The 55309-nt window shown below is 36.5% G+C and overlaps 1 protein-coding gene across 2 annotated transcripts; it reads left to right on the top strand.

Annotated features, from left to right (window-relative positions):
- Nucleotides 1–13362: 13362 nt before the first annotated feature.
- On the top strand, nt 13363–54704 carry LOC114409235 (protein SABRE-like). Of its 2 annotated transcripts, XM_028372621.1 has the most exons (23): nt 13363–13973; nt 17922–18033; nt 18383–18643; nt 18930–19195; nt 22877–23099; nt 25039–25209; nt 25316–25393; nt 28128–28379; nt 28959–31067; nt 32602–34447; nt 34647–34741; nt 36537–36893; nt 37019–37137; nt 37488–37737; nt 46381–46605; nt 47199–47338; nt 49420–49492; nt 50041–50142; nt 50247–50429; nt 50614–50943; nt 51041–51208; nt 51523–51895; nt 54097–54704. In XM_028372621.1, exons 1-23 carry the CDS (start codon nt 13903–13905, stop codon nt 54204–54206), a joined length of 7914 nt encoding a protein of 2637 aa, XP_028228422.1. In that variant the 5' UTR covers nt 13363–13902; the 3' UTR covers nt 54207–54704. The 2 variants fall into 2 exon arrangements, with proteins under 2 accessions (XP_028228422.1, XP_028228423.1); XM_028372622.1 differs by lacking the exons at nt 13363–13973; nt 17922–18033; nt 18383–18643; nt 18930–19195; nt 22877–23099 and adding an exon at nt 24676–24791.
- The last annotated feature ends 605 nt before the right edge of the window (nt 54705–55309 follow it).

Here is a 55309-nt window from a genome sequence, read left to right as displayed (position 1 = left end):
AACACATGCAAAATAATTCTCTTGGATCCTATTTTCAAATACTGCATGACGATTTTATTGTTGGGAATAAGGTGAGTCGTGAACACCGTAAAGAGGCTTTTAATTATTGTAAGCCAATGATACAAGTTCACACATTATTGCTGCTTGTGGTTATGTGAACATGAACTATTCCAATATGTAGATGTTGTTTACACAAATGACCACATCTTAAAAGCTTACTCCGCACAATGGTGGCCTCTTGGGAATGAAGCGACAATTCCTCCTTCTGATGATTCATGGACACTTATCTCATCTCTGATCCAAGTAGAATTCGTGCGAAAGGTTGGCCAAAATCAACAAGGATAAGGAATGAGATGGATTGGCTCGAACCATTTGAGCACCGACAAAAATGTAGTAGATGTGGAAGAGAAGGACACAACGGGCGTCGATGTCCAATGCAATCTGAAAGTGAAAGTTGTTAAATTAATTGATTTATGTATTTTGTTTGTCTACTTCAATGAAATGGTAGCTATCCATGATCTGTTTGTTTTTTTAATTATTTATTATTATATTTTTGTGCGCGACATAAACTGCATCCATTACTAAATATTCATAACATAAACGATAATAGAAGTCTAAAATTTAAATTAAAAACATACAATAAAATATTTAAATAGTTAATTGAAAATCAATCGTCATGATGTCCATGATGACATGAGGATGTGCCGCATGGGCGTTCCCATCTTCGTGCTTGTCTATCAGGATTTCTTCTGTCATGATGTCTCCCCTCTTCAACTTGGTTAGCCTCAGCAAAAAATTGGTGACGTAAATCAATGTTGGATCGAGTGGCCTCATAATAATTAAGAAGGGGGGGTTGAATTAATTATTCCTAAACCTTTACTAATTAAAAATTACTCTTCTAAGGCTTTTACTAAATTGTTAAGAGAATGAGGAGTAGAAGAGAAACTTAACAGAAAGTAAAAGCGGAAAATGCACAACGGAAAGTAAAAGAGTAGGGAAGAAGGAGACAAACACACAAGAGTTTTTATACTGGTTCGGCAACAACTCGTGTCTACATCCAGTCCCCAAGCGACCTGCGGTCCTTGAGATTTCTTTCAACCTTGTAAAAATCCTTTTACAAGCAAAGATCCATAAGGGATGTACCCTCCATTGTTCTCTTTGAATCTAGTGGATGTACCCTCTACTAGAACTGATCCACAAGAGATGTACCCTCTCTTGTTCTCAGTCAAACCCAAGTAGATGTACCCTCTACTTGTACCACAAAGGATGTACCCTTCAATGTGTTAAGACAAAGATCTCAGGCTGTTAAACCTTTGATACTTTGTGAATGGGAATAAAAAGAATTCTCAGGCGGTTAGTCCTTTGAACACTTTTGTATAAGGGAATGGGAAGAATCAAAAGAATTCTCAGACTGTGTCGTTTTGAATTCTTTGACAGGGGAGAAGGGAGACACAAAATAATTCATGCGGTTAGTCCTTCGTTCTTTTGGAAAAGGGAGAAGAGACACACAAAAAGAATTCAGGCGGTTAGTCTTTGGCGAATTCTTTTTGGCAAAGGGAGAAGAGAATGAAAAGATGAATAGCACAAGTTTTCAAGGTTTGGAAAACCAGAAAACTTCAGAAAGCTTTTGGTACAAAGAAGAAGAAGAAGTTCAAAGAGATTCAAGGCTTGTAAAGGATTGATTGAATAAGTGTAAAAGTGTCTTGAAAAGCATATCAAAGCCTTGCTTTTATAGACTCTTCATGTCTGGCCAAGAGGACCATTTAGAAGAGTTATAACTTTTAGAAAAAACTTAAAACCAATTTGAAAAAGTCAAAAACCTTTTGAAGAGTTACATCTTTTGATTTATTCAGAAACAGTCACTGGTAATCGATTACGAAATCAGTGTATTCGATTACACAAAGCTTTTATTTGAAAAGATGTGACTCTTCACATTTGAATTTGAATTTCAATGTTCAAAGGCACTAGTAATCGATTACCAAAATATTGTAATCGATTACAGCTTTTTGAAAATAATTGGAACGTTGTAAATTCAATTTGAAAACTTTTTCAAATCCATTTTGCTACTGGTAATCGATTACAACAATATGGTAATCGATTACCAGAGAGTAAAAACTCTTTGGTAAACATATTTTGAGAAAAATCATGTGCTATTCAATTTTTGAGAAAAACCTTTTCATACTTATCTTGATTAAGCTTTCTCTTGATTCTTGAATCTTGATCTTGATTCTTGAGATCTTGAATCTTAATTCTTGACTCTAAACTTTCTTCTTGAGTCTTGAATTCTTCTTGATTCTTATCTTGAACTCTTGAACTGTTCTTGATTCACTTGAGTTGTTCTTTGATTGATCTTTGAGCTTTTTGTCATCACCTTTGTCATCATCTTTTGTTATCATCATTGTTATCATCAAAACACCTTTGATTCACCATGAAGCTTTGCTTCTACAATCTCCCCCTTTTTTATGATGACAACTTCTGAAATCAAGAAACACACACACACTTTTTCCTAATCGATCACTCACATAAATTCTCCCCCTTTATTTTTGAATTTGTGCTTATCTTAAAATTAAATTGGTTACTCATGTGAGTTCTTGATTTAATCCCATTTCTCTCCCCCTTTGACATCAACAAAAAGCCAAAGTGCATATCAAAATTTAAGTATGCAAATATAACTAAACATTCAAACAACATTTATGAAAAACCATCAACCAAATCATGAAGTAAGAACCATGAAGCAACAATCATAAATAGATTAACTATAAAATCCACATAGCCAAATAACATACTTGTTCAACCATATCATGCAAATAAGAAAATAGTAAATTGTTCAAATACCATAATAATATAGCCAAAATACATGAGAATAGAAAACAATCAAACAAGATATCATAACCATTCATCACACTAAAAATATAATACTTCATAGAATGTCATATAATCCAGAAAGTCATTCATAATAACCAAATAAAAGTACATACCACTAGTCATATATCATCAAAATAATTGAGTTTAAAACTCATAACCGTAAACAACCAATAGCAAATAAATATAATCATCATGTTCAGTCATACTAATCAAATAATAAAAGAAATACTAAGTATTTAAATGCCATAAAAACATACCCAAATAGAAGGATTAGAAACAAAAAATGTGCAGAGAGGAAGTGAGGAAGAAGTAACAACCAAAGCCAAAGATAATGGGTAACGAGAGACTTAGTTGTGGCTTGGTTAAAAAAATGAAATAAAAATCTGTTTTGAAAAAAAAAATAACATAGTGTGAGGAGCAGCAAATCAAAGCTTAACACAACAGAGAGGAACAAACCTGTGACTGTGAGGAGCAACCGCGAGAGCTCCGACGACAACCATGACTCACGACGGTGTGAAACTTGTGAGGGAGGGAGGCAGTGCCCATGTGTGCGACACGGTTATGCGAGAAAGTGAAAGTGTGAGGTCTCAAGGATGAAAGGAAAAGTGGAAAACTAAAGTGCGGGCAGGAAGTTTAACTAAAACGCAAATACAATATTTAAAACTACACATATAAATAAGTAACTTTTTTTAGATGAAAAAATATATATATTTAGGGTGTATTCTGGCTTAATCTTAGCTTTTTTATCGTTGAAAAAGAAAAGTTATGCCAAACAATATTTATGCAAAAGTTTTTAAATTCTAAGTGGCCGGTAAAAATAGCTCTAAGGCATCTTTTCTAAAAACAACTTATAAAAAAGACCTTTTAGAATTATTTTTTACTGGCTTATGCAAAGTTTTTAGTCCAAGCAGAGACTTTCATCTTAATTTCCCATGCATTACATATAAGAGACTTTCACTAATTTTGACCCTTTTTCACGTTAAATTTTGACCCTTTTCACTCATTTTTTTCTCTAAAACAAAGCCTAAAATTCTCAATGTTTATTTGTTACTCAATATTCATGTATTAGTTGCAAATTATTTATTCAATATTTTTTAATGTAATTTGATATTATAGAATTCGGTCTATTTTTTTTTTCAACACATGATTGAACAAAATATACATAATAACTTAGATATTTTAGCATTTGTAGTCAATATATACTATTTCAAATCATAATTAAAGTAAATTTTGACATATCTAAAATTAAATTTTTAATTACTTGTACTTTAATATTTTTATTTAATCTGTTAGTATTCAAATAGATTTATGTGAGTTAAATTGCACAATATTTTTTATTACACCGGATAACTAATTTTAAATAAAACTATTTTTAAAAATTACCAAGCAACTGAAGCTTAAAAGCTTAAAAAAAAGTAAATTTGACAAACAACTTATTTGTTTTGTTAAGCTCTAATTTTTTTTTTTACTTTTACTTAAAAGTAACATTTAAGTAGAAAATAAGTTGGGCCAAACAACATGGGATTTCAATTGGTTCAATTTGTGTTGGACTTAAACCAATTTAACTGGTTAGATTTGGATTGTCGATTTTGTTGGATTGATCTAGATCGATAAACATCATTAAGATTTAAGAGGCATGGTATTAGAGCAGAAATGGGCCATTGTTTGGGGTCTCCTTGAGTCTAGTATGACAATTAACATGAGAATCATTTTTTGATCCGTGTGAATCGAGTCTAACGATTAATATAAAATTAATGTTTTTTCCCATTAATTATATCACATATGTATAATTGTAAGATTTAATCCTTAAACCATATATAATGTTTTAATTTAACCATTAGTCTCCCATTCAAGTTTTGGTATTGTGCCTAAAAAAAGTTTTGGTATTGTAACTACCTTAAATATTTGAAAGAAAAAATTTATTATCTATAATAATTTTATATAAATTAAATTGTCTTTAGCGCGCACATGCACACAAATATATATATATATATATATATATATATATATATATATATATATGTATATATATATGATATGTATGTATGTATATGTACGTGTGTGAAGAGGGATTCACTTACTCCAAGAGTAACTCTTTCATCTAATAATTCATTTTCTTGAAATCTAATGGCTAAAATTAGTTACTTACTTACCATAACCATTAGATCTCAAGAAAATAAATGATGAGAATAAAGAATATAGGCGTGTTTAATCCGCTAAAAATAAGGGACTAAACAATATAAAAATATTTATCCAACGTTTGATTTTAAAAAATGACTAATGGATAGTACAAAATAAAGAATGATAGACTGAACAAATACCAAAAAACTTGTAACTCACTAAATTCCGTACAATTTTTTGTTTAGTATCTAACAAAAGTAAAAATACAATACTATCCATATTTCTTGACTTTTCATTATTCCACACTGCATATCAAATTTATAGATCACAAAAATGGAAGATCCAAAAAACCAATAACAATCAGATTTACAAATCAACAAAAATGATGGCGTCAATCAGATTGACTCTAAATCCCTCCCTCCTTCCCTGTCCAGAGCTTTTTTTGCCAGATCTAGAAGGCGTCACTCACACTGTCTTGGAAGAGGAAGCTCTGGACATGGAAGGAGAGAAGAATCTAGGGTAAATATGATTGACGCCATCAATTTTGTTAATTTGTAAAGCTGATTGTTGTTGGTTTTTTTGGATCTTCCATTTTTGTGATTTGTAAATTTGATATGTGGTGTGAGATAATGAAAAGTCATAATATGAATAGTATTGCATTTTTTGTTTTGTTAGACATTCGGAAAAAAGTTGTATGGGTTTAATGAGTTAAAGTTTTTGGGTATTTGTCGAGTTTATCATTTTTTATTTTATAATGTCACTCAGTCATTTCTTAAAACAAACGTTGGACAAATATTTTTGTGTTGTCCAGTCCCTTATTTCTAGCAAATCAAACGCATCCTTACTCTTGTAGAAGCAAATGTCTTTGGTGTTTTGATGATGATCATGATGATTTGATGCAAATGATGCAAATGCGCTTTTCAAGTTTAAATTCAAGACAATGATTCAAGAATACAAGCCACAATATCAAGATGATCACTAGTATTTTAGGAAGGGAATTCCTAATTGATATAGCAAAAGGTTTGGCCAAGTAATTTAAATTAAAAAGTGTTTTTCAAGAGATTTACTCTCTGGTAATCGATTACCAGAGGATGTAATCGATTACCAGTGGCCAAAAATGCTTTACAACAGCTACTAAATATTTGAATTCAAATTTTAGATTGTGTAATCGATTACACAATATTGGTAATCGATTACCAGCAGTTAATAAACGTTTTAATTCAAATATTAAAACCTGTAATCGATTACACAAATCCTGTAATCGATTACCAGAGGAGATTTTTAGAAAATAACTTCCAAGAGTCACATCTATTCAAATGGTTTATGAATGGTCATCAAAGGGCTATTTATATGTGACTTGGAAACATGAATTGAAAGAGAGTTTTGATTGCTCAAAAAGTTTTATCCTCTCAAAAGATTAAGAGAGTTTTTCTAAATTAAAATGTCTTATCCTCTCAAAGATTCCTTGGTCAAACACTTGCATATTCAATAAGAAATTGTGATTGATCTTCATTGTACAATCTATCTCTTTCAAGAGAGATTTCTTCTTCTCATCTTCTTACTTCTGAAAAGGGATTAAGAGACCGAGGGTCTCTTGTTGTAAAAGAATTCTGAACATAAAGGAAGGATTGTCCTTGTGTGTTCAGAACTTGTAAAAGGATTTTACAAGAGAGTGGAAAATCTCAAGTGGGTTGCTTGAGGACTGGACGTAGGCACGGGAAGTGGCCGAACCAGTATAAATCAGTTTGCATTTCTCTCTTCCCTTAAACTTCTTTTATTTATTGTCATTTATCTTTTGCTTTAAAGAAGTTTATTCTGAATTATCTTTTGAGTAATTCATGTTAAGGGTGCATTGCTAATCTAAAAAGAGAGAGCGAAATTTTAATTGGGGAATAGTCTTTGTATCTTAATTCAACCCCCCATTCTTAAGATAACTGAGGCCATTTCTCTAACAAGTGGTATCAGAGCAGGTTTCTTGTATAAAGTTTAAAAACTTCAAGAATAGATATGGCCTCATCCAACTTTCCATTTCTTGAGGGAAATTCTATTAATAGGCCTCTTATGTTCAATGGCGAGGGTTATCACTATTGGAAAACCCGAATGCAGATCCTTATTGAAGCCATAGATTTAAATATATGGGAAGCCATTGAAGTTGGTCCTTTTATTCCTACAAAGGTAGTGAGAAATGCAACTATAGAAAAAGCAAAAGAAGAATGGAATGATGATGAAAGAAGAAAGGTTCAATACAATTTAAAGGCCAAAAATATAATCACTTCTGCATTAAGCATGGATGAATTTTTTAGAGTCTCTAATTGTAAAAATGCAAAAAAAATGTGGGATACTTTGCAAGTAACCTATGAAGGCACAACTGATGTCAAGAGATCTAGAATAAACACTCTTATACATGAATATGAAATGTTCAGAATGTTTCAATATGAGACCATAGAAGATATGCAGAAGAGATTTACTTGTATAGTTAATCATCTTGCATCATTGGGAAAAATATTTCCTAATGAAGATCTTATTAACAAAGTGTTGAGATGTTTAAGCAGGCAATGACAACCAAAAGTAACAGCAATTGCAGAATCAAGAAATCTCACTAATATGTCTCTTGCCACTCTCTTTGGAAAACTTCAAGAACATGAAATGGAACTTATGAGACTCCATCAACATGAAGAGGATGATATAAAGAGAAAAGGAATAGCACTCAGAGCCTCATCATCTTTTATTCAAGAAGAAAGTGACAAAGAGGACTTGACTGAAACAGAAGAAGATGATGATGATTTCAGACTCTTTGTGAAAAGGTTCAATAAATTTCTGAGAAACAAAAGAAATAAAAGGGAATCAAACATCAATACAAAGAAGAAAGAAGAAGACTCCTCCTTAGCCCCAACATGCTATGAAAGTAATCAACCTGGGAACGTGAGATTCGATTATCTTGTCTTTGAAAGAAGAATTGAAAAATCCGACAAGAGGAATCTCAAAGAAAAGAAAGAAAAGAAAGCATAGATCACTTGGGAAGAATATGACAAAAATTCTTCAAGTGATTCAGAAAAATAAAATCATAAATCTGGGTATCATGATAAAAGAATATGAAAATGGAGAAGAGCAACGACGATACATTGATAGCAATTTCTCCAAACACATGGCATGCATCAAAGTTTATTCATATTTTGGAGACAACAAACAAATGCCACTTGATCAACAAGCCCAACAAGTAATATCAAATGATACCAACAGGTCACTTGTCTTTGAATGATTACTTTGATGATTTTTGTCTATGATTGTTAACTTTTGATTGAGTTTTTGATGCGTGTTTACTCCTTAAATATTTGATTGTCATTATTGTTTTTGATTGATAGTTATGTTGATTGTCTTTGATAATTGTTTTTGATTATGTTTTGATGATTGTTTTTGTTTGATTGTGTTTAATTGTAAGTATTTGATTATATTTGATTGGTATGTGTTAATTGTTTGATTAATACTTGTTTGAATGAATTAAATACATATTAGTGATGATGATTGATAGTATTAGATGTATTTAGCATAGACATAGGTAATTCTTTTGAGGAACTAGCCTAGTTTATGCTCTGGTAATCGATTACCAATCAGTGTAATCGATTACACAAGAACATGCAACCTATAATCGATTACAACATCTTGTAATCGGTTACAACTCGTCCTCGTCTATAAATACTCACGAAACCAGCATTGTTGCACAGCCAAGGCCTCCCCTTGTGCCTCCTCCATACCTAAATCTTCTAACCTTCGTATTTTACTCAAATCTTCACCAAATCACGTCCCGTAAAGCCCAATCTTCCTCTTTTTCACTCCTCTTTCACTTCCACTGATTGAAATCCACTAAAACTTCATCAAATGGCAGAACCATCGAAGAAGAGAAAGGGATCATCCTCCACCGCCACTGTTGCTGCCCATCGCCGCCACGGACCATCCGAAGCACCCACAACACCTATTCATTCCTCTTTGTCATCTCCAAGATCATCCACATTGTTTTCATCCGATGATCAGCGTCTACGGTACCTTTCTCAATTTTATTCTAGGATCATCTTAGACCCTAAGTACCTAGACGTAGATTTCTTTAATGATGAAACGTTTGATTGTTATCAAGTGTTTCAAAATTCTGGCCTTGTTGATTTCATGTCATTAAAATTGCCACATTATCCTGAACTTGTAAAGGTCTTCTACTGCAATTTAAAAATTCAGGATGACATTATTACCTCTGAGGTGCATGGTATTCCTATGGTCATTGATCAGTCATTGTTCTTTTCTTTAACTCATTTACTCAGTCAAGGTGCACCTTTTGAGGGCACCATTGTTGATGACTAGAAATTTGATTATTCTAGTCATGATGCTCGCCGTATGGTCTGCAATGACCAGGTTGAAATGATCGGTAGATTGTTGGTCGGGTCATTAACATTTGATAATCGCATCATGCACTATATAATTGTTAGAATTTTGCTTCCCCGATCTTCAAATTTAGCACAAGCCTCTGAGGAGGATTTGATTCTGATGTGGGCTTTTCTTACCGGTCGTCAGATCGACAGGGCCCACTTGGTTCGGTACCAAATGCTTAAGGCATTACGGGCCAATGCACCTCTCCCTTACCCTCAATTGATAACTTTGTTTTTGCGTCATTTTCAAATTCCGCTTGATGATGAACCATTTGTTCAAGTCAAGCGTTCCTTTGTAATTGGTGTTGGTGCAGTGACTTCCTTTGGATACCGTAAGGATCAGAATGGTCAAGGCTGAAGAAAGACGCACTCCCTCCTCAAGAAGAGCGTACTCCTTCACCTCCTCCTCAGCGAGATGATTCAGCACTTATGAATGAAGTCCTTTCCGAATTACAGAGTCTTCGTTCTTAGGTTGGTGAATGTTTCGACTCATTGGATACACGTTTTTCCGGCATGGATATTCGCCTCACACAGCTTGAAGAGGATGTGGGTTACATTCGTCAGAGTTTCGATCTTTCACCACCACCTCCACCTTCTTAGAATTTAGTTTCTAACTCTATGTCTCTTATAAGCCGTGTATTTTGGCTATGCTACTTAGATTATTATGTTCAGTACTTTATTTATCTTGTAGTATTTGGATTTCAGACTTTTATGCTTTGATACTATGTGGTTTTTGAATTTTGAACTGTTTGGATTCTGGTTTGGTTATGTCTTATTTATGAGTTTGGTTGGTTATGCCTCATACTTTGTAATTACTATGTTTCCACTTCATTATTATATCTGTGTTGATTCCCAAGTACTTTGGCTTTTTGATGTTGCCAAAGGGGGAGAAAAATGGGGTGTAGAAAGGCTTAGAAAAAGCTTAGAAATCAAGTGATCATCAATTCCAAAACATAGGGGGAGTGAATGCAAATTTTATATATATACATTGCTTGCTTGAATCTTGATTTCAGGACTTATATTGTCATCATCAAAAAGGGGGAGATTGTAGAAGCAAATGTCTTTGGTGTTTTGATGATGATCATGATGATTTGATGCAAATGATGCAAATGCGCTTTTCAAGTTTAAATTCAAGACAATGATTCAAGAATACAAGCCACAATATCAAGATGATCACTAGTATTTTAGGAAGGGAATTCCTAATTGATATAGCAAAAGGTTTGGCCAAGTAATTTAAATTAAAAAGTATTTTTCAAGAGATTTACTCTCTGGTAATCGATTACCAGAGGATGTAATCGATTACCAGTGGCCAAAAATGCTTTACAACAGCTACTAAATATTTGAATTCAAATTTTAGATTGTGTAATCGATTACACAATATTGGTAATCGATTACCAGCAGTTAATAAACGTTTTAATTCAAATATTAAAACCTGTAATCGATTACACAAATCCTGTAATCGATTACCAGAGGAGATTTTTAGAAAATAACTTCCAAGAGTCACATCTATTCAAATGGTTTATGAATGACCATCAAAGAGCTTTTTATATGTGACTTGGAAACATGAATTGAAAGAGAGTTTTGATTGCTCAAAAAGTTTTATCCTCTCAAAAGATTAAGAGAGTTTTTCTGAATTAAAATGTCTTATCCTCTCAAAGATTCCTTGGTCAAACACTTGCATATTCAATAAGGAATTGTGATTGATCTTCATTGTACAATCTATCTCTTTCAAGAGAGATTTCTTCTTCTCATCTTCTTACTTCTGAAAAGGGATTAAGAGACCGAGGGTCTCTTGTTGTAAAAGAATTCTGAACACAAAGGAAGGATTGTCCTTGTGTGTTCAGAACTTGTAAAAGGATTTTACAAGAGAGTGGAAAATCTCAAGTGGGTTGCTTGAGGACTGGACGTAGGTACGGGAAGTGGCCGAACCAGTATAAATCAGTTTGCATTTCTCTCTTCCCTTAAACTTCTTTTATTTATTGTCATTTATCTTTTGCTTTAAAGAAGTTTATTCTGAATTATCTTTTGAGTAATTCATGTTAAGGGTGCATTGTTAATCTAAAAAGAGAGAGCGGAATTTTAATTGGGAAATAGTCTTTGTATCTTAATTCAACCCTCCCTTCTTAAGATAACTGAGGCCATTTGTCTAACAACTCTAAGAGTTACTCTTGGAATAAGTGAATCTCTCCTCTTTCTATATATATATATATATATATATATATATATATATATATAATTAGTTGTGTGTGTGATACTTAGATCATCTCCAATACCATTACTCTCAACAATTGTAATTTGTATCAAGTTAAGCAAATTTATTTAACAATATTTATCATTAGATGGATTACATAATGTTAATTATATAAACAACATTGCTTGACCAATTTTAAACAATAAAACTATATTTCCCATGTTCATATAAGCTATTCATACAATGTTTATCATTGGGAAAAAATAATAACAGTAAAAGTTTTAAGTCTGAAGTGGAATGTAAAATTCATCAAAACAAAACACTAACAACTCTTAGATTAATACTCTTACCCGTTTAGGCCTGTAAAGTTAGTTTCTTTACAATTACAATTTGTTTGCACTTGAAGCTAACTACTTTAGATGAATAATGAAACAATTCGTTTGATTTAAATTTGGATAAATAGTTATTTCGTCTTTGGATGTGTAAAACACTGACAAGTTTGTCTTCGAAAGATGAAAATTCAAATTTTAGTCTTCGAAAGTGAAAAAGTGTGACAAATCCATGCATCCGTTAACTTTTATCTGTTACCGTTAATGAAAGAATCCACGTGATACATTCAGGAACAAATTTGTCAGCACTCTACACATTCAGGAACGAAAATAACTATTTATCCAAAATATAATTTAATCTCTATCTCCTCCCTTTTTAACCGTTACAACCATAACATTTCAATAAATACTTAAAGAATAGAAAAACAAACATAAATTAGAAGAAATATAATAATAATAATCATAATATTGATTAATAAACATAATCTGTCTGTTGTTCTGAAATTTCTATTGTGACAACATTAAGCAGTGAGTTGGGTCTCATTTTTTTTGTAAGAATTAACTTAAGGACATTTTTTTATTCAATTTTGGGTAGTTTATTTATTTTTATGATTCATTTAATTAAATTATTTTTTATGATACCTTAAGTGAATATGTTAAGTTTAGGTTCATTTAGACCAAAATAAAAGAAAAAGCATATGCAAAATTGCAAATTAAATCAAAATTATAGATGAAAAAAAAAGAAGATCAGAATTACAAAATAAAATTATGTTATATACTCATTTTAATGACAACATTAATTATAAATTTTTAGATATATATATATATATATATATATATATATATATATATATATATATATTATCAGAACAAAACTTTTCACATTTACATAAAAAAATCTCTATAGATCTAAATCCAACTTTGCACATTTATTTTTCAATTTTCTTAGTTCTAATCCAAATGATATGAAATTCTTATGTTATGTTTGGTTTGGAAAGATGGAGAGAAATAAAAAAATAAAATAAATATCATATATTTGTACTTTATTTTATTTTAAATATCTGTTATATTTTTGTTTTATTTTCATCCTTTCGATCAAACATAATATTAATAATTTTTTTAAATTTAAAAAAACAGCTTTATGATAAATATTTTTTAAGAAAAAAATAAGATTAATTTTTTAAAATAAAAAACTATTTTTTAAGAAAAAATAATTTAGATAAACATTAAAAAATAAAAATTTACTTATTTTATTAAAAAATATTTATTTCAACGATTTAAACAACTGTTAAGATATTATTGCGTTACTTATCCTTAAATATAAATACTAAAATAAATATAGAAATACTTAATTATAGGAAGGAAAAATTTGAAGAAAAAAATACTGACACAAGTACCAGCAAGTCCGAGAAGTGACATAAAGATACCTTGAACCACTCAGCTACAGTTGTGATCCTACTGAAAGCAGCTTGATGCATGCGCCAACGTGCGCGGGCAATGCACCAAGCCACTGAGTAACCGCCATGGATTGTTGTTGAAAAAAAATCCCCCTTTGGTTTCACTAGGGAGCCACGTAACAGGTTCGCTGTTATAAATTGTTGGGCAAAGCAAACAAACACTAACAGTGACTCCCCACGCAGCCTCTCCTGCACCCGCGTCGCATTCGATGACTCCCCCCACTTTCTCTCACTAACCCAATCCGCCTTGGATCACCGAGCGAGCATCTCACGGATCGGATCGGATCTGAGCAATCAACTATAAAAACACCACTTCCGATCGCCACGCTTTCAACCCCCAAACCCTTCTTCTTCATCGCTCCCTTTTCTTCTTTTCTAGGGTTCTTTCTTTTTCTCCGTGATTCTTCTCGCGTTCTCTGCGATGGAGTCTCGCGACAGAGCCCTGTTCGTGTTCCTGCTCGCGGAATTTCGAGAGTTCGATTGATATTCAGCCGTCTTCCGCGAACGAGTCGCTTTCCCCTTCGGAAATGGCGGCTTCTCCTGTCAACTTCCTCTTCGGATTCTTGCTGCTCTCGATTACATTGTGGCTCGTGTTCATGTAAGTTCCCAAATTGATTTTTTCACTTTAATCAAGTTTAGCGCGTTCAGCAATTTTTATTTCCGTAACTTAAATTTCGAATGGATCAATTTTAAACTACTTGTCTGACACTTGAAATGGCTACTGATGATATAGAATGCTTATTTGCCTGTGGAAAGGTGTTGTATGTATTGATTGGAGTATGTACTGAAGACAGTTGGTACAGTAAGCAACACAGCTAGTTAGGTGGATAGTCAAGGGGAAAGTGTTCTAGTACTAGTACTACATTACTCATATTGGAGTTAAGTTATCTTGTAACCGAAATTTTGGAGAACTGTAGGGACCATAATATTTTTCTGTGCCTAAGAAGAGGGAGTTACTAAGTGCTGCATTTGAAACTGTTGAACCGTTATATGGACACCGTTGAAGTGGAATACATGATTTGACATTGATTTTTTGTTATATTGTTATCAATATCGGATATCCCTTTGGGCTCAATGAGGGGGGGCGTGTTGGACTGAAAGACACTTATTTTTGGAAACTAGGATGTTTGGGAAGTACACTCTTTAAGGACCTAACTTGTTAGGATTGGAACTTAGCTAGTTTAAATTTGAAATTTAGAAAATAAAAGTTTGTTTACTCAAAGTCAATAAAATTATGGGAAAATCTACTCCATAATGAATTAATCTTAAGGGTGTCAAGAATTAATTCTTGCAGAAGGTTCCTTGGAGGGTTTTTTCTTTTAATTCCTCTTGATCTTTCACTTGCATGCCTATTTACCAACACTTGGTTCAGAACCTAACTAGTTAAATATTGTTCTAAATATAACCTTGTTTTCGATGGTCAAAGTTCCCTTCAAAGTTAAAGTTTTGGACTTGTAGTTTTGAATTGAATTGACAATGAATGAAATTACGTAGCAAAATTTCTGCTGGTTTGCTGGACAGAGTCTGCATCCCATATGAATGGCCAACAACACCAAATAGAAAGGAGTAGCAGTTAGAAATAGTTACCTACTTGTCTCAGAATTATAAAAAATACAATCACAAACACTAGGAGAAAGTGCTTCTGACCTTGCAATGAAATCACTCTTAAAAACTTAGCAAATTTGGAGAACTTGGTGAAAAAGGGAAGCTCAATGCAGATGGATTCCACTTTTGTGGAGTTTGGAGAGAATTATTTGTCTTTAGCTTACCCTTGTATGCGGAGTGGTCATTTCTGTGGCTAGGACCTTACTCACCCTCTTTTGAAGTGCTTCGAGTCTTAGATTTGGTGTAGCAAAATGCTTAGGTCTTCAAGAATTCTTCTTTCTTTAGATCATCTATGGGATGGGATTGTTTCTATGGCCTCTCTATGTTGCTTAGTCAGGTGTGTCGTGTCACAAACAGCTATGCAGAGAGATTATGATTTTTTTAAATAATGAGTTTGTTTCTACTTTTTGATTAGTCTAGCTCTTGCCTGTTTATCTTTGTTTTTTACATTAACCATGAGACAAAAACAGAGAGTGGGGGGGGGGGGGGGGTAGAGAAATAAAAAGTGGGCGAGAGTGGGATCCTGACATAATCACGCAGGAAATGGGTATGGCCGACAGGTTGAGATGAGACGAACAAATTGGAGGGATGCATCTGATGTCCATTCCTTCTACTTCACAAGATTTCTAGAAGAGATGAACGAAAAAGACTTGTGGTATGAGTTTAAGAAATGGGGGGACGTGCGAGAGGTTTTCATTGCAAGAAACTGAAATAGGCATGGCAGGAGGAATGGTTTCGTGAGATTCAAGGGGGTGGGCGATGTGAGGAGGTTTGAAAGACAACTGGACAACCTGATTGTAGGGGGCTGAAACTACATGTCAACATACCAAAGCATGGAAGGGAGAGGATGGCGAAGGGAGAAGCCAACTTAAACTACAAGTACAGGACGGGAATAACCTCAGATAAATTACTCGAGGGTGAGAAACATCAAGGTAACCTTGAAGGTGCAACGAAACAGCAACTCCAAGGAACGATAGCGCCAACCTTGTATGCGAGAGTGGCGGTGACAGGTAACAGAAACATGGGACGAAGAAGGAATCTAATGCGCATGAGTCCAACGGAAACAATTTCTCACTCGTCAGTACAACTGAACATACATGTGGATGAAAGGACATGGCTCAGTAACACTTGGGTAGGAAGACTGAAGAAACTGGCGATGTTTGATAGAGTGGAAGGCGAATTCATGTGGAACGGGAGAGAAGATATCACGCCAAAATATCTAGGAGATGATATGGTACTGCTAATGGGACTCACGGATGATAGAGTTGAACAACTGGTCAGGGAAGCAACTGATAAGGGTTCATCCTTGTTCCATTTGCCGGAAAAGTGGAACTCGCAGATGTGAACTTGATATAGACTTGTTTGGATGTTGTGCTGGGGAATCCCTTTACATGCATGGGATTTGGAATACATTAAGCAGATCACGTCGGCTGTAGGAGAAGCAGTGGAGGTGGACAATGACGTGGAAGAACTCCAGAGACTGGATAGGGCGTGGGTGCTAATTAAGACAGCACGACTACCCATAATCCTACATGTTGTTTCAGTTTATTGGGGCTGGCTGCATGGGTCTCACAACACCATTTGACTTGGTTAGAGACCGAAGTTTTGGAGATATTATTTTCCATAAGATCTTTGTTGACCAATTCCTCCAATTTCCTTCTTGGTCTCCCTCTCCTCTTCCCCATACTAAAAATCATGCAATCTACTCTTCTCAATGGTACCTCTAGGGGCTTTCTTTGTACATGTTTGAGCCACCTCAATTAGTGCTACACTAACCTCTCCTCGTATACAATCATTTTGTATCCTTTCTTTTCTCATATTGTATGGCTACACATCCATCTTAACATCCTCATTTTTGCCACTTGGACCTTTTTCTCTTGCTGTCTCTTTAAAGCCCAACATTCACTACTATAGAGTATAGCCAGATGTCTTGTAGTACGATAAAGTTTGGTAGATACTTTGCACGAATAACTTCCAATGCCTTTTCCATTTTAGCCATCCTGCTTGTATCCTATTTGTGACATTCTCATTAATTTCCCCCCATCATTTCATAGTATTAATCCTAAATATTTAAACTTTGAAAGTTGTGGTATGACATCCTCCCCCATTTTTACTTTAACATCAGATTCTTCTTGTCTCTTGCAATAATTGCAATGCATATATTCTGCCTTATTCCTAGTTAAGTGGAAATCATTTGTTTCAAAAGTCTGAGTCCAAAATTCAAGTTGAATGTTAACTGCATTCCTAATTTCTTCAACCAAAATTATATCATCTGCAAAGAAGCATGCAATTATACATAATTATACGTAAAAATTGAAGTAAAAGAAGCAAAATATCTAATTTTCATTATGGTTTCATTGTGCAGTTTGTGTTTGAAAGAATAAGATGTGTTTTAATGTGCATTTTATGAATGGAAAAATAAAAAAATAAAAAAAAAGGTTGCTTTATTTGAATGTAAACTTGTCCATTATTCTTTTAGGGGGTTTCTATTATTGCCATTATTTTTGATTCAAGATATCCTTGTTCCTCTTTGTTAATTCCACTAATGGTTTAGAGAAATTATATAAAAGTTAACTGAATAGGAGTGGCAATAGACACTCACATTCTTATATGGTGATGATCCATAGAAATTGAAATGTGACCAAATGTTCTTTTTTTGGTGTGTGTGTGGCAGTGTTGACAAATCCTACTGTCAAGGGAAGACTACTCAATAGGGGAGTTGTCCCTTGTGGATATGTTAGGGAGGAATGCCCAAAATTTTATCATCAAATTATATCACATTGATGATTTTTTGCCAGTTGCCATCATTTTTTGCTTTTTGCCCTAGTGAAATTGATGATAACATACTATTTTTGTGTTTTAATATTGAGTATTGTGTTGCCGGTAGTTTAAATTTTTCTTTAGAGAACTTGAACTATCATGTTTATGCATTTTATTGCAGATTTGCTTCTGGGTTGCTGGCTTGGATTCTGAGCCGGATTTTGGGAGCATCTGTTGGATTTCGTGTTGGTGGATGGAAATGTTTAAGGGATGTGGTGGTGAAGTTTAAAAAGGTTTTTTGTCTTTGCCTTCATTCACTGCCTTATTTCATTTTTGGAATTTTGAAGGGCATTGGGGGACTGGGGGGAGGGGCAGGCTACAGTTCAACAGAGTAGAGAGAGTAAAATGAAGTTGGTGCTTGGAGTTTGTTGTAATAAATGATGTAATTATTGATTAACTAAATTGTTATATCCCACACCTTTTGACTAAGTTTCATGTTAAATGATTTCCCCCAGCTTCTGAAATCTGCAAGCAATTTTGTTCAGCTGATTTTTGTTTTCTTTTATGCAGCCATAATTAAAACCCTCTATTCTTATTCCAATTAGTTATCATGTTTAATCTGTTGATTTATAACATGTACAGGGTGCCATTGAATCTGTTTCTGTTGGTGAAATTAAACTCAGCTTACGACAGTCCCTGGTTAAACTTGGTGTGGGTTTCATATCTCGGGATCCCAAGCTACAAGTGTTAATATGCGACCTAGAAGTTGTTATGAGGCCTTCAAATAAAAGCCCAGGGAAGAAGAAAACTAGGAAATCTCGTGCTTCAGGCAGGGGAAAGTGGATGATTGTGGGCAATATTGCAAGATATTTGTCAGTTTGTGTGACTGATCTGGTTCTGAAGGTGTACATCTCCGTAAAATTGTATTGTTCAGCTTGTATGGTTAAACACATGCTGACTTTATTTTCATATACTATGGTGTGTGCACGTAGCACATAATATATTTCAAAATGATGTTTAGATCATCAAATGTAATGATTATTATATTATATTTATAAATAAAATAAGTTTCTCTCACTGTCTATTTATATAAGTTTAAACTTAATTTTATTGTATTTTCTTCTGTTGTTTCTATTTGAATCTTATTATAATTTTTTTGTTCACTGGGAATCTCTATTGAACATTGCAGACACCAAAATTTACAGTTGAGATCAAGGAATTGAATGTGGATATATCTAAAGATGGAGGATCCAAGTCAAATTTATTAGTTAGACTGCAAATATTACCTATTTTTGTTCACATTGGTGAACCACGAGCTAGCTGTGACTTTTTATCTAATTTAAGTGGTGGAGGATGCAGTTCTTCAGGCCAGGCATCCATTACTGCTTTAGAAAGGTCTTCAGCTCCTTTTATCTGCGAAACGTTCTCTGTCTCGTGTGAATTTGGTCATAATAGGTATATTTCTTCTCTATATTCATTTTTGTTTTTTTTTTGCTCAGCAAAAATAGATATTATATATTGATAGAGTACCAGAGGTACTAAAATACAAGGTACTGGTTTGCCCAGTGCAGTGGTTCCACTGCAGACTAAAATGGAGTCTGGATTGGAACCAAAACCGAGCTACCCCAGTCAAGGGCAGAATTACAATTAATCTTGTAGGGACCCTTCTATATAGATTACATAAATTCAAAGCCCCTCCCACCTAGTTACTAAACGCTTCCTTGATGTTAGAGGACCATTGATTGAAGTGAATTGCAAAGTCCTTCTCCATGACTTTAATCCATGTCCACAGTACTAGGACTGCCTCCTCAATCAGTTTAGTCCCATCAAGCGTGTCATTATGGAATACTATTCTATTTCTATGCTTCCAAATTGTTGATGTCATAGCTATCCACCAACAGCACCATCTTATTTGTTTCTTTCCTTCCACAAACCCTAGTACATGCTGTAGATAATGATCTCTTGGATTCTGTGGTAGAGCTGTAAGTAGGTTGACCCAAGATAGAGACTCCCACCATAGAGGCTGGATTTTGCTGCAGCTGAAGAATACATGAGCAGCCTCCTCCATAGCCCCCCCACAGAATGGGCACATGAGATCATTGACCAATACTTGGCGCCTGCTGAGATTCATCTTTGTCGGGAGTCTATCCCTAATTAGTCTCCATGCAAAGATGAGTGATTTGGTAGGGATTTTGAGCTTCCATAGATCCACAAAATCTGTACTCTGGTGTGCTCCCATTTGTTCTCCCCAAATCAATTCATATCCACTTCTTGTCCTGTAGTATCCACCTTGATCACGCTTCCATATCCATTTATCCTCCATATTTGGCTGAATCTGTTGCTGTGATAATTCCTCAAGGAAATTGTCTGCCATTTGAACTTCGCAGTCAAATAGGGGTCTCCTCCAAGCTAGCTTCCATTCCCAACCACTGCAGGTAGTATACCCCATGTTTATGATGCTGTCCTTTTGTTGGCATGAGTTTTGATACAACCTGGGGTATTTCTCCCTTAGTGGAGTAGCATTTTCTGTCCAAGGGTCTTCCCAAAATCTGAATTTCTCCTCACTCCCCACCTTCCATTTTGTTTCCCTTTTGATTAAGTGAGTCTGCTGTTGCTGCTGAATTAGTGTCAGATCCTTCCACCAGATTGATTGCCTTCTTGCTGTCATGCCTTCTTCCAATTCCCTCCAGCCCCCATATTTTGATATTAGAATTTTTGCCCAGTGCTCCTGCTGGTTGTGAAATAAATCCCAACGCCACTTTCCCAACAAAGCTGAATTGAAAGTCCTAAGATCTTTAATGCCAAGTCCTCCTTTATCATTTTTGTAATATTAATCTTGCAGTTGTTGTTATGCTGGTTGGAAAAGAGGAAGTAGATGTGTGTTAGATGATCTATAAGCTGTCTGGCATGAACCCTTAAAGTTGGAAGTTGGAACACAATGGGTGTTTTCAAGCGATAAGGGAGATTTCAATATACACATGGTGAAACACTCAGTTGTGCACTAATATAATAGAACAAGACACTCAGGATGTGTTTGGCCCTGTTTTTTTTTGGAAGATATTTTAAAATTTAATCTGAAAATAAGAGTTTTAAAAGTGAAGTAGAGGCTGGGCATGGGGAGGCAACCAACCTAGTGCTTCTGAAAGTGCAAGAAGTTATCCAAAATAACACCCCTATGCCCTATCTGATTGGGCAAGGTAAGGCACCAATGCCCAACTGAAAAGCAAATCAACAATGTCAGGGAAAATGGGGCTGAAAGCCTCTCTCAGAAACTTATCATAGTAATAACACCCAGAAGCCTATGCAACAAACGTAGGGATGTTCCCTCATCCTCAAGCAGCACCTGACATGCTTTCAGTATGGTTCTGATGCAAGCTCCATTGGAGCTTGTAGGCCTAGGATCTTCTTCATCAATGGATTCCTTTGCTTCTTGGAAGATGAATGGCAGCGGAATGGAGAAAGGAAGAGAGAGAGGAGACGCCACTTCAAGGAGAAGATGAGTCTAGAAGAAGCTCACCACCATAGGAGGCCATGGATAAGAGCTTGGAGGAAGAAGGAGATGAATGAAGGGAGAGGGAGAGAAGAGCACGAAATTTTGTGCTCTAAATGAGCTTTGAAATCTGAAGTTTAATATTCAAATGATCAAAGTTGAAAAAAATGCACACACATGACCTCTATTTATAGCCTAAGTGTCACACAAAATTGGAGGGAAATTCAAATTTCACTTGAATTTGAAATTGAATTTGTGGAGCCAAACTTTGGAGCCAAATTTTCACTAATTATGATTAGTGAATTTTAGTTATGGTTCAGCCCACTAATCCAAGATCAATTCCAAGATTCTCCACTAAGTGTGCTTAGGTGTCATGAGGCATGAAAAGCATGAAGGACATGCACAAAGTGTGACTATATGATGTGGCAATGGGGTGTAGTAAGCAAATGCTCACCTCCCCCTCTAAAATTTAATTGGATTGGGCTTCTACCAATTCAATTAAATTTATTTCCAACCACACACATCAAATATCCACTTAGTGCATGTGAAATTACAAAACTACCCCTAATACAAAAACTAGTCTAGGTGCCCTAAAATACAAGGGCTGAAAAATCCTATATTTCTAGGGTACCCTACCTACATTATGGAGCCCTAAATACAAGGCCCAAAAATAATGAAACCTTAATCTAATATTTACAAAGATAAGTGGGCTCGTACTTAGCCCATGGGCCCGAAATCTACCCTAAGGCTCATAAGAACCCTAGGGCCTTCTCTTGCATCTCTGGCCCAATCTACTTGGAGTTTTCTATCCAATGCCCTTGCGGGGTAGGATTGCATCAGGTTCCATCAACCTTGAGGAACTCATGCGACCTTTGAGTGCAAGTTCCTTAGTGCCATTGATGGCTAACATTGCTCAACAATGGCAATGGTCAACTAGTGAAACGGTCAACCAGCAGAATGTGGTTGTCTCCTGTTTGAGGCTGTGGGCATTGAACATCAGGATGTTTCATTGCTCACTGTGTAACCATTCCCTTCAAGCCCCAAAACAACCATGAAGAGGCTTTGGAACTTTTTTCTAAAAGCTCCTTTACCAGCCTTTCTTAAAAATCTGTTTTTTTTTTCTTTTCTTTTCTAAAAATTAAGCTTTTAAATATATTTTCAGAAAAATGTATGTGGCCCAGTTCCTCCTTTTAAGGAGAAGAGAAACCCAAAAAAGCTGGGCCGAACACTACTGTAATGTGACAAATATTGAATGGTGGAAATTATATTTTAAAAGGCCAAATCATCTGTCAATTTTTATTGGTTTGTTTCAAAGCTCTGGTGGTGCATCATGTGTATATAAGAGATTTCTTAACTATTGATTCTATCAAATGGAACTTCCTTCTTTTTATATATTTGTCTCGATAAAAAAAAAAAAATATATTTGTCTCTGGTCATCTATTGTTTTGCTCTGCAGAGAGGGCTCTTCTTATATTAGCACTCGGTTTTCCGTGTCTTGATATTCACTAAACTTTGTTTTTGTTTTTTGTACTGTTGTAGTAGTCTTATCAGATTTTAACTTGGATACTTCAGTTATTTTTTTGATTTGTTGTTTTGGTCCTTATATGAATTCTAAGATTAATCATCTTTCTTCTTTTTGGACACAGAGAAGTGGGCATAGTTATTAAGAATATGGACATTTCCAGTGGAGAGGTCACTGTGAATTTGAACGAAGAGTTGCTTTTGAAGAGCAAGAGTCCATCAAAGTCTTCTTCTGGTTCTGACAGTAAAGTGGGGTCACATGCTGATTCTACAAGCACAAAAAGGCCATCAAAGAAGCAGCAAACACTTGCAGCTTTCTCCAAGTACAGCTCTATGTTTCCTGAAAAGGTTGTGAATTTAACCTACTTCCTGTTTCTAATCATCACTTTTATAATAATGAGGGAGAAATAGAAATCAAATGCAAAAGATAAGTAATCCTCCCAAACAACTAAAAACTGAAAAACATATAAGAAACATTGGAAGTACATCAATACAATAATTAAACAATTTTTTTCATTACCATTCATTTTTACGTTCTAAGAGACGTAATTCATTTTAACTGGATATCGAAAGATTACATATTACTGTCTCTAGGACATGTATCACTTCATGTATTTTGCTTGAATCTTATACTCTCTTATAAATCTATTACTTGTATTTCTTCATTCTTTCTGGTTGGTTAGATTGGAATTTATTCCTTTGGTTCATATTAGTCTTTTGGTTGGTCTTGATGTTTCCTAGAAAAGGAATCTCTCAGGTGATGCTCTCTTGACAGTTTTTTGATATATTGTTGTTATTCACTGAAAAATATTTGAAGACAGAATTTCCCTTCTCCTTGAGAACAAGGTGGAACATGTATCTTAGAAACTAAGAAAAATAACGTAGTTCTGAAAATATTGAAACAATTACCCTTGCTGAATTCTGTAGGTTTAGCCTATATGCTTTTCAATTTCCCTTCTAGTAGCCTTCTTCTTCTTGATGTTTTCTGAGTAAATTCATCTATGACTTTTTGCCTGGACATTCTGGCATGGTTTTATTTTCTCTGTTTTCTCTCATATGTCACACTAACATACAGGCCTGGATACTAGTGTAGCACTTATAGGTCTAGTATCTGCTCCGTTTCAGATAAACCTGCTTTTTGTTGTGTCTAGGGGCAATAGAACAAATGAAATGTTGTACTTCATGTTAGGAAGTCCCACATTGCTTGCCTCAATTCTCAGGGTACTCATATATCTGTTGGGCAACTTCACTTGATGCTAATTGGTTTTAAGTTGAAATCTAACATGATATCAGAGCCTATAGCCCATCTTGGTTCTTTGCCTATTCTAGTAGGCTCGCCTGTTCTGGCAGGCATCTGGGGAGGGGGAGGGGGGGGGAGTGTTAGGAAGGCCCACATTATCTACCTCAGTTCTCGTGGTGCAACTTATACATTTGTTGGGCTACTTCACTTAGTGCCAATTTGTTTTAAGCTGAAATGTAACACTTCTGCCTTTCTCTTCTCTAATGGTTTCTTCTTTTATGAACTAAAAAATGTGTTGGTGGCAACTTTATTTTTTATGACGAACATTTAGTGCATTGATTTTGCTGTTAGTTCAAATTAGTTGAATCCCCCCCTCCCCCCCAAATATCATTGTTGCCAAGTGGTTTCCTATTTACCCATTTTATTTCCATTATGTGTAAGTGTAACTAATTTCAAAATGTTGCAAAATTTTTTGTGTATTGTCCAGAATATTGGTCTACCTAATTAGAAAGATGCATTATATCATCACTTTATCTTTTTGGTTGATTGTGTGGTGTAATGATGCACCTTTGTGCACCTTTTCCCAAACTTTATGTTCTTTATGTGGTGCTTTGGTTATGGGTTTCCTTGTTGTGGATAGCTCTAGTTTTTCAAGCAACTTTATTTTTTTTCAGAAATATGAAGGGTAGAGAAACTGCATAAATTATGATCTTGTTGCTTCAAAGTCTTGATTCTGTTACTGTTTATGGCTTGCTGGACACTAGAATTTGGCTTTTGGGCAAAATGTGGTTCCTTCACTTGTAAGTCTCTCTGAGTATGTGTTCCGGTGTTTGTGTTCTTGGTGAATTTTGGCTTCCGTTGAGCATTTAATTAAGTCTGGTGTCCCATTGAAATTCAAATTGTTTATACACTTTATAATGCTTAAATTGATTGTCAATTTTGGTTATGTTTGTTGGTTTTATCTAATCTAAAGTTAGTTTAAAAATGCTTTTAAGGGTTTTTTAAATTGTTTTAATGTCAACTGTATTAGTATATTTTTGTTGATAGGTCAGCTTCAATCTACCAAAGCTGGATGTGAGTTTTGTGCATCGTGAGCATGGTCTTTATATTGAAAACAACATCATGGGCATCCAATTGAAAAGCACCAAATCACGATCCACTGAGGATCTTGGGGAGAGTACACGCCTTGATTTCCAACTGGAGTTTAGTGAAATTCATGTATGGAGTGTGACTGTTTATTTTGGCAGAGCTTGTGATATGATTCCTACTTTTCACTGTTTTGTTTCTTGCTGACAAGTTTTCTTTTGCCTGATTGTTATTACAGCTTCTTAGAGAAGCTGGTTCTTCTATCTTGGAGATATTGAAGTTGGATTTGATCTCTTTTGTATATATCCCGATACAGGTAAGTGATTTGGTATCCATGTAAAGTAGCTTTTGCATCACTTTAAAATTGATATTCCTTTGTGTTTGCTCCACCTGACAAATATACTCAAAGTTAAAAATGAAAACACACACACAGACACACACACACACACACACAGACACACACACAGACACACACAGACACACACACACACACACACAGACACACACACAGACACACACACACACACAGACACACACACACACAGACACACACACACAGACACACACACAGACACACACACAGACACACACAGACACAGACAGACACAGACAGACACACAGACACACAGACACACACACAGACACACACACACACAGACACACACACAGACACACACACACACACACACAGACACAGACACAGACACACACACACACACACACAGACACACACACAGACAGACACACAGACACAGACAGACACACACACAGACACACAGACACACACACAGACACACACACAGACACACACAGACACAGACAGACACACAGACACACAGACACACACACAGACACACACACACACACACACACACACACACACACACACACACACAGACACACACACACAAAAAGATGCAGAATTTTTGCTGAGATTTTTATTTAAGTGGCAAGATGTCAATGTCAATGCAGAAATTATTGCGACCCTGATAGTTTTGTGCAATAGTATTTTCTCTAATTATGATTGATATGTTTACTTGGACTTAAGGAAGTTTGCCTATATGCTTTACAGTAAACTGATATTTCTCTTTTCATTAAGGGAGGGAACTATCACTAGAATTGGGATATATTTTTTTTTGATCGGCAAAGATAAGTATATATATGTATAATAGCAATGGAGTACCAGAGGTACTTTGTACAAAAATAGAATTCCATAAATATGGTTCCTCAATGAATAGGAACCATATTATGGCTACATGTTTAATTTACAGCGGCTAAAAGCCAATAAAAGCTACCCTCTACTGATAGAAAAAATCCTGTCTAATATGGCTTGACCAGTGATTAAAATGCAGGGAGAAATCCTTCTCTAAGTATCTGAGCCAAGTCCAGATTAAAAACATTGCATCCTCAATCAGCTTGTTGCCATTGAAAATAGCATTAGAGAATATAATTCTGTTGCGCATCTGCCATATGGACCATACCACAACCAACCACCAACATTGCCATCTCTTTACCCTTATGCCATCCACCTGAACATGAGTGTTGGAGGAAATGACATTTTGGGTTTAATGGAAGGGCACTTTTAATATTCATCCAAGACATGGTTTCCCACCAAATGGGCAGGATTTTTATGCAGTGAATGAATAAATGAGATGCCTCCTCCTCTACCCTACCACAGAAAGGACATGTTAAATCCACTATCTGCACGTGTCTCCTCTGCAGATTCTTCTTAGTTGGCAATCTATCCCTAAACAATCTCCATGCAAATACAGCGAATTTTCTAGGAATCTTTAACTTCCAAATCTCCTCAAAACAGTCCTCCTTACTTCCAGCTGCTCCCCCCTCCCATAACAATTGATAGGCACTGCTTGTAGAGTCTGTGCCTGAAGGGTGTCCTATCCACTCCCATACATCATCTCCCTGTTGCTGTATGTGCCTGCCTTTGACCTATTCAAGGAAACTGATAGCTGAATCAATTTCAGAGTCAAACAATGGTCTTCTCCATAGGAAAGGCCACTCCCAACCATTATCCTTGTGAGATCCCACTTGTCGGATAGGTTGGTGCTGCTGTGATGAGATGAGATAAATTCTAGGATATTTTTCTGCTAATGATTCCTCCTGACATAACCACCTATCCTCCCAAAATTTAATCCTGTCTCCAGCTCCTACCTTCCATCGGAATCCATCTTGGAGAGCTCTACCCTGGTATGAATGACCCATAGCCCTTTTTATATCCCTCCACCAAATAGATTCATTGGCTGTCCTTCCAACTTCCTCCCCACCCCTCCATCCACCATATTTAGACTCCAATACTCTAGCCCAAAGATCTCCTTGGCACTGTAAAAGATGCCACTTCCATTTGCCTAGCAGAGCGAGATTAAAAGTGTTGATGTCCTTGATGCCAAGCCCTCCCCTTTCTTTGGGTAAGCACACTTTGTCCCACCTAATCCATGCAATCTTGTTTTGGTCAGGACCACCTCCCCATAGAAATCGACGTTGTATTTTCACTAGCTTATCCACCACGGACTGAGGCACCCTAAAAAAAGAAAAGAAATAGATAGGAATTGATGTTAGTACTGACTATATTAATGTCACTCTCCCCCCAAATGAAATGTGTCTTTGCTTCCATTTTGACTAGAATTGGGATATATGAATTATGATTGAGGGATGACATGATAAAATGGCCTAACCTAATGCTTCTGTTATACTAATAATTAGGTCAAGTACTAGTGTTGCTAGTAGGAGCCTAAATCCACAAACAATAAGACAATTGACCCTAATATTCTTCCAGAAGGATTGAAAAAATAAATATATCCTGTTTTGAAGTGAATAAAAGAATCTAGTTGTCAAAAAGGAAACAAAATTCTCAAGAAAACGACTTTTTATTTGGTACTCTAAAAACTGTAACTTCATATGTGCTCATGTTTTGCCATTTTCGCATACTGCTCAACTCCCCTCTTTTGTTTTTACATATGGAGTTTGAATGTTCCTTTTTATTTGCTTTGGGAACTTACTGTTATTTGTTGTCGGGGATGCTTCCTCTGAATCAGCCAATATCACCTGTTAGAGCTGAATCTGAAATCAAGCTAGGAGGTACTCAGTGCAACATCATAATGAGCAGGTTAAAGCCTTGGTTGGTCCTCCACTCGTCTAAGAAGAAAAAAATGGTACTTCGACAAGAAGCTTCTGTGGTTGCAAGGCCTCAATCAACCGATGGCAAGACCATCATGTGGACATGCAATGTCTCAGCTCCTGAGATGACAATAGTGCTTTTCAATATGGCTGGTTCTCCGGTGTATCATGTAAGTATCATGATTATATATACTTCTCATTAAGAATTTATTTGTTACAATGTTGAGGCATTTCTAGAAATTGTTTCCAGTAGATGAGAAAGTTGTTAGATGTTAAGTATTAAAATGCAGCTTTTGAATGTTTCCCTTGCAGATTTTATTCGTCTGTTCAAGGATCCATTTGTAGGGCTGTAAATACATATGTACCTTAGTACCTCTGGTACTTTTTACTATATATATAAAATTACTTCTGCTGATAAAAAAAAAATAAAAATGCATGGTAGCATGATGCTGATGAGACTGAGGTGAGGTATAGCTACAAAGCATTGCTTTCAAGTATTTGTTTTGACTGTTTTGATGAAGGGTGCCTAAGTGATGCTTTATACACTGGATATATTGGTGGTTTGTTTTGCATATTTTGAAGTTTAAATTCCTTTCTACCATGTCATTATACCTCCAATGTTGATAACTATCGAGTTCTGTTGTTTTGGATGTAGTTATCCTGGTTTTGCTTTATTTTTTTTTCCCTAAGTTGATTTAAATTAGTTGTATAAATAAGTTGACATTTGTTTTAATGCTTTCCAAATTTAGGGTTGCTCACAATCATCACATCTGTTTGCAAACAACATTTCAAACATGGGGACTACAGTACACACTGAACTTGGAGAGTTAAATCTCCACTTGGCTGACGAATATCAAGAATGCTTGAAAGAAAGTGTTTTTGGTGTGGAATCAAATTGTGGCTCCATTATGCATGTTGCAAAGGTTAATTTGGATTGGGGAAAAAAGGATGTGGAATCATCTGAAGAAGATGGTCCTAGGTGTAGACTAGGTTTATCAGTTGATGTTACTGGTATGGGAGTATATTTAACTTTCAAGCGTGTAGAATCACTTGTATCAACGGCCATATCTTTTCAAGCTCTATTGAAAAGCCTATCTGCTTCAAAGAAAAAATCTACTCATAGTCAGGGGAGTTTAACAAAATCTTCTGGGAAAGGAACTCAGTTTTTGAAATTCAATCTTCAAAGGTGTTCAATACATGTATGGGGTGAGACAGGTTTGGAAAATACAATTGTTCCAGATCCCAAGCGAGTTAATTACGGCTCACAGGGGGGTAGAGTTATGATAAATGTGTTGGCAGATGGTACCCCACGCAATGCAAATATAATGTCCACTATTTCCGATGAATACCAGAAGCTGAAGTACTCTGTCTCTCTTGAAATATTTCAATTTAGTTTGTGTGTGAACAAAGAGAAACAGTCCACACAGATGGAACTTGAAAGAGCCAGATCTGTCTATCAGGAATATATGGAGGAAAATAGGCCAGTAACAAATGTGGCATTGTTTGATATGCAAAATGCTAAATTTGTACAGCGTTCAGGTGGGCTTAAAGACATTGCTGTCTGTTCTCTTTTCAGTGCTACTGACATTACTGTAAGGTGGGAGCCTGATGTGCATCTATCACTAGTTGAACTTGTTCTCCAGCTGAAGTTACTTGTACACAACAGCAAGCTTCAGGAGCATGGTAATGAACACATGGTAGATGTGTCTCATGTGCAAGATGCTAGTTGGAAAAAAGAAGTTACCACTGAATCAGGGCACCTTGAAAAGCAGAAGAAGAAAGAATCTATTTTTGCTGTTGATGTAGAAATGTTAAGTATTTCGGCTGGGCTAGGAGATGGAGTTGATGCTATGGTTCAGGTGCAGTCAATTTTCTCAGAGAATGCTCGCATAGGAGTGCTCCTTGAAGGTCTTATGCTTAGTTTTAATGGAGCTAGAATTTTCAAGAGTAGTCGGATGCAAATTTCACGAATTCCTAGTGTTTCTGCAAGTGCATCTGATACAAAAGGACATGTAGTTACAACATGGGATTGGGTAGTCCAAGGTCTTGATTTTCACATTTGCATGCCATACAGATTGCAATTGCGCGCCATTGATGATGTCATTGAGGATATGTTGCGAGGTTTGAAGCTCATAATTGCTTCCAAGACAAATTCGATTTTTCCTGTGAAGAAAGAGAGCTCTAAAGTTAAGAAACCTAGTACAGTACAATTTGGATGCATAAAATTTTGCATACGCAAGCTAACTGCTGATATTGAAGAGGAACCAATCCAGGGATGGCTTGATGAACACCATCAGCTGCTGAAGAAGGAGGCTGCTGAGTTAGCTGCACGGTTGAACTTTCTAGATGAATTTATATCGAAGGCGAAGCAAGGTTCCAAATCAACTGACACTGTTAGTTCTTCTCAAGAAAGAAAAATTTCTTTTAATAATGTTGAGGTTGATGTAAAAGATTCTTCTACTACTGAATCCATGAGAGAAGAAATTTATAAACGATCATTTCGATCATATTATCAGGCATGCCAGAATCTAGTGTTGTCTGAAGGGTCTGGTGCTTGTGTAGAAGATTTTCAAGCTGGTTTCAGACCTAGTACTACAAGGACATCTCTTCTTTCAATATCTGCATTAGATTTAGATGTAAGCTTGAAAAAAATTGATGGCGGAGATTTTGGGATGATTGAGGTTCTGAAGAAGCTTGATCCTGTCTGTCTTGAAAATGATATACCATTTTCCCGACTGTATGGGACAAATATTCTCTTAAATACAGGTTCTCTTGTAGTCCAGCTTCGGGATTACTCATTTCCTCTTTTCTCTGGAAGTTCTGGTAAATGTGAAGGCCGTCTTGTATTGGCTCAGCAGGTTAGATTAAGAAATCTCATTGTCTTCCATCCTTCTATATACACCATTTTTTTCTTGTTTATGTTAATTGCATGTTCTGGTTATTCTTTGGTTAATAAGGCCCTATTAAACGTACAACAGGGATGCATAAATAGTTAACTTTTTCCAGAGGGATAAATAAATTCGAAGTTCAAAAAAGCATCCTTCCAGAAATATCTGATTGTTGTATACTTGGCCCCTCTTGAGCTAAATGCTCTCGTAAAAAATTCTAGAAAATGTTAAAACTAGAAAAGAAACAATTCAAAGTCCAAAATATTATATTTCCAGAAATATGTGATTGCCATACTTGATCCCTCTCAAGATAATGTTTCATAGGACAAGACGGTGAGGAGTCAAACAGCAGACAATAAGATGCCCTCCCATAAAATCTCACAGAATACAACTAAAAAATTACATCATGGAAGTAAAGCTTTTTCCTATCATTCTGTATGTCCAAAAAGAGAAATGCTTCTGTGATAGCTTGTAGCTAACCACGAAAAAGAAGCTAAAAAGCTAAAACCACTCTGTTATCACATAATAGAGCTACTGAAAAAGAAATATCCTTGACAATTGTTGCATTTCTCTTGAACTTCTAAATTGTCATACGATAAATTGATTCACTTTGGATTACAGGAGTTTATTGGCTTACTTGGCTTTCAAACTTCTATTCTTTCCTCTCATCACATTGATATCATCTTTAAAGACCTGAATATTTGTAAACGTTTTTTAGACGGATATTTTATGGGTTGAATGACAGTGAAGTATGAATGTTTTAGTGTACGCGCTGTACTGCTTTTAAGGCATGGTTTTGAATTATGGTGGAGAATATTTTATTGAAATCACATCTGATGAGTTACCTCATTGAATCAACTTGAAGTGTCTACATTAAAATCCCCATGCCTTTTCAAATGTAAACATTGTTTCCCTGCTTATTACATTTTACTCATGTCAATTTATAGTGGTAAAGTACAATAGTAAGGTTTTGAAAAAATCTGATACTTTAGGTGTTAAAAAGTATAAAACTATAGAAGCCAACAATCTCTTATCTCTTGATATCTTCTTCCTTTTTATTAAGGATGAGGATGGAGAGTGATGTGGCTTGCTAATAGGACTTTATAAATTCAAAGATCATTTGCAATCGGTCTAGAAAATATTTAAATCTGCGAGGCTCTAGAATATTATGATTGAATACTTCCATGTGCTATACTATTCAATATTGGGGTTTTATAATTTTTCTGACTCCTAAATGAGTATTTAGGATCTGATCAGGCAAGTGCTATTCTTTTGGTGACTTAGTGAAATAAAGCAAGCAAATAACATGATTTCATATAAATGCACAGGTTCAGATGCTATTCCCATGTTGTGACACTCTTCTCAGAGTGTCTATAAATATGTACTTGACTGAATATTTCAGTGGTTAATAAAATCTTTCTTTCTCTATTTATATTCTCTGAATATCAGAATCTAATAATAGTATTTCCATTTCATTGTCTTTTCATTCATTTATTACAACTAGGCAACTAGCTTTCAGCCTCAAATGTATCAAGATGTCTATGTTGGGAGATGGAGAAAGGTTCGCATGCTTCGATCAGCTAGTGGTACTACTCCACCATTGAAGACATACTCAGATTTGCTGATACATTTCCAGAAAGGTGAGGTGTCATATGGAGTGGGTTATGAACCAGCTTTTGCTGATGTTAGTTATGCTTTCACCGTAGCACTTCGGAGGGCTAATCTAAGTGTTAGGAATCCTGGTCCACTTATTCTGCCACCAAAAAAGGAGCGGAGTTTGCCATGGTGGGATGACATGAGAAATTACATCCATGGAAAAATTTCCTTACGCTTTTCTGAATCAAAATGGAATGTTTTAGCAAGTACAGATCCTTATGAAAAGGTTGACAAGCTTCAAATTGTGACCAACTCTATGGATCTTCATCAGTCTGATGGTCGTGTTTTTGTTTCTGCCAAAGATTTTAAGATTTTGTTGAGTAGTTTGGAGAGTTTGGCCAACAGATGCGGTTTTATAATTCCAACAGGTGTATCAGGTGCATTCCTGGAAGCTCCTGTCTTCACTCTTGAAGTTACAATGGACTGGGATTGTGAATCTGGAGATCCTATGAATCATTATTTATTTGCACTTCCAGTTGAGGGCAAACCACGTGATAAAGTATTTGATCCCTTCAGATCCACTTCACTTTCCCTTCGATGGAACTTCTCTCTTAGACCCTTTCCTTCCCCATCACAAAAACAGTCTTCGTCTTCCATTACTAGACGAGATATTGAAGGAGATGCTACTGCATTTGATCCTTCTCACATATCCCATAATGTTTCACCTGTGTCCCCAACATTTAACTTTGGAGCTCATGATCTAGCATGGATTCTAAAATTTTGGAGCTTGAACTACATTCCTCCGCATAAGCTGCGCAGCTTCTCTCGTTGGCCACGTTTTGGTATTCCAAGAGTTGCCAGGTCAGGCAATCTTTCACTGGATAAAGTGATGACTGAATTTATGCTCCGTCTTGATGCCACACCGGCTTGTATAAAGAACATGCCTCTAGATGACAATGATCCAGCCAGAGGACTGACCTTTGCAATGACAAAACTTAAATATGAACTGTGTTACAGTAGGGGCAAGCAAAAGTATACTTTTGAAAGTAAGCGTGACATTCTTGATCTTGTTTACCAAGGTCTTGATCTTCATATGATCAAGGCTTTCCTAAATAAAGAAAAATGTGCTAGTGTTGCCAAAGTAGTTAACATGATACTGAAAAGTTCACAATCTGTATCCATGGACAAAGTCTCCTGCGAAAAGGGTTACATGACTGAGAAAAATTGTGATGATGGATTTCTGTTATCCTCTGATTACTTCACCATCAGAAGACAATCTCCGAAGGCTGATCCTGCTAGGTTACTAGCATGGCAAGAAGCAGGAAGAAGAACTATTGAGATGGCATATGTGCGGTCTGAGTATGATAATGGGAGTGAAACTGATGACCATATGCGGTCTGACCCAAGTGATGACGAAGGTTACAATGTGGTAGTAGCAGATGATTGTCAAAGTGTGTTTGTCTATGGTCTCAAGCTTTTGTGGACTATTGGAAACAGAGATGCTGTTTGGGCTTGGGTTGGTGGCCTATCCAAAGCCTTTGAACCTCCCAAGCCTTCTCCTTCCCAGCAGTATGCACAGAGAAAATTACTTGAGGAAAACAAACAGCGTGATCGAGCTGATTTCCATCAAGACGATGTTTCTAAGTGCCCTCCCACTGGTAAAATTTCCAAGTCTCCTTCTTTTCAACAGTTAAGTACTCCTGGATCAGTCTCATCTTCACCAAATTCAGTTAAAGTGGACAACTTGCCATCTGGTATGTCTCGTTTGCTTGAGAGAATCTTTGTTAACTACTGTCAATTTGGACATGCAAATTAGATCAGAGACTAGATAAACACATGATAAATACATGTTACAACAAAAAGCATCACTACTTGCAAGATCATTGAGTTTATTCTTAAACATTAAGCATTTTGTATTGGGTTTAATTATTTCCCATTTTGGTATATTGCCAGTCAAAAAAGAGAACATGGATGATTCTGGTGGGACTCGGCGTTTGATGGTGAATGTTATTGAGCCACAGTTTAATCTTCACTCAGAGGATGCAAATGTAAGTTTAAAAATATGGGCACCCTTTAAAACAGCAGATTTAACTCTTGGTTTTCTGTTGTTTCACCTTCAATTGTTTTTTTAGTTAAATTCCTTATTATGGTTCCTTTTCATTTTACATTCTGGTATTGTTAATCAATTTTCCTAGCACTTTGTCCTTTTTTCAACTAATAAACACCCTTTGTTCCTGTTGGAGACCCCAAATAGTTCCTTGAGGTTGTAAAATAGGCTGAGTCAGATGGGCCAGCCTGCATTAGGTTTGACTCACTTCTGAATGGTCTAAATGAGCTCAGCTGATTTGAATTGACCTTTTAATCTCCTTCTGTTTCTTAGACTGGACTGGAGTATAGAGATATGTAACATCCTAAATTAATTTTGTTGGCTTTGGGTTTCATTTTTATTCATTTTTTGGTGAACAAACAATGTCAAATACCCAAAAAAACAAAAAAGCATCAACAATTGAATGTTCCTACTGAAAAAGGTATGAGACATATATGAGAAAACTGAGGAGAGGAACCCTGGCAATTGGTATGATATGGCATGATACAATCATCTTGAGAGACTAAGGAGCTATCATCAAATTTGTTCATTTCATTTTTAACACAAATTAATTTGGGTTTGGCTATAGATACAGTTGTCAACTTTTAAAAAGTGTAACTTGACAGAAATGTAAATATCTAAACAAGTGAAAATTGAAAAATTCATGTGATACGTAAATTAATGCAGACACACATTTGTATGTATGTCTATTTTTTGTGTCTCCTTGCCAGATATATTAATGGATAGATATTCTTAGTGCTTTGCCTACTTTGTCTTTTCTATATTTCTTTTCTTTTTTATGATAGAGAATATTTCTTCTGTCTTTTCCACATTTTTTTTGAATGAAGTGATATGAGAAATAGGAAGAAATATCACCACCTAAGGATGGAGGATAAGGAATCCTCAGACCAGATAAAGAAAATGAAAACAAAAGCACGAGCCAAATTATAATTCCTATCAACATAGAAAAGATGTCCAATATCTTTGCTTGTCCCCTTAAATAAACCACGTGCTGAACACCAAAGAGAAGCCATGCACACAATTATATCCCAAAGAAGATTTAAAGGCAAAGATACACCCTTGAATATACAAGCATTCCTTTTCTACTGCACAAAATACTGTACTGAACATTGCCACAAGTTTTTGTTTTCTCTCTTATTGCCAAACCCTTTAATGTGAACATTAAGAATCCAACCAACTAGGAAAAAACCCAATTCTTACTAAAAATTCTAAAACAGCCTATTCCAAAGGCAGCTTTCAGCCAAACAATGGAGAGTACTAAATGAGGCAAAATTGCCGATTCAGAACTGCACATAACATACACACAACAAAATTATGATGACGGAGAATATCTTTTTGTTACCTTTGTTTCTTCTATCATTTATTCTGCCTCTGCTCTTGTACTCATCTTCTGCCCTCAAATAAAATTTCTTCTCTTATCTAAAAAAAGTTCAATTTTTTTCTTTTACCGCTGAATTTTCATTCCTTTTTCCCACTTTTCTCAAATATTCAAGTATTTTGTACATCTTTTACGAAAAAGAAAATGTATCTAGTACACCTTCTCTTATATTAAAATAAATGAAGCATCTAACTATCTATTTTACCTGTGGTTTGCAGAAATGTAGGGCCTTGATTATGTATGTGATTGTTTATTTTTTACCTCATTGATACTCCTTTATTTGAATTTTTTATTCACTTACTAACAATGTAGACATCACTCATCCTTTTTTTAAAATCTCAATTTTTTTGTCAATCAGGGTAGATTTTTGCTTGCTGCCGTAAGCGGCCGAGTTTTAGCCCGGTCATTTCATTCAATCCTTCATGTCGGTTATGAGATGATTGAGCAAGCACTTGTTACTAAAGATGTACATATTAACGAATACCAACCTGAAATGACATGGAAAAGAATGGAATTCTCTGTTATGTTGGAGGATGTGCAGGCTCATGTTGCACCTACAGATGTTGATCCAGGAGCTGGATTGCAGTGGCTTCCAAAAATTCTCAAAAGCTCTCCAAAAGTATTGCGTACAGGTGCTCTTCTTGAAAGAGTTTTTATGCCTTGTGATATGTACTTTCGGTATACAAGGCACAAAGGGGGCACTCCAGAACTGAAGGTGAGTCATTGTATACCTAATCTGTTAACATATAAATGTTTACTCCCCCCCTAGTAAATGCATGTATTCCTCAGATATGTCATTTGTCATGGATGTGGTCAATACTCGTTTTAAAACTACTGTAGGTGAAGCCCTTGAAGGAGCTCACATTCAATTCTGATAATATAACGGCAACAATGACATCACGCCAGTTTCAGGTCATGCTGGATGTATTGACCAATCTTTTATTTGCACGCCTGCCAAAGTAAGGACAAACCTACTGTGCTTGCACTCATTCTAAAACAAAATCTATTTACCTACTCCAAACAGTCGCTTATGTTGTGATTCAGTCCTTATTGCTTTACTATTTATCTCATTGTACTTAATATCTAAGTTTTAGTTTTCATTATATTTAACACCATTGTTGATTCATTATAGTTTGTCATGTTTACATTCCCAGGAATGAACTTTTAATCTGTGAAACAAACATACTCATTGTGACAATTATTCAAGATGCGATCTCTTTTTGCCCTTCAAGAAATTTAAAAAAAGTCCAAGATGTTGTGATATATGATGAGTTCTTCAAATTAAATAAGTGTATTGTACACAATGCAGGCCTCGAAAAAGTAGCTTATCCTTTCCTGTTGAAGATGATGAAGATGTTGAAGAGGAAGCAGATGAGGTGGTTCCTGATGGTGTCGAAGAGGTGGAACTAGCAAAAATCAACCTCGAAAAAAGAGAGAGGGAACAAAGGTTACTTCTTGATGATATTCGAAAATTGTCTCTTTGGTGTAACCCTTCTGTGGATCCACATCAAGAAAAGGAAAGTGAATTATGGATGATATCTGGTGGGAGATCTTTGTTGGTAAGAAATGAATTTTTTTAACAATCTTTAAATTGATGTGACTGTATAGTTTTATTCAAAGTATAGATGCTTGTTCCTAAATATTCTGGTCCTGCTGTAGACTGATAGCAGACCTCTTAATAAAAATGTGTCTTAGTATTTTGAATCTGCTGTATACCCATCCTATACTGTACCATAGTACCTCTGGTACTCATATATAATATATCATTACTTTTGCTGAGCAAAAAAAAAAAAGGGGGTTGGAAAACAGGTAGGAAGTTTATAAGTTATAACCAACTAATAGAAATTTATAGGTTGATAGCGAACAGAACAATATAAATAGAAAGAGATGATGGAGAGAAGTGTGTAGAAGAAGTTAGTATGAAAATGGAGAGTGTTTGAGGAGCTCTCGAATCATTCTCAAGATTGTATTCCGCCACTTCTGGTTACATTGACGCAGTGAGTATTAATAAAAATTACTTGACACTGAGTTTTTGTTTGTATTATTCTTTGGTGCTGCTCAGTTGGGTCTATCATAGACAAAAAAGAAATCAGGCAAGTACTTTGCTTGGTGATATTTTTATGGTTTTGGTACTTGAAATATTAGTATCTATTAGCAGAGGTTGATTATTAGCTGTTAGTACTAACTTAATTAAGGAAAAAAAGTCACTCTTCCATATAAAAGAAGAAATTTAGTATAAGAAAAGGAGTACGTGGGAGGAGAGCTAGTCCCTAATTAGTCCCTAATTTTTGAACATTTGGATGGTGATCAGTCCCTAATTTTTAGGGACAAACAGAATCTTCTAAGATGAGGTATGTGGCTCCAAGTCAAAAATTCTAAGATGATATTATAGTCTATCCTCCCTCATACTCCTTTTCTTATATTAAATTTTTAGGGACAAACAGAATCTTCTAACGGTAATATGGCCAAAGTAGTGTATACAGGGGGGGGGGGGAGGGACCCCTATCTTACAAGCCAGTTTTGTAGGTTTGAGTTATGTGGCTCGAAGTCCAAATTCTAGATGATATTAAAGTTTATCTTAGATCCAATGTTGGGCCACCAACATTTGCCATGCTCTAGGTCGGTAGCCTTGGGTGTGGGGGTGTGTTGGAAAACCACCTTACCCCTAGCCCACCTTAGTTGTGGGCTTGTGACCTCTTTGGAGGTTGCCTTAATTGTAGCCTTTTAGTTCCACATCGACTAGTGATATGACCAAAGTATTGTATGTAATTGGGGGGTAATCCACACCTTATAAGCTGGTTTTGTGGATTTGAGTTAGGCCTAATTCTACGATATTTATTGAAAAAAACTCAAGTCCCACATCGGGTAGAAATAATGTCAAGATAGATTATATAAGTGGAGGGCAACCCTTATCTTATGAACTAGTTTTTGGGGTTGAGTTAGGCCCAAACTCACATTCTAAGATGATATTAGAGTCTATTCTAGGCCCAAACCCACCATTTTATCCACGCATCAAGCCCAAAAGTGTCCGGTGTGAGGTGGTGTATTGAAAAAAACTCAAGTCTCACATTGGCTGGAGATAAGGCCAAGATAGAGTATATAAGTGTATTAAACTCAGAAAAATGCACAGATAAAAAATTGTGTGTTCTCATCTGGAGAATTCTCCATTAAATAGTGATGTTACAATCTGATTTCCATCCCTGAAAGCTGGCTAATCTGCAATAAATGCTATCCTATAGCCAGGGTAACTAATTAAGGAGATACTTGCATAATTATAGCTATACAATTATGCAACAAATCTGCACCAATAACAACAAATATTCTTCAATATGCACTGATTAATGACAAATATTCTGCCAATCAATTCCATTGACAAAGTGAGGGGAAACTCTCACCCTATGAGCTAGCTTTTGGGTTTGAGTTGGGCCTAAACCCACATTCTAGTAGACTTGCCTGTTCTGTCAGGCATTTCTGGAGCGGGGGGGGGGGGGGGGGGGTGTTAAGAAGTCCCACATTGCCTGCCTCAACTCTTGTGGTACATGATAGGTCCCAGGCAGCATTGCCACGTGAGCAGCTGATTCATAATGAGACAAATAAGCCTAGGATATGGCAGGTGTATTCTAGAAGGGGCAAGAAGGGAATTAGTGGCTAGTTAGTTATGGGAATGACGTGGTCTTGGAGTGAGGGCCTAGCTGAGTAGTTCTGTTATATAAGGAGTAGGAAAGGGAATGGGAATTTAGCTTGGATTGTATTAAGTCACTAGAATGGTTAGGAAGTGTTAACTTCCTAAACGGGGCCTAGCTCTGAGTCAGAAATCCAGGAATTGTTATTCCACTTTCTGTAATTGTCCTCATCTTTTTATTACAATCAATAAAGCCCTGTGATCTTCTTTTTTTTCACTGTTACATTTAGTTCTCTGTTTCTGGTTCGTAACAAATTGGTCCGACCTGCCGGATCTCCGACGGGGAACCAGTGAATGCCACCGGTCAAGAAAACGACGATCAAACAGATGGAAGCTAAGGTCGAAGCTCGAGAAAGTGAGATCTCAGAAGTACGTACCACACTTGCTGACGTACAGAATGCGGTGAGGGAGAACCATGCGAATTTGCTTGCGATGCTTGAGAAGTGTCTGGGGAAGACGATGTTTGAGGAGGAAGGTCCTGTAGGATCGGCGAAGGGAACACCGGCGAATACGCCGTTGTTGGAGACGAAGGAGTCAAAGAGGGCGCATACCAACAGGATCCGGGAAGAATCGCTAGCGGAGTTTCGTCACGCAGTGAAGAAGGTAGAATTACCATCTTTCACCGGCGAGGATCCGGCAGGGTGGATCTCACGCGCCGAGATCTATTTTCGAGTTCAGGATACCACACCGGAGATCAAGGTGAGGTTGGCGCAACTATGTATGGAGGGTCCGACGATCCATTTTTTCAATTCACTAATTGGGGAAAATGAGGATCTGTCTTGGGAAAATCTGAACGATGAACTGCTCGGAAGGTATGGAGGTCATGGGGAAGGTGACGTGTATGAACAGCTGACGGAGTTGAAGCAAGAAGGGACTGTGGATGAATATATCACCGAGTTTGAGTATCTCACAGCACAAATACCTAGACTTCCAGATAAACAGTTCCTGGGATATTTTTTACATGGGTTGAAGACGGAGATCCGTGGGAAGGTGAGGAGTTTGGCAGCGATGGGGGAGATGAGTAGAACGAAGCTCTTGCAAGTGACAAGAGCAGTGGAGAAGGAGATTAAGGGCACCGGGTCGGGTTTTTACCGTGGGTCCAAATCTGGGAATGGGTTACACCGGCCCAGCTCCCATGGGTCGGGTAAAGGAAGCACTGACTGGGTCATGGTAAAAGGACAGGAAGAAGAGAAAAGAAGTGGAGTTGGGCCTAAGGGAGATAAAATGGCCCATAATGATAAGAGGCGCAATGGACCACGAGAAAGGGGATTCACACATTTATCTTATCAGGAGATGATGGAAAGGAAACAGAAAGGACTTTGTTTCAAATGTGGAGGCGCTTTCCACCCCATGCACAAGTGTCCTGAGAAACATCTAAAGATTCTGGTGTTGGAGGATGACGACGACAAGGAGGCGGAGGCGAAGGTAATAGCAGTAGAGGTGGAAGAGTCTGATGAAGACGATAAGGCTGAAATGTGTGTTCTGAACTTGAATCACATTGCGTATGAGAACCATAAAACGGTCAAGCTGCAGGGGAGGATATGTGGTGTTCCGGTGTTAATCTTGGTGGATAGTGGTGCGACGCACAACTTCGTTTCCCAGAAGTTGGTACACAAGATGGAGTGGTCCATAGAAGAAACCCCATCCATGAGCATCAAGCTTGGAGATGGCTCTCGGTCTCAATCTCAAGGCGTGGTTAAAGGGTTGGAATTGAACATTGGTGAGTTCAAGTTATCTCCAGAGATGCACCTGTTTGAATTGGGAGGAATAGATGTCGTGCTGGGAATGGAGTGGCTCAAGACCTTAGGGGATATGATTGTGAATTGGCGTTTGCAGACGATGAGTTTTTGGAGCAATAAGAAATGGGTTGTATTGCAAGGAATTGATGGGTGTGAAAGGGAATTGGTGGCGCTGCAGTGCATCCTGTCTAAGCCAAAGTTCAACAAACCAAAGGAGTTATGGGGGATGGATAAGAGAGGAGTAGAAGGAGGGACAAGGCTGACCAAAGGAGTTATGGGGGATGGATAAGAGAGGAGTAGAAGGAGGGACAAGGCTGACTGCACACCAACACAAGGAGTTGGGTTTAATTTTAGAACAATATGCACAAGTGTTCCAAGAGCCCTTTGGTCTTCCTCCTAGAAGGAACAAGGAGCACGCCATTAACTTGTTAGAGAATCATGGAGCAGTAAATGTGAGACCATACAGGTATCCCCATCATCACAAGAATGAAATTGAGAAACAAGTCCAAGAGATGCTGGCAGCAGGGGTCATCAGGCACAGCACCAGTTCTTTTTCCAGCCCCATGATTCTGGTAAAAAAAAAAGACAATACATGGAGGATGTTCATTGATTATAGAGCACTCAATAAAGTGACAGTTCCGGATAAATTTCCTATCCCTGTTATTGAGGAGTTACTTGACGAGCTACATGGTGCCAACTTTTATTCCAAGTTGGATTTAAAGTCTGGATACCATCAAGTAAGGGTTAAGGAGTCTGATATTGGTAAAACAGCCTTTAGAACACATGAGGGGCATTATGAATTTTTGGTGATGCCTTTTGGGCTCATGAATGCTCCTTCAACTTTCCAAAGCCTCATGAATGATGTTTTTCGTCCGTTATTGAGAAAGTGTGTGCTGGTGTTTTTTGATGGCATACTAATTTATAGCGCGAAGCATTTGAAGGAGGTGCTGCAGTTGCTGGCTCAACACAGCCTAGTAGCTAAAAAAAAGAAATGCTATTTCGCTCAGAAAACGGTGGAGTATTTGGGTCATATGATAACTGAAGAGGGAGTGGCTGTAGATCCAAACAAGGTGAAGAGTGTGATGGCATGGCCTACTCCTAAGAATGTAAAGGGAGTGAGAGGATTTTTGGGGCTCACTGGTTATTACAGAAAGTTCATAAGGGATTATGGGAAGATAGCTAAACCCCTAACTGAATTAACCAAGAAAGATAATTTCAAGTGGGGAGCGGAAGCGCAGAAGGCATTTGATGAGTTGAAGGAGAGATTGACTACATCTCCAGTTCTGTCTTTACCAGACTTTTCAAAAGGGTTTATGATTGAGTGTGATGCCTCTGGTGGTGGTATAGGAGCAATTTTAATGCAAGACAAGAAGCCCGTTGCATACTTTAGTAAGGCGTTGGGAGCGAGGAATTTGACGAAATCTGCTTATGAGAAAGAATTGATGGCAATAGTGTTAGCAATACAGCACTGGAGACCTTATCTTTTAGGGAGGAAGTTTATAGTTTCCACTGATCAAAAAAGTCTGAAACAACTGATGCAGCAGAGAATTGTGACAGCAGAGCAACAGAATTGGGCAGCCAAGTTGTTGGGCTACGATTTTGAGATTGTGTATAAACAAGGAAAATTGAATAAAGGAGCTGATGCGTTGTCCAGGATGCATGAAGGGACAGAATTGAATCAAATCACATCTTGTGCACACTGGGATCAGGAGCAGCAAGTTAAGGAGGAAATTAACCAAGATCCCAAGTTACAGGACATCATTAGGCAGTTGCAGCAAGATTCTGGAGCCAAACCAGGATATGAGTATAAGCAGGGAGTTTTATTTTATGATGGCAGATTGGTCATATCTAGCAAATCACAGCTCATCCCTACTCTTTTGAGAGAGTTCCATGCTACCCCACAAGGAGGCCATTCTGGATTTTACAAGACTTACAGGAGAATTGCTGCTAATGTGTATTGGATTGGGATGAAGGGAGCAGTACAGGAATATGTTAGGAGCTGTGATGTATGTCAAAGGCAAAAATATTTAGCTACATCTCCAGGAGGGCTATTACAGCCTTTACCGGTGCCTGAACAGGTATGGGAGGACATCTCCATGGACTTTATCTCTGGATTACCCAAGTCTAAGGGGTTTGAGGCCATATTGGTGGTGGTGGACAGGCTGTCCAAATACTCACACTTCGTCCCTCTCAAACACCCTTATACAGCCAGAAGTATAGCTGAGATTTTCTGCAAAGAGGTGGTGAAGTTGCATGGGATACCACTTTCCATTGTCAGTGATAGGGATCCCCTGTTCATGAGCAGTTTCTGGAGAGAGTTGTTTAGGATGCAGGGAACACAGTTGAAGATGAGTTCAGCATATCATCCAGAATCTGATGGGCAGACAGAGGTGGTGAATAGGTGCTTGGAGACCTATTTACGGTGCTTCATTGCTGATCAGCCCAAAACATGGGTATCATGGGTGCATTGGGCTGAATATTGGTTCAACACTAATTACCATGCTGCTACTGAGAAGACTCCATTTGAGATTGTGTATGGGAGGTCGCCACCTAAGTTGACAAGATGGTTACAAGGAGAGACAAGAGTAGAGGCAGTGCAAAGAGAATTGATTGACAGAGATGAGGCTCTGAGACAATTGAAAAACCAACTGCTAAAGGCACAAGAAAGGATGAAGAACCAAGTAGACAAGAAGAGGCTGGACAAGAGCTTTGCTGTGGGGGAGTGGGTGTTTGTTAAGCTCAGAGCGCATAGGCAGAAATCAGTGGTGACAAGGATTAATGCCAAACTGTCAGCAAGGTATTATGGGCCTTACCCTATTTTAGAAAGGATTGGTGCTGTTGCCTATAAGTTGAAGCTACCTGTAGGGTCCAGAGTACACCCGGTGTTCCATGTGTCTCTACTTAAGAAGGCAGTGGGAAATTATCAGGAAGAGGAGGAATTACCTGAACTGCTGGAGGAAGATCAGATGGAAGAGTATGAACCTGCAGCTGTTTTGGCCACTAGGAAAGTACGACAACAGGGAGAGGAGAGCCAGCAAGTACTGATTCAATGGAAGGGAAAAACTGCTGAAGAAGCCACATGGGAAGAAGCAATCATGATGAAAAGTCAGTTCCCTAAATTCAATCTTGAGGACAAGATTGCAGCTGAAGAGGGGAGTATTGATAGGTCCCAGGCAGCATTGCCACGTGAGCAGCTGATTCATAATGAGACAAATAAGCCTAGGATATGGCAGGTGTATTCTAGAAGGGGCAAGAAGGGAATTAGTGGCTAGTTAGTTATGGGAATGACGTGGTCTTGGAGTGAGGGCCTAGCTGAGTAGTTCTGTTATATAAGGAGTAGGAAAGGGAATGGGAATTTAGCTTGGATTGTATTAAGTCACTAGAATGGTTAGGAAATGTTAACTTCCTAAACGGGGCCTAGCTCTGAGTCAGAAATCCAGGAATTGTTATTCCACTTTCTGTAATTGTCCTCATCTTTTTATTACAATCAATAAAGTCCTGTGATCTTCTTTTTTTTCACTGTTACATTTAGTTCTCTGTTTCTGGTTCGTAACAGTACAACTTATATATCTGTTGGACAACTTGAGTGTCAATTGGTTTTATGATGAAATCTAAGATGATATTAGAACCTATCCTTAGATCCATTCATTAAAAGGGACACTCACCATATTATCCATGCACCAAGCCCAAAAGTGCTGGGCATGAGGGAGTGTATTGGAAAACCCAAGTCCCACATCGGGTAGAAATAGTGTTAAGATAGAGTCTATACAAGTGGAGGACAACCCTCACCCTATGAGCTAGCTTTTGGGGTTGAGTTTGGCCCAAATCTACAAAGAATATTTATTAATTCCCTAATGCTTGTATTATTCTGTTACTGTTACTTTTTAGGAGATATTCTTTCCTTATCTTTAGGACTAGTTTAATGTACAGTTGACCAATTCTCCTATTTATTGTACCGAATGTTATCAATGGTGGATGGCAGCTATTAGAGTTAGCCATTTTTTTGTTGTATTTTACTGTATCTGTTATTTGTTTCTCATGGGCCTTAGGCCCTTATTTAGTTTGGGTTCTGTTGAACACTTAAACCACAGCTATTAGGGTCTAACAAGACTGGGAAGCCATCTGGGTTACTGCTTGTCTGATTGAAATCACAAATCCAGTTCAGTGTTTATATTCTTAATAATTTTGCTCGGTGTAGACAGCATTCCATAAAAATTTATGGTGCTTTCACCCTTCTGTAAGGAGTGAAGGTATTGAGGTTGATAGTAAAACAGAGAAATTGCATTTTTTTTTTTATCAGCAAAAGTAATATATATATAAAGGAGTACCAGAGGTACTAAATTACAGAAATAGGAAAGACCATACGAATGGTGCCTGAATACAGACTGAACATAGTCTGAGTACAGAGAAATTGCATTGGATTCTGAAAAATGAATTAACACATAAAAATGGAGGATGAGTTCAGCTATTTATAGATTTACTAGAAACTGAAACCTAACTATCTGTAACTAACTGTTAGTCACAGTAGTATCACTATTATAAATGTCAACTAACTTTTAGCTGTTGCATTACCCAATACACACAAATTATAACTACTCTAATAGAAAGAAGGACATTTCATTTTTCATTGGCATTTGAGGAATCCGAAGCTTTCACGAGTAAATTCATTCTGCTATTGTGTTTGTGATAGAGTTTTGAGATGTGTAGATTATTTTTGTATATGCATATTTCAGTAGATGACAAATGTGCATACCTCATGAACAGTAGTCCAACACTGGCAGGTCCAGGGACTGAAGAGAGAGCTTGTAATTGCTCAAAAATCTAGAAAGGCAGCATCTGTGTCATTAAGGATGGCTCTTCAAAAAGCTGCGCAACTACGGCTAACAGAAAAGGAGAAGAACAAAAGTCCTTCCTATGCTATGCGCATATCTTTGCAAATCAACAGAGTTGCTTGGAGTATGCTTGTTGATGGTAAATCCTTTGCTGAAGCTGAGATTAGTGACATGGTAAGAATAATTTTCCCAATCCGTTCTCTCTTACTTCTCTTTATGTTTCCTTCAAAAATTTAGTGAGTCCACCTTAAATTTGCTTCTCAAGAAGTATACACTGGTGTCTCAATGCTGGATCTTCTATGTATCAAGTCTTGCATAATATTTATATTTATTAGATACATTCTAAAGTTTCTTGCATTGACGTGTGTTTAATTTAGTTTATTTTGGAGAAATAATTACTTTTTTTTGTGAGCTTTCTGACAGAGCTTTAAAAAAAGTGATTATTTCGAAAAGCTATTCCCAGACACTAGCTAGGACTCAATTTTCCCATGAGTAGATGATATAGAAGGCACTCTTACATGACTAATGTTTTCCTTCTACCTTTGTAAGCCATTGAATACTTTATCCCTAGTTGCTATGGGGGAGGGGATCAAGGAAAAATCACAGTAGTCTTTTCTAGTTTGGTTGTTCTTTCTTGTTCTCGTTCCCTTGCCTGAGAATGGTGGTTCCTTGCTAGCAATTTGTTTTGTAACTTTTCTTAATTCATTTCTTTTTTGTCCCAATTTGGAAGATTATACTAATTCTGTTTCATGTTGCCAAATACTTAGATATATGACTTTGACCGGGATTACAAGGATGTCGGCATTGCTCGGTTTACAACTAAATATTTTGTTGTCAGAAACTGCCTGCCTAATGTCAAGTCTGATATGCTTTTGTCAGCATGGAATCCTCCATCTGAATGGGGAAAGTATGTAATTTTATTGGACTTTCTCTTAATTGGTGCTTATGTTGATGTTATGATATTTGTTGCCATGCTGTTGTAACCTCTATCAATGGTTTTAGACCTACTATAGAATTGGTGAAGGTACTAGTTCATATAGTTCATGGTTGAATCAGAAATAAAAAATATATTTTTATTATTATATAATATATTAAACAGTAAAATAGTATATTGTTAAAAAATTAAATTAGGCAAATTTTTAAATTTACATGAGGTTCATATTACAAGTTCTACAAGATAAAAAAAATTCATAATAAATAGTCAAATTGTAACAGTCTATACATATATCCATATATGAGACGCTATTTATTTAAAAAATTTAAAGCAGTTCAAATTGGTTTTCTACACCAGTTCTTACCTAGTTTAGGCTGGTTCTTGTCAGGTTTTTTACTCTTATCAATTTTATGGATAGTCTGAACCAGCGATCTGATCAATTCTTTGTCCCACATCCAGTCTTAATAACTATGCTTTTATACATTGTGTTAATCATTGGAGATAGGTTATGTTTTGATTTTGTTTGAGGTTCTGATTCAACTCCATCCTTCTCTCTCTCTCTCTCTCTTCACCCATTTGTTGTGCTTGTGGTCATGATATAGTTTTACATATCTACAAGCACAATGATAGAAATTGAGAGAAATTGTAAGATTGATTTCATTGATCAGAAAATTATCAAGCCAAGTTACAAAGGCCACAACTCTATATAGAGTGACTAACAGAAACCTAACCCTGACAGTTACTAACTGACTACAGTTAGTGACTCTAACAGACTGACAGATCACTGACAGTTAAACGAATCTGAGAGAGAAAGAGAGGGAGAGAATTGAGGTTTAGGGAAAACTCTGTTAAGAGTTTCTGTTATTGAATTGTAAAACCCAATGATTCAATACAGTTTACAAGTATATATAGTTAGACTAACTGTCCTAACTAACAACAGCTGCCATGGAAGCTATTGAGTGGTAAAATAACTGACTAATAACTAACCTAAAGGATTAGTTAACTAAGGAAAGCAGTAAGGGAAAAATAAAACTGTACAATGGAGTTGAATACTCCTATAACAGTTAACTGATAGCTTGCAGTTGACAACAAACATTAAGTAAAATCCAATATGCTTTTCTTAGTGGAGTAAGAATACTCTAACACACAATAAGTCAGAAGTGCTCCTCCTGTTTTCATCACCTGAAGGTTGTAAAATACAGCTTCCTCCCTCCTCACCCATTACTTTCTGTATGTTTAAGAAGGAAGTACCTCCTTGCATATAAAGTAAAACTATTAGAATGAATGAGAAATATCCAATAGTATCCTGATTTCCATATGCGTGTCTCAGCCGTTGTTGCCAATCTCTACAACATCAACCTTGCACTACTGTCCTTGTCCCCAATCTGCCCTCCATCAGTTTTGGGTCTTGTGCCTCCTGCATTTTCGGCGTTTTGCGTCATTTCTCTCCTATTGCTGACCTGTGGCCTTTGTTGCCTCTAACAACCTATAACCTATACTAAGGTGTTTCAGGCTGAAATAACCTCATGCTGTTTGTTGATGCTGCTGCATTCTCTTAACACATCTAAATGTGAACTAGCCACTGCCCACTTGTCCCAGACACGGTTTGAGCCCCACCAGTTTTTTGTCCCAGATGTGATTTGGCCCCGGTTTTTGTCCGAAATATGGTTTGCCCCATTCTCTGTTGTAGATTAGGTCTCGCCCTGGTCCTTGTCTCAGATGCAGTTTGGCTCTGCTAGTTTCCAGTCCCAGATCTTGCTGTCTTTAATCCATGTTGCTATGGCCTTGCTTCCATCCCAAAACATTCAGATTTCAGTGTTTATCATTGCATTCTCTTTCCACCAAAAATCATTCCTTTGACTGGTTTTCAGCAATGGGTCATACAGTGATGAATTGACTGTGATTTGTATCATTCCTGTGACTGTGATTTATAATAGTAAAATTTTTTATATACATTTTAAAGGGTTAGCAACTGCATATTAAATCCTGCTGTATTTGTATTTGCTGCAAGTATCATATTGCATGACCATCTCCTTTTTGAAATTCTTTTCCAGAAAAGTGATGCTTCGAGTGGATGCACGACAGGGAGCTCCAAAGGATGGAAATTCTCCCCTTGAACTTTTTGAGGTAATCATTTCCTTTAGGTTTTTTGGATCCTTAAACTCGGGGAAAATCAGTGAAGAGAAATAGAATCCATTCTTGGCCAAATTTGTGGTTTTTCTTTCTTGCTATTTCTTTGGTTAAATTGAAACCATATGTCATACTTATCTCAAGTAGATCTGAATATAATATAATGCCAAGTCAGTATCTTAGCATTTTTTCACTGATTCTCTCCATATATAGATTGGCCTGAAGACATGCCCGGTGGGGCATTAGTATGATTTAGAGCTGGAACATTAATATATCATTAGTAGTTTTGTAGGCCTTAATATGGTACATAGGCGGCCTGGTTAGCTGCACAACAAACATGCCTGCGATACACCTTTCTTTGAAAAAACTACTGCAATGTGAAGTTCATATTCATATTGATGACAGAGTAAATGTAAATATCAAAGAGCTAGAAAATGTTAAATCTGCATTGTGTGTTTTTCAGAATCTGTAACTAAACTTGCAATTGCTTAGAATGTCTAGATTGGTTTGGCTTGTTTCTTACATGAACTTACTTTTCACTATAGGTAGAGATTTATCCTCTTAAGATTCATTTAACAGAGATGATGTACAGAATGATGTGGGAATATTTCTTCCCAGAAGAAGAACAAGATTCCCAACGTCGTCAGGTTAGTTTAAGATTACAAATCTCTCATATTATGATGTCTCAAAAATCAAGGCTAAGTTAGCAGAAAAACCATGTCAAAAGTTAAAATAGTGGTTATTTGTATAGGAGGTTTGGAAGGTTTCAACCACTGCTGGTGCAAGGCGTGTAAAGAAAGGTTCGTCAGTTCTTGAAGCTTCTGCTTCAAATAGTCACTCAACAAAAGAGTCCGAGGCCTCATCCAAATCTGGCATATCTGCTATACTATTTCCCACATCAAGTCAGCCTCCATCCCATGTTGACTTGGCTCAAGTGAGTATTTGATGAATTGCTAATACATGGTTCTCAGGTCAGATTATTAATATCAGCAAATGCTAACGTTGGTCTGCATTAATGGAGAGCTAGGGAGGAAAATAGCTTTTTCTTTTCTCATGTTCTCCCAATTTATTACTTTAGATGCTACATTTCTCAAGGAGTTTCTGAAACCTGCTTGCAGGCATCCAAAACACAAAATGTCAAAGCAAACCCTGGTAATGGTGCAACCCTTGAGTTGAGAAGGACATCATCTTTTGACAGAACTTGGGAAGAGACTGTGGCAGAATCTGTAGCTAATGAACTTGTGTTACAAAGCTTTTCTTCCTCAAAAAATGGCCAATTTGGTTCTACTGAGCAACAAGATGAAGCTGCTAAGAATAAATCAAAAGATTCAAAAGGTGTGAAAGGTGGTCGTTCATCTCATGAAGAAAAAAAGGTGGCTAAGTCACATGAAGAGAAGAGATCTAGGCCACGGAAGATGATGGAGTTTCACAACATCAAAATTAGTCAGGTTGGTATTTTTGGGCCTTTTGGTAAAATTGTTATCTATCATCACTTCTGATGCAATAATTCAAATTCAGCTAAATGTCATGGATTATTTCTTACAGGTTGAGTTACTGGTTACATATGAAGGGCAAAGATTTGTTGTTAATGATCTCAAATTACTGATGGATCAATTTCATCGAACCGAGTTTACTGGAACTTGGCGAAGACTCTTCTCGCGAGTTAAGAAGCACATCATCTGGGGAGTCCTAAAGTCTGTAACTGGAATGCAGGTGATGAATGACTCACAGTTTACTTTCTCCTTTCATTTTGTTGTTAATAGTTATATACAAACCTGTTCCTTTTTACTCATATCTGCTGTTTTTACCTACCACTGCAAATTTATATGGATGCTATAACACAAACATGCTGTGATAGTAAATTGACAGAAAAGGAACTTGAGTGAAATTGTTTTAACAATTTCCTTTAAAATAGCCTTTACCAATCAAGAAAAGCACTGTATTTTGATAACATGGGTCTATTTGGTGGCAACTTTAACTGTTCTGCTAAATCCTTTAAATGTGTATCTTTTATATGGATTATGTAGGGTCGGAAATTTAAAGACAAAGGTCAGAGTCAGCCCCCTGGTGCTGGTGTTCCTGAAATTGATCTTATTTTAAGTGACAATGAAGGCCAGGCAGGAAAATCTGATCAATATCCACCATCTTGGCCTAAGCGTCCAAGTGACGGTGCAGGTGATGGATTTGTAACATCCATTAGAGGACTGTTCAGTACTCAACGTCGCAAGGCAAAGGCATTTGTGCTCCGAACTATGAGGGGAGAAGCAGAGAATGATTTTCAAGGTGATTGGAGTGAAAGTGATATGGATTTCTCTCCTTTTGCTCGGCAGCTCACGATTACAAGAGCTAAAAAGCTTATTAGGAGGCACACTAAGAAGTTCCGTTCCAGAGGACAAAAAGGTTTGTTTGTCACTTTCATGCTATTGCTTTTATTGTCTGTCTAGACAGTCTAATTAATATTCAATTGTTTCATGGACAGATTTTTGTTTTTTGGATTTTTTAGAAGAACATATGTATGGCAAAAAGTTTATTATTAAAAGGATAAGAAATCCCCTCAAAGATAAAAAAGAGACCAAACTAAAATTGCTCAAGGAACAGATGCAACAAAGTTGTCTTCTCTCTCTACATATTAGTAATATAAATTCTATTGACAAAACTATTTGCAAAGCACCAAAGAGAAGCCATAAACACAATCCTATCCCAAATCTAACAAAATTGAGAAAGACATTTGGAAGTACCGGCATTCTCCAAGTAAATACGCCTGAGAATTTCAAAAATAGCTACAGATATAAAGTTCATACTCTACTCTTGCCTAAACTTTTTCTTTATTGATTTTTTGTTCTAAGAAGTCAAGCACCAAACAATACCAGCCCATGCCCAAAAGCCAGACCGATTGGAAAGCCATTTCAAAACCATCTGAACAGGTGATGAGAAATTGCTCCACAGTGAAAGGATATACCATGTGTTCACCAAGAATCCCTAAAATCTATTCCATTAAAAATTAGGTGATTTACAGTATAAACATAAATGGGTACTGTTACTGAACTTGGCCTGCATGTAACACCTTGAAAGAAAGAGAAGTCTGAGGTCTAAAAGTCCATCTGTAATAAATCTGTTAGTTATAGAGTTCAGCTAGTCAGCTATCCAGACAGAAGGCATGCTATGGAGGTAGGTTTGAACTTCCACATGGGTTTGTTGAGGAGGAACTCCAATGATTAGGAAATTGATTGGTTTCTGAATAGGACTTTACGAGGAAGTATGCCAAAAAATTGAAGGTCCTAGTTCTCCTTTAGAGAAAACTTAGGTGCAGTGCGTAGGACCTTTGGGTTCTATTCTCCGATCAAAATTGAAGTTTCATTTCAGTAACCCACCACACCAACCTTCAATGCCTGGGTTATCAAGATGAAACTCAATTTTGGTTAATCAACAACACCGGAAGTACCTCTATGGTACTGAACCTAAATTTTCTGCCTCCTTTCTTAATTTAAGAAAGACGAATAGAATATAAGTTTTTACGAACAATGTTCTGGCCTTTTAGGTTGTATGTGTTGAGGGATTGTTGTAGCAATTTTCTTTGGATTATGCAATGGTCTTTTAGCTTGCTAAACCCTTGATGCCTCTTCTGCTGAACCCTAATGTGCAAAATTGGGACTCCTCTTTTTCTTCCCCCCCTCCTCTCTGGATCAATTCCTATTCTTTAGAGCTGATTGCTTGAATAAAGTAAAAGCATAATGTGTTCTAACTTAATTTCTCTATTACTTGGTTGGAGTACTCGTGATTGCTTGCATGCTCATGGTGGTTGCTATAATGATCATTTTTAATATGAATAACACTTGTATGTATTTAAGCTTTTTGTGAGGTACTGTATATACTTTGACCAGCTATCCTAAACTACTCTCCTCCCTCTCTCTCTCTCTCTAGGGTTAATTGTGTGTTGTTTCCTCATTATTTGTCGTTTAAGGTAACTTCCGAAAATTATTAATTACACAAATTACTATGCTAAAATGACTCTGACAAAAAAACCCTTACTAAAAGAGTTAGAATGTAGTTGTGAATCAATTTAAGTATTTAGTGGAGATACTAAAAAATGAGGGTGTTAGTTGGAAAATAATAATTAATGTTTTCTTGGTTATCTAAAATGACATTATGATAAAACTAAAATACTCAAAATAGCATTGACATGTAATACGAGACGGAAGTAGTACTTTAGTTGATTGAATACCCTAACATTCAAGATTATACTGGCCTTTTCAATCTAACATTTACAACAAACTCATTATCTTTCTCAACTCTTTGAATGAGTCTGGGTTTGAAAGAAGATAGAATTTTAGAACAGATTTATGTAATATGCTAACTTATATCAGATTGGTTCCATGGGCATACAAAATGTCAAGGGAGCATATCTGAATGTAATATGTACTTCTAGTACCACTGGTACTCAGTAATATAATATTATTTTTGCAGAGCAAAAAAAAAAAAAAAACCAGTCAAAGCTGTGTTGTGTTTTGATATTTGACTTGCTGATCTTTTTTTCTGTCTCCTAATCGAATCCCTTCATGTTCATTTGATTACTTGAGGAATGAAGTTTGAATCTCTTTCAGGTTCTACTTCACAACAGAGAGAATCGCTACCATCATCACCACGAGAGCCAACTCCATTTGACAGTGATTCTTCAAGTGGATCCTCACCATATGAAGATTTTCATGAATAGAAATGTTGTCATCTAAAGGATTTCTTACTTTTCCGCTGAGCATGACGCAGGTTACATCTAGTTCTTAAATACTCTGAAGGTAGGGCCTCGGTTGAAAGCTATAGACATCTTGAACAGAGGGGCGCTTGGAATGGAAAGAGAACTTGGGGCTATGCATGCATGGTTGATGTTGATTGCTATTCATTGTGTATTTTCTGTCGCAACCCAAGTCATGAGTGAAAAAGAGCCTTGCTTGCTTTCATCTCACACCTAACATCTATGCAACATCGCTCGCACATCTAACATTTCTATTCCTTGACAACTTCAGTCACCGGTGAAGAGCCATGCGTTCATCTCTTAACGTGTTTTCGGGTTGTATATTCCTGTAGCTTTTGGTCAATGTTCAATTTTTGGCTTCTTAATTTATGAGAAAATAGGAGCCTAGAGGTTGACATGATTATGTATATACATTTGATTATATTTTGGAAAATAGAATAAAAGCAATATCTTTTTCGCAGAGATCCTTATTTAGAATTAAAATAAAATTGATGGACACAAAACTTTGTATAATGAGAGATTATTCTAAACCATTTCCCAAAGGAATAATGCTTGTGTAGAAAGTACTGAGCTGCAGGATATTTATTTTAGTACATTTTTTTTGTGTGAATATTTAGTACATTATCCTATCAAACCAATACAGAGCATTATACATTATCTTCTCAGAGAAATTATGAAACATAATTCTATCGAGCTTCCTTTTTTTTAAGAAAAATCCCGCTATCAACCAGTGAACTTCATTCACAGAGCCAGCTAACAAAGAAATGTTAGATTAGTTCTTCGAAGTGTGGATGAGGAGGATTAGGCGTTTGATACTTCTTAGTTTCTACTTTGTAAATTAATATGCATAATTTAGATTAACTATTAAGATTTTTCCAGGAGATAGAAATGAGTCAGCAATATTGCCAGTGATATATTAAGAATAAGAATATTTAAAAGTATTGTATAACAAAAAAATGTTTAAAATACTTAAATTTGTGTAAATATCAGATTTTACTAGTAACATTTTATTAAGTTAAATTTTCAATATCAAATTTAAATTTTTTATATCAGATTTTGTTAAACAG

The sequence above is a fragment of the Glycine soja genome, chromosome 4, assembly GCF_004193775.1.
Source record: "Glycine soja cultivar W05 chromosome 4, ASM419377v2, whole genome shotgun sequence".
In the NCBI taxonomy this organism is placed as follows: domain Eukaryota; kingdom Viridiplantae; phylum Streptophyta; class Magnoliopsida; order Fabales; family Fabaceae; genus Glycine; species Glycine soja.
The sequence above is the reverse complement of the archived record's forward strand: the minus strand, read 5'-3'. Positions and strand labels throughout refer to the sequence as shown.

What these genes read in the sequence shown, in the direction of transcription:
- LOC114409235 (XM_028372621.1), top strand. Translation starts at nt 13,903, where the DNA reads ATGGCGGCTTCTCCTGTCAACTTCCTCTTCGGATTCTTGCTGCTCTCG. An exon ending in TTATTTGCACGCCTGCCAAA is followed by an intron (nt 37,138 to 37,487) that starts GTAAGGACAAAC and finishes TACACAATGCAG; the next exon opens with GCCTCGAAAAAGTAGCTTAT. An exon ending in CCCATGTTGACTTGGCTCAA is followed by an intron (nt 50,430 to 50,613) that starts GTGAGTATTTGA and finishes ACCTGCTTGCAG; the next exon opens with GCATCCAAAACACAAAATGT.